Raw genomic sequence first — 72,089 nt, 5'->3', positions numbered from 1 at the left:
CATATTCTGAGGACACTCTCGTGAGTAGTGCCCTGGTTCTCCGCACTTGTAACAGATCACCCGATTAACACGTGGTGCAGCATTGCTAGCTCGACCACCATAGGTTTTTGCTGGAGGGTTGGTCCAATTCGCCTGAGGCGCCACATAGGATGGCCTCGGGGTATATCTTGGTGGCAGAGAGCTATTTGGAACCCACAGCCTGCGTTTTGGGAACATAGAACCAGATGACGAGCCAAAGTCACGGGAGTGCTTCTTCGTGGATTCATAATCGGTATGACCAGTCTCGGCACTTATCGCCTTGTTGACAAGAGCTTGAAAACTTGTACATTCATGAAGGCGCAGGTCACGACGAAGTTCAGGGCTCAGACCCTTGCGGAATCTTGCTTGCTTCTTAGCATCAGTTGACACCTCTTCAGTTGCATAGCTGGCGAGGTTACCGAACTCGCGGCTATAAGCATCCATGGTCAATTTTCCCTCGGTGAAGGCATAGAACTCCTCTCTCTTTCTGTCCATCAGACCCTCTGGAATATGGTACAGACGGAAGGTTGCACTAAAGTCTGCCCATGTGGCTGCTGGTCCGGCAGGACGCATAGCTTCAAAGTTCTCCCACCACAGATTGGCGGGTCCTTCCAGAAAGTACGCCGCAAAGGTCACCTTGTCGGCCTCAGAAACATTTACAGAGTGAATCTTGCGCGATATACTGCACAACCAGTCATCAGCATCGAGGGGATCGACGGAATGATGGAACTTCGGAGGATTCAGCTTCACAAAGTCATTGAGGGATACTACATCATTCCTCGACTGACGAGCCGTATTTTGCTCAATATGGTCTAGCAAACGGTTGGTCTCCCTTTTGTTTCTTTCCGCCTCAAGCATAACTTTCGCCACAGAAGGCGGGTGAGGCAATTCCTCCTGTGGTGCTTGACTACCCTCTCCCTGGTCATGGGCAGGGGCACGGTTCAACCTGGTGAACACCATCCTGACAAACAAACTCACAGCTTAGACCAATATCAACATCAATACTAGCTATGGATTAAGAATGCACTGAACACATGGAATGCGGAAATGAACATCCGAACAATAGGGTAACAGGCAACTGTTATTTATACACCATGGTTCATACACACCATTACATAGTTCAGTACAACCTTAACCGAAGATCAAACTACTAAAAATATGATACTACTCCTCAGAGGCTTTCCAAGCTTCCTATACATTATTTATCTATGCCTCCGGAATTCATCTCATGACACAAACATACTCCACACGACACACAAGATTGTGGAAGTACAGCTACTACCATACTAATCTTCCACTCACGGGTTCAGGCATCCGCATAGAACATCTCATAAAGGTTGCCTCCATGGCCTGGGAGCTCAACCTCCGTATCAGGAAATACTCGAGCCTGAGACCCCTGGGAACCGTAAGGACACGGGTGTGGCCTTGGTCCCCTGACTGGTGGTAGTAGAGGTCCTCGAAGAGGGGTGACTCCTCCTATGGAAGGCCAGTCAACATGAGCCGGAAGATGGGTCCTAACAGGGTTCCGCATCTCCATATCTCCATACCCTGTCTGGACTACAGGTGCCACCTGTGTCATAGCCGTCCACTGACGGGCACGTGTAGCATAGAGCTCCATACAAAGGGCACGAGCATCCCTGTCTCTATTCTCTAGCATCTCAGCAGTGGACTGGAGCAGCGAATCCTCCATAGAGGAATCAAAGTAGACCCCACTGAGATATCCTTCTTCTCCTGGCTGAGAGGCAGGAACATAGCAGAACTCTGGATTCTGCAGCAGTGCATGTCTGGCCCTTATAATGGTCAGCATTGAATAGGCAGCATCTTGTACTGCCATGTCAACAGTAACCCCGAATCCATAAGACCAATGGATCGGCTCCTCAGCTCCAGGGTAATCTGGGAATACCCTAACAGTGCACATATACTGACTCTGATTAAAATCCCGGTACTGCTCCTCCACTGTATACTCTGGGTACCAGCGGTAACCGGCTACTGACATCATCCTGACTAGCATGGCCGTGTGACCCGGCACATCAATGCACCTAGTCAGACGGACCACCTGACGAGAAGGACAGCCAGGCATCTGAAAATAGAGAGTAATGCAAAGGCATTAGAGCTCTGGAGACAAAATTGGGCAGCATAACGGTTGTAAATGCTCAAAAACAATTTTGAGACAACCCACGAAAGATAGGATAGCATAACCACTCAACTTATCAAGTTCAATTCCATGGTCATAAAAACTTACTTTCTTTCCCTTGGGATAAAAGAAACCCGGAGTAACTCTCATCTCGTTGTCCTATAATCTACCGATCAGTAATACACGATCCCGAGAGAAAGATAAGTAACCTAGTTCTTAATCCCCGCAGAAAAGACGAGGATGACCAGAATAGAATGACCTGAGAAGAGAAGCAAGAATCTTACGTTCCCTTCCACAAACAATTCCCTTATATATAACTAAAGCAATTCTAGACTCAACTTCGACTAGTTTGGCTTAGTAATCCTACACTCAGTCAAGCTCTGATACCAACGCTGTCGGGACCCCGATCCTAAACCATAGGAATCCAGCCTCTAACACATCACATCTCTTTGCGGTCTCACGCACGGTTATCTCCATGGCTGCAGCCTTACCTTAGCCGGGACCGTTTGCATCTTTTGATTCGCGTATGCAATTGTGTCGCTAGCATTCTGATGTCAAAGAACCCGGGTCGACATGTCTAGTCATAAACTCAAGTGGCAGTTCCGTACAGGGACAGGCATACATGACCCAACAAAACAGGTGTCGATCATCAGCGAGTGTAGACGAGTCATAGCAAGCTACAAGGACTCCATTACACCACGTGACATTCCCCAAAGGTACAGGCACAACAGCTAAGAAGGACACATGCCGGTCAACCAATGTGTCCGGAGCAGTAGCGAACTACTATCGCTCGGTGGAAGCACAAAGGGGCATTTCCCCGTAAGGAGTGCTACTAAGGCACATGACTAGGTGTCCGAACCCCATACATATCAAGTACAACACATGTATGCATGGCATACCGATATGCATAGATACATCGATGGCATCACAACATAACCATAAATGTACAAACTTTATTTAGAGGGCTCGGAAGAGCCTCACACATAATATTACACAAATAGGGGTCTCACGACCCATCATCACAAGTTATTCAAACAAGTCTTACAAGCTAGCGGAAGGTTAAAACTGTCTGAGTACAGACAGATGGAAAGGTAAAAAGGCACATGGCCTAACTATCTACAGGCCCAACCTAGGGCCAGATCGTAGCTGGGACACCAGCTACTCGTCGTCGTCAACGTCTAGATAGAACCCACCATTAGGGTCATTAACAACCTCTGCAACAAATTATTAAGAAAACGTGAGTACAAAAGTACTCAGCAAGACTTTAGGATAATCTATCTACTCATGCAATGTATCAACAAGGGGTTGTGGGGTTTCATGCAAAAAGCCAGCTTTGACTCTTGGGTTGACAAACTACAATTTTAAATAGTTTTCACAACTTAGTTTTCTCGTACACGAGTCCACTAACTCCACATCAATACACCACCATGGAATCATTTCGTCACCCTACGGAAATGCCATCCACGACACTCACACTTATCTTGACATTTTTATGAGTAGCCATTATAGTTGTCTATGAACAACATATGTTTCCAAGTAGTCCATATCCGCGGACGCGGCTATTCGAATAGATCATAACCCTGCAGGGGTGTACTTCTTCACACACGCTCTCGCCACTTATCGCTATGTGCACGTCATGCACCTCGGCAACCTTCAAGCGAATGCCCAGCGAGGGAGTCGGCCACGACCGTTAACCACGCTAATACCTAGTCCAGGTTTATCGCCTATTTGAGGGTAACCCACACGGAAGCCTGGCTGAGGTTTCTGCCACGGCCCCAAACGATGTGCGCAGGGTTCCCAAGCCCACCATCCGGGTGCCACTTGGTACACCGTGCCACTGCCTACCGCATCATAGCCCACCTCTAAGGTCAGCACTATGCACGGCCTCCAGCATGACTATAAACACCCGAAACTACTTGCAACTCCTAGACCGAGTACTAAGCGATTAATAGGTCGAGCGGGGTCATATTTCAGGGCCCAGCATGTGGTAGTATCTTGTCTTGGATTACATACACAGAACTCAGTTCCTAAGGACGGTTCCAATGAAACAACCTGCCATGTACTCCTACATAGCCTTTCACCGGTACCTTTACCAAATCAGGTTCAACACACAACCTTTATGAACTGAACACATTCTCACGATCCTGTTCATCACCCAAAGGACAGACCATACACAACTCTAAGCATAGCATGCATAGCAGGATAAGGCACAGCATGGCTCGAGCATCTACCAGGTATGCTAGGTTGCAAGGTTCAGCTAATTACTATGACAAGGACAGGTCATGCAAAGGAGTAGGTTCAACTAACGAGGTAAAAGCATTGAAAGCATTTTGACCTAATGTATTCAATAAGAGCAGGAGCGAGAACATGGGATTTATCGGGATGATAAAAAATGGTTGCTTGCCTTGTTTCTCAACAGAGGGGTGATATCCGTTAGTCGGATAATCACTCGTATCCGAAGGGGCGGGGCCTACCGAATAACAACATACAAATATTAACAATCATATGCAACAATCATGGTGCATGAACATGGAATGAAATGAAAGGTGATATGTTTCAATGTGGTTGGTGAAACCTTAGTTTGCATCTGGTTTGAAATCCAAATTCAAATATCATTTGAAATGGCATATTCATCTTAATTATTTAATTGATTTGACCTGATGTTGTTTCATAGCTTTGTTTTTCATGCATTAAAGTAGCACCATTGTGTTCATTGGATTTTTCTGATCAATTTGCATATCTTATTTGTCTGATTTGGAGTTATATTCAATTTTCTATGAATTTCCAGAGTTTTGCAATTATTCTGGAATTATATTAAAATCAGAATTTGATTTATTGCATCAGCATGACATCAGCAGGTCACCTGGCCGTTGAAAGTCAAACCTAACCAGTAGGACCCATTGGTCAATGACTCTGGCTAGTTTTAGATTAAGTTTAAACATAAATAGCTAATTAACAGAGCTGGACCCACATGTCAGTGACTATTTAACGGTTAATATAATTATTATTTTTATTTTGACAAAACTTAATTAGTCTGGGGGCTGGCCCCACTTGCCAGATACTCAGGGAGTCAACCCCATCGGCGATGGGGTCAAACCCACCGGCGGAGAGGCTCCGGTGACCACCAGAACGGCGGAGGCCCTCGAATTTGCTATTTCAGTGACCAAACGCACGACGGAGGGCACCAGACGATCGGCCACTCGATCGCAGCTCCATTTTTGCAAAGAACACGGGCTGAAACCACTGGAGATAACGCCGGCGACGAGCCCAGCGGCTGTCGGAGTTCGGGCACCATCGGGATCACAGCTACGGGGCCTATCATGCATGGGGCTGGGCTCGTATAGGACCTACACGAGGTACTGAAGCTAACGGTGGCCTCAGAATGACCAGCCGATCACCGGAGGGCTACCAGCGACGAGGTCCCGCGGCGGATCTCGTCGGGCTCCGGTGGAATCGGGGCCTAGAGCTCGGGATCGAAGGGGAAAATGAGGGGGAAAGCACCCTGAGCTCACAAGGAGTGCAGAGGCGACGAGAGCAGGCTCGGGGATGGTCTGAGGAGGGAGAACGACGGCGGCGATCTCCGAGGATCCAAGGAGGAAGACGACGGCGACAGCTCGATGCAGGGCTCGAGGGCTTGCGTGGCTCACTGGAAAGCTTCAGGGGGTCGAGGTGGTTCTTCTGCGAGGGTCAGACAAGTCGGAGGGGGACTGGAGCGACGGGGAGCTAAAGCTCGAGCTCGCTCCTATGGCGGCCGAGAGGGGAAGAGGCACAGGGGGCGAATGAGGAAGGGGAGAGGATGGAAACGATCTCGGGGAGGCTTATCCTCCCTCTCTAGCTCATCCGGGCGAGCCAGGCATGCTCACACGTGCGTGGCCACGCCGGAGGGAGCGGCGGCCCCTCCTGCTTCGACTCGCAAAGGAGGAAGACGACACATGCGAGGAGATGGGCCTGGGCCAAGGTGAGCGTCTGATAACCCTTTTTTCCATTTTTTCCTCTTTTATATTTCTGCTAAAACATTTCTGATGGTTTTGTTTAATTTTTGGCTCCAAACTATTCCTAAAATAGTTTGAAACATGCTAAAAAGTTATTTGGAATATTTCCAAACATATATAAAAGTATCAGCATTTTTGAAAACTTTGAAATATTTCAAATCAATTATATAGTTGATTTCAGTAGCTTTTAACTTCAAAATAAAATGCCAAAAGCACTTTGAAAATATATTTTACCCCTGATATTTTGTTTTCAACATTTATCAGAAATGATGAACTTTTATATTGGCCATTTTTGAATTTTTAATTTGCCACCAAAATTGAAAAGCTTTTGAATATAGAGTTGCTAGGATTTGCTTTGGTTTTCTTTGCTTTGCTTTTGATTTCATTTCATTTTCTTGGATTCAAAGAAGAAGACATGAGCACAACTTGCTATACTCTAATAGGGATGAGGGATGTGACAGCCAACTATGAGGGAAATTATCTTATGGGTCAAAATGCACTTGATGTTCCCCGATGGGTATGCAGCGAATCTAAAGATGGGAGCGAGTCTTGAAAAATTAAAAATATTTGGTCTCAAGAGTCATGATTGGCACCTATGGCTTGAGCGGGTGATGCGGGTGATGTTACGTGGCTTTATTCCTGAGGATGAATGGCTAGTACTGACGGAGCTAAGCTATTTCCTTTGTGTTCTTTATGCAAAAGAATTGTCGCCTGGCGTGGTAGATGACATGGAGTAGTTTGTACCGGAGTTGTTGTGCAAGTTAGAGAAGATCTTTCCGTCAGGCTTCTTTAATCCAATGCAGCATTTGATTTTACATCTACCGACCAAGGCAAGATTGGGTGGGCCCGTGCAAAACCGTTGGTGCTATGCAACTCAGAGGATGCAGAAGACGCTTTGAGCTAAACTAAAAAATAAGCATAGAATTGAAGCATCGATGGCTGAGGCATTCTTTACTGAGGAGGTGGCAAACTTTGTGACAACACACTACGAAGCCAAAAATCATCATTTGCATAATCTGAAGCCTCGGTGCAATGATGTAGACCCTAAAAAAGGTGGATCCAACCTCAGCCTATTCAAAGGGAAGCTCGCACCAACCAGTGCTTCGAAACCAATAACGTTGGATGTCGAAGAATGGCGGAACATTTCGTTGTATATCTTCAACAACCTAACAGAAGTGCAGCCGTACATCGAGTAAGTTCTCGGCACATTTTTCCGTAACTTCTAATTCCTTTGAACTGCTCTTATTCCCGGATATTTCATACAGCCGATATGTTGCCAAATTCTCGGATGGAGCGGTGATCCAAAATGATTCCGTCGAAGAGTATGAGTTTCTGGCAAAGCATGAAGGCGGCTATCCCGGTTTCATCTCTTGGTTCAAACAAATGGTAATTATCAATAATGGATCATTTCATTTCTTGGTCTAACTTGCAGCTAATGCAACAATCGTTTCATATTAAACTTGTAGGCTAATTCAGAGTCTATGGACGCCAAATTGAGACAAGTCGCTAATGGTTTTGACTATAAGGTCTGTTCATTTGAGAAATACAACATGAACGAGTATCTCTTTCGTACCTTTGGCAAAGAGCTATCTATGCCCGACCGGAAATCTACAAATTGTTGTGTCTCTGCTATCGGCGAAGGTGGTATAAAGTATTATAGAAGAGTTGAAGCAATTTATGAACTTCAATTCTATGGTGAAAACCCACCAAACGTCGTAGTCTTCAAATGTTATTGGTTCCAGTCGAAGGAGACTAGAAGGACTATTGAACATATAGGACTAGTCAAAATCAATCCAAACACCCATTTAGATGTTCCCGATGTCTATATTACGGCTCAACAGGCGACCCAAGTTTTCTATCTACCGTGGGCATGCCAAACTGATAAGAATCTGGAAGGTTGGTATGTTGTTTATGAAGTGCCGCCATGTGTTAGACCACCTCCCCCAAATGAATAGGATTATGAACCTCACATTAACCCAGACACATATGATGGAGTATTCTTCCAAGAAATACGTCTTTCCAAGAAACGTTTCAAGAACCGCCATGCTTCATCCCAGAACATGGAAGTAGACAACGACAAAGAATCCGACTTCACCCTTGAGCCGGAACGAGAACAGCTAGAAATAGAAGAGGTTACTGATGTGGATGACGTGTCAATGCTTGATCAATTATAGAAAGGCCTTCCACAACTTCATGTCGTTGAACCTGATGAGCACGTCATTCATGAAGACATGCGTGATAGTGATGATGATGATGCATTTATTGATGATGATTATTAGTTTGTATGCATCCCAACTTAAATTATATATGTACATATTATTATTCATGTCAGTTATTCAATTTTTTTATTTTGTACTAATTTTTTTAATATTTATCATGGCAGGTCAGCAGGTGTTGAAAGATGGTGGGCGCGGGTCTAGATCGCTCGACGGATTCTTCTTCGGCGGCCCGCACGAGGGGTGGTACTTCCATTCCACCCCTATCTCTCCGTAGAGCCTTGGCAGACAATCTGATGACAACACCCACGGGTGCTTCTTCGTTGGCGGCATTGCCCACTGGGAGAGGTGTTGGTCGGGTAGGGAAGAAGGGGAAGGGTACAGGGAGAGGTGGTGGCCGCGAAAGATGTAGGCGGACTGCTAGCCATCCACGCCACCACCAGCAGCTCATTCACCCGAGCAAAGGACTACTATGGTGGACCCGTTTGCGAAGGAGGCTACGGGGACTCCGGTCCAGGAGCCTCGGGTGGACGGGCATTCGGCCCATGAGACTCCGGTCCAGGATCAGCCTCGGGTCGAGGTGCGTTCGTCCCACGAGACTCCGGTTCCTGAAGCTACGTCCCATGAGACTCCTGCCACAGAGGCTTCGCCCGACGTGGAGACGTCCGGATGGGGTGCCTGGCCGGGTAAGACCGAGGTACCGAATTGGACCGAGGGTCTGGGTGGCTATTTTGTTGATGGCGGGCATGAGTCTACGGATAGTGAGGGCAGCATACAGGTGGACGGGGCCACCGTTTACAAGCATGGTAGTACACGTATCCCGGTCGTGCCGGCTACCCGCGAGCAGAGGCCGATGATTAAGCCTGAAGGGGATAGGTAAGTACATTTACTCTTTTTTAGCTTTTGCGTTCAAGTTTCTTCAAATATCTAATGCATTGACCTTATCATACTGCAGGGGATGGAAACACCCTGTTGGAGTCCGCAAGCCGAACACTATCCTTAGTGTGCTTTGCTGGACAAATATCCCGGGGTTTGTCACGTTGCCTGGTGAGGGTCAGGTTCCTACACTAGGATTTACCTCGGAGGACTACCAGGCTACGCAGGCCCCGCCGGAGGAGATTATAGATGATGTCTTGTGCCACACGAGGGCCGAGATGGTGATCAACAAGTTTTGGGTAAATTATCCTTTTACACAATCTAAAATTAACAATATAGCTAAATATTGTACTAATTGGTGTTGTCTCGTTTGATTGCAGACCTTCTATATGTATGAGGAGGGATATGAGGAGGCGACAGCCAAGGTTCTCGAGGCCGAGTGTAGGCAATTATTACAGAACTTACGCCACGAGGCTCGGCCGCAGGCTATTCAAGACTACTACGCCATGCATGGTATTAAGAAGCAGAAGGAGTGCCGCGGAAAGTACATGAAGAAGGAGCAGTACATGAAGGTAATTACCTATTCTTAAGGCCTTGTACATAGTTTTCTTGATTTGATTCATAGGCATAGCGCTCAAAATTCTTTTTACTAACTTATAGGTGCCCCCGAGATGGTGTGCGGATAAGATGGATTGTTGGGAGGCGTTGGTGGATGAGTGGTGCACATGCAACTGGCGAGCCGTCCACGACAATGCGAAGGATCGGCATAGCCAAATGGTTGGTGTGCCACACCACCAAGGCAATGCCAACTTACTTCAGTTCAGACGAAACTGGGTATGTGGTTTGCTTCATGATTCATGCAATTCATTCTTCATGCTAGCTTGAGCCCTTTACTAATACTTTGTTCCTCTCTTTCAAGCGCATAACAATAAGACGGAGATGCCAGAGTTGTACGACCTTTATGGCATGGCCCATACTGCCTCCTACAAGAAGGCGAAGCCATTCTCTGAGTCTGATCTGGATGATCCAAAGAACTTCACCAACATCTCATCCCACCACAAGCTTGTGAAATACAGGGACGTGGGGAAGGCTTGGAAAGAGGAGGGCTTTAACCCGAGCTAGGAACCTTTAGATCCAGAGCTGGTGATGATATCTGGTGGCGGGAGGCCCATGGCTCGATAGCAATTGGAGACGGGATAATACTTTTGTGCACTCACTCTCCCGGAGATCAAGGCGCCCCAGTAGAGCTCCTGTCCTGAGATAACGCCTCGTCCACGGCCAGTCGATCTTGCCATCGAGGTTAGTTGTACGGACTCAGAAAACTTACATCCATTTCATTGTGTGTGTATCCATCGATCATTACTGTGGTAACGAGGAATGGTGTTGCAGGTTGCTCTTCAGAAAGAGAGAGGGGAAAACCAGGATGCTCTTGATAAAGATAGATTGGCAAACCAGACTACTCTTGAGAAAGAGAGAGTGGCAAGCCAGGCTGCTCCAGGCTGATCTTGAGGAGAGGGACCGGATGATGACGAGATGATGTATATACTTCTCGCCACTCGTTGGTTACCTCAAGTGGAAGGTGGAGATGTAGTCAGCAGGAAATTTCCCTTACACGGAGAATGTAAGGTTTATCGAACCAGGAGGACTCCTAGGCTCAACAAGTAGGTGTCTTCCACCCCGGCGCTAGAAGAATACGTAGACCTGCACACACAACAAATAACTTTGGTCCCAACCAGTACAGAGAGGTTGTCAATCTCTCCGGCCTTGTAGTTCGCAAACGATCAAAACACAAGCGGGAAGGTAATAGTGATTGCAATGGAAAAGTAAATGAAAGGGGTAAATGATGGAGGTGTAAACAATGATGGTGATATGGACCGGAGTCACATGACGTTCACTAGTGATGTCTCTCTCCCAAAAGAGGATAAACAACTATGCTAGGGTAAACAAATCACAGTTGGGCAATTGACAGAATTATGATCGCACCGCAATGCTAATTATGCTCCTTGATAGTTAGAGGTTCAATAGTAATGGGCAATACGCCGAGACAAGTAGACCGTGATTCATCAGCATCTACTTACTAATCATCCACCTTGAGATATCTATCCAAAACATCTCTCCGGTATTAAGTTGCGAGCTCCACCCAAACTGTAAACTCAAAGCAACACACAACTGCATTAACAAACTATGCGTAAGGTAAACAATCCTTGCAACCGTGGTCACAAGCAACTTTGTTTTCTCCCTGGTGGCAACAAGCACATCCCCTAATCTCATGTTTCTGTGACTCAAGCTAGACATCGAGGGGCACGAACCCACAATCATGCATAACGCTACCTCTTGGGGTTACGATATACTACTTGGCCAAAGCAATAAAAAGCAACAAAGAATATGCAAGAATCACTAAGGAACATTGTTAGAGCATATATCTCCATATGTGGTTTTGGTAATTGATGACAATTCCTATGGACTAATGGTTGCCTTAAGCTATATTTATAGGATTTGTCCATAGGCACTTCTTGAAGTCCATCTGTTGGGTTCAAGGAGTTTATATGATGACCAAGATGGTATTCAAGGTATTATCCAAAGAATGGTCATAGAGACACATGGTTGATCAAGATCTTAGACAAAGATTAAATCAAGATGATCAACACACAAAGCGTACAAGATGTACCGAGAGGGATCAAGTGATCCCATGGTATGGTAAGCATTGTCCATTACGTGTTTGTGTACTAACCCATGGTCTTTGTGAGAGTTCTATGTGGGGGTTAGGTGTGTTTCCATGGGCTTGCATCAAAGGGAAGATCTCATACAACCCATGAGCAAATCAAGATGATCAACACACAAAGCGTACAAGATGTACCGAGAGGGATCAAGTGATCCCATGGTATGGTAAGCATTGTCCATTACGTATTTGTGTACTAACCCATGGTCTTCGTGAGAGTTCTATGTGGGGGTTAGGTGTGTTTCCATGGGCTTGCGTCTAGAGGAAGATCTCATACAACCCATGAAGGATGCCGCCAAGTGGTGATCGTCATCAAGACACAAGGTTGATCAAGATCTCAGACAAAGCGTAAATCAAGATGATCAACACACAAAGCGTACAAGATGTACCGAGAGGGATCAAGTGATCCCATGGTATGGCAAGCATTGTCCATTACGTGTTTGTGTACTAACCCATGGTCTTTGTGAGAGTTCTATGTGGGGGTTAGGTGTGTTTCCATGGGCTTGCGTCTAGAGGAAGATCTCATACAACCCATGAAGGATGACGTCAAGTGGTGATCGTCATCAAGATGGCGGTGTGCAAGTTCAAGTGGATCAACACGAAGATATCTTGCTTGAAGCCTGCTGTTCATTGTGGTGGCAATGGACTTGTGAAGATATGCTGAAGAGTGGCTCACCCATAGTGAGTATGGGGGAGCAATCAACTAGTCTTCGTCAAGCCAACGCAACCAAGAAAGGTGGTCCATCTTGAGGAAGCCAAGATCATCATCATCTAGCTCAAGAGGACGGGGTGCAAGGTATAGGGTTGCCCTTGATAGGTTTTCTGTTTAGGATAGATTGATGTACTATCAAGGGGGGCTCTCAAGTGAGTAGCTTGATCGTATCGTTCGTTGAGAGCTCAAACCATTTGCATCCTTGCATCATACTTCTTGGTTCTTGTTTGGTGTTTCTCTTTGTGAGTTTTAGAGCTTATGGTCATCTTAGTGACAAGCTCGAGTTCATCGAAAACGGAGTCCATATGCATCTACTATGATGTTTTCGATGTTGGAGTTTTTGTCGGTTCTTCATTCATAGAGGACTCACATCTCTATATCTTTGGCATTTTCATAACCGCATGGTCTTAAGATTTCCATTCGCTGTTTGGATAGCCCTTGTCGTCCTGAATCCAACAAGCTTGGGTTTGCTCGATTCGGAGCTCGTATGCGAAAGTTATGGCTGTTTCAGTGGCGAGCGGTAGTACCGCTAGAGTTGGCGGTAGTACCGCTGGCCCTAGCGGTAGTACCGCTGGCTGGCGGTAGTACCGCCCCTGGTCAGCGGTAGTACCGCTCCAGGATCTTGGTACCGCCTGCCTAGCGGTTGTTCATGGACGGACCTTTTTGCGAAGACTTTCTTGGCGGTGGTAGTGCCGTTGCACTACCAAGGGCCCAGCGGTAGTACCGCTGGGGCCAGCGGTAGTACCGCTGGAGTATAGAGAAAGGACGAAGGTCGTCCCCTATGCCTTAGTCGTAAACTCTACAGTATGCCATGTTGTGTACCGCACCTCATATGTGCCTTGCCACAAGTTTGTTAAGAGGTACAGAGAGTGATCCAGGATAGAATCACTGAACAACTGTCAAAGTTATTCTTAGTAACTAATGGACTAAGGAATTTTTCTCGATTATGGAGGTGGTTAAAGAGTTCGTCGTAAAGGGTTACGTCGATGCAAGCTTTGACACTAATCCGAATAACTACGAGTAGTGAAACGGATTCGTATAGTAGAGTAGATATTTGAAGTATTTCCGAATAGCACGTAGTAGCAGCATCTATAAGATGACAAAAAGATTTGTAAAGAACACACGGATCTGAAAGTTTCAGAACCGTTGACTAAAACCTCTCTCACGAGAAAGACGTGATCAGACCCCAGAACTATGAGTGATATTGATATATTGACCGCTGTTGGATATTGACCGATGAGTGTCTTGGGTCATGTCTACATAGTTCTCGAACCCGCAGGGTCTGCACACTTAAGGTTCGGTGACGTTTCGGTATAGTTGAGTTATAGGTGTTGGTAACCGAAAGTTGTTCGGAGTCCCAGATGAGATCCAATACGTCACGAGGAGCTCCGGAATGGTCCGGAGGTAAAGATTGATATATAGGAAGTCCTGTTTTGGTCACCGAAAAAGTTTCGGGCTCATCGGTAGTGTACCGGGAGTGCCGGGAGGGGTGCCGGGGACCATCGGGAGGGGTGTCACGCCCCAAGGGGTCTCATGGGCTATGGGAAGAGATAAACCAGCCCCTAGTGGGCTGGAATAAGTTCCCACTAAGGCCCATAAGGTTTGAGAAGGAAAAAAACACAAGGTGGAAAGAGTTTCCAAGTGGGAAGGTGGAATCCTACTCCAAGTAGGATTGGAGTAGGACTCCTCCACCTCCAATTTCGGCCAAACCTTGAGGGTTTGAGGCTGCCTCCTCCCCTCCCTCCCTCCTATATATACTAGAGGTATTGAGGGTTTTTGAGACACAACTTTGCCACGTGCTGCTCGACCCTATACCACGCAGTTTTTCCTCTAGATCGTATTTCTGCGGAGCTCGGGCGGAGCCCTGCAGGATTAGATCGTCACCACCACCGGAGCGCCGTCACGCTGCCGGAGAACTCTTCTACCTCGCTGCCCCCTCTTGCTGGATCAAGAAGGTGGAGATCGTCATCAAGCTGTACGTGTGCTGAACGCGGAGGTGCCGTCCGTTCGGCACTAGATCGGAACGGATCGTGAGATGGATCGCAAGACGGTTCGTGCAACGGATCACGAGATGGTTCATGGGACGGATCGCGGGACGTATCGCGGGACGGTTCGTGGGGCGGTTTGAGGGATGTGAAGACGTTCCACTACATCAACCGCGTTTCTTAACGCTTCCTGCTGTGCGATCTACAAGGGTACGTAGATCCAAATCTCCTCTCGTAGATGGACATCACCATGATAGGTCTTCGTGTGCGTAGGAAATTTTTGTTTCCCACGCGACGTTCCCCAACAACATTGTCTCATAGAAATCTTGTTGCTCCTTAGTGTGAAAACAAGGGTTAACGGCAGTTCTTCTCCTGATAGCACATGGATCTGCAGACCTCCACAGCCTCAAACCTTGATCCCTTCTCTTATTCATATCCTTAGCAATAGGATGAGCAGCATTGTGCAATGGCATATGATATCTTAGTTTCATCAGCTATGGTGATTCTCCTTCTTCCTCTGCAGCAAACTCTCTTGATGCACAACCTTTGTTCTTCTCTGCTGCAGGAATGTCCTTGGTAGTCCTCTTAGGAGCTACAGACCTCTTGGAAGTTGAAGGCTTGGGTGCAGACTTCTTTGGCATAACATCACCCATAAGATTTTTCTTCTTTTGCAGGAGGGTCTTCAGCTGGAATCTCTTCCTCCTCTTCCTTGGCAGCTTCTGATGGGTCTTCATACATAGAAGTTGGCCTTCCAACAACATGCACTACTCTCTTACTGGCCCTTTTCTAACCTATCTTCTTAGCAAGCCTGGAAGAAGGGGCTCCAAGAGAGATCTCCAATCCTCTCTGACTGGCCTCTGGAGCTCTCATATCACCAGGTATGGCATACTCCTTCCTCATAGTCTTCTTGATTGTGGTCTTCTACTTCTGCTTCTGAGAAGAAACCTCTTCTCGGATAAAATCAGCATCCTCTTCATCTGAATTGAGCTTCTTCCTTGACATGGTATCTGCCTTGGGCAAGCCATGGGAGCTAGTGTTCCTGGGTCAGAAGTTATCCTCTCTAGACTAGTGCTTCAATCCATGTCAGCACTTGGCTTACTGAAGTTTTTTGGACTATCATATGTTCTTGACATGTTGACAGACAGCTAAGCAGACAAACAGACCATGTGAAAAGATTTAGAAGAGCTGGAAAAGATAAGCAACACAAAATTCATAAGTTTTGCAAAGATTTGAGCTCTGAAAAATTAGGCTTAACATTCAGCAAAAAGGGATTTCGGTTCCACCGAGTCAAAAAAATTGGATCCATCGAGACTCACATTATCCTAAACAGAAATTTGGCAATCCTTTTCGGTTCACCGAAGAGGGAAACTCGGTTTCACTGAGATTGTTCTCACTAGCCCTAAAACAAAATTGATAAGACCGACTTTTTTGAATCGGTGACACCGAGATTCAGTTTTGCGGACGGCTAACGCTAAGTTCTTCATTGTTCTCTAATCTATAGGAAGTATCTTCTCGATAGAATTTTGTAATCATGGACAGAATTCATCAAAGCCTACTTGATCATGAAGTGGAAATGGCAGCGCGAAGAGGGGTTGGATCCATACCCTAGCTTGGTGATGTATCCACTACAGCGACGACGGCAATGAAGATTTCCGTCGACGGTGAATACTCCAGTGGTGAGGGTGCATGGGAGAGTCAAGGCAACGTCCTAAGGACTAGGTCTCGGCGGCAAGGAGATGCGGGAGTCAAGGTTTGAAGAAGTATTTCAAACATCGGGTTCCGCAGATTATATACCCCTGGTTGTCGGTGACATCGAGTTGGAATTTTCGGTGCCACCGAGTTCCATAAGTGTTAGCAGAAAGTGAAACTCGGTGAGGCCGAAAAGAACAAATCGGTGGTACCGAGATAAGGAAACCTAATCAACCTTGGGCTTTGGTGGGACCGAGTTTTTAGGTTGGTCACATCGAGTTGCTTTTTGGAGGTTTTGAAAGTCAGTCCTTGTCGAGACGGGTCTCTGAGTGCTCCTCACACAAAGTGTACCTAAAGTGCTAGCTCAAATTTTGTGATGTAGCATGAATAGAATTTGAGACGAGAAAGCATAGATAGCTAGATAAAGGTACTTAAGCATTCTTGTATATCCAATTGGCCAAATAAAATAGAAAGCCAAATAACAACAATTAGATATCCTTGAATGGGCAAAATATGCATACCAACATGCTAGAACAATAAGATGTCAAATAAAACATGGGAACATGCACAAACACTCTAGTATCTACCAAGCACTTTGGTGATGACGAAGTCATCTATATATGAGTATATTGACTTAGGATCCAAGCAAGAATACTTGATCATAGGTCATACTCATCGTTTAAGCACAAGTGGGGTTACCACTTTTACATAAAGCTTTCAGTGTGTTCACATCTTTAAGAGATGCTTATACTCAATTCTTAGAGTAAAGCTCCCCCTTGACGTGACATCCCCCCTAAGAGGGATAAATTAACCTTGGGTTTTGTCGTAGAAGACTTCAAGTAGGTGTAGTAGTGGTGGATGCTCATGGTTGATGAAGATCATCTTGAGTTGGGAGCAATCCTTGTTGTTTCTTACTCTTCTCACCTACATGGGTTAGTCCCAAAGCACAAGGAACATATGCAAGGATATTTATGGACAATGAAATGCATGCAATATGATGTCCAAAGATACATTAATTACCTTGTACCTTTCTTACCTTTGAGGGAATGTGTGACTCCTTGAACTAATGCATATGGTTGGAGTTGATTGCATATAGTTCTTGCCAAAATGAATAAGAGTGAATTTCATTGGTGGAGTCACCCCTCAAGAACCCTTCTAGTTCTTCCTCTGGGGACCCACATCAACTTGATGGGTATACTTGGAGTTGTGGTAACACTAGATGAAGTGGTGCTATAAGTGTCCTTGGGAATCCGCTCGACCTTGGCATGGGGTTCTTCCTCAAATGAGACAATCTCCTCCTGAAGCTTTCCCTTGCCCTTGTGGTCTCGTGGTAGAAGGTCATCTTGAGATCTTGTTCCCTTGGGGAGAGTAGGATCATACTTCTCTTTTTGAGGAACAAACTTTGGGATGGGATATTGACCTTCTACCCATTCAACTCCATTGGCATTGAAGTAGCCAACACCTTGCTTCTTCCGATGTCCTCCTTGCTTGCGCACAATTTCCTCGAATTGCTTACTTTCGGCAAGACTCTTGAAGACACCTCTATCCATAATTCCATAAATCATTTTCTTGCTCAAGTGTAACTTGGCTAAGAGAATCATTAGTGGAACCAAGAGAGCTACTAGTAACAACATCATTTGATTTAGCTTTATCATTGTTGTTACTAGATGAAGAAACTTTCTTGCCTTTGTTACTAGTGTTCTTAGGTTTAACTTGTGGAACAAAAGTAGACAAGAGTAATCGTTTGGCTAGATAATACAAACTCTTCTTTCGAATATCATCATTTATTGCTTTTAGAAACTCATGCTCTTGCTCTAAATTTAGCTTATCGAAGCGTAGCTTCTCATGAGTTCTTGCAAGCTCTCTATGATCTTCTAGAGTAGTTTCATGAGCTAACTTAAGAGTGTTTAATTCTTTAGTTAGTCATTCAATATATTTCTTATCATCATCATATGATTTCTCTTGACTAGCATCATTATTATCAAGTTCATTTTCAATGTTAACACTAGCCTTATCAAAGAGCAAGTCATCCTCTCTTAACAAGTCATCCTCATCACTATCAAAGTCAAAATACTCGGGGTGTGATACCTTGGGGACTTTTTCCATGAAATAGTTTCCAATCCCTTCATTTGGTGAATCAAATAAGTCGTAGGAGTGGAGGAAACAAGTACAAGACCGGCAACACCTTCATCTTGACTATAGTCGAAGTCAGAGTGGTAGCTTCTCTCGGATTAGTTGTCGGACTTGGAGCCAGAAACCAATTCACCAACATGAGCTTGATGTCTTCTTCTTGAGATGCTCTTGGTGTACTTATCCTTCTTCTGTGATTCCTTGCCTCTCTGGGAGTGTCTTCGTTCATAACCATCTTCTCTACTCCTTCTCTCTCTGTGAGGTGACTCATCTCTCGAGCTTCGCCTTCTAGGTGACTCTTCTCGTCATTTGTGGGGAGCCTAGAACTCATTGGAATAGTGTCCACGCTTTCCACAATTGTAGCAGTTTCTGTCACGACTAGATGACCGCTTCTCATCATGTCTTGAGCTTGAGCTTTTATCTTTGCCTCTACTCTTGTAAACATGTTGAATTTTCTGACCATGAGGCTTATATCTTCATTGGTAATAAGGTTTTCATTTGAAGTAGTCGGAGCATTATAAAGGTGCACTACGAGTACCTCTGAAAGTGTCTGTTGGGTTGTTACGAATCGAGATCGGGATTTGTCACTCCGTGTGACGGAGAGGTATCTCTGGGCCCACTCGGTAGAACATCATCATGAGTTCAATGTGACTAAGGAGTTAGTCACAGGATGACGTACTACAGAGCGAGTAAAGATACTTACCACTAACGAGATTGAACAAGGTATAGGCATACCGACGATCGAATCTCGGGCAAGTTCTATACCGACAGACAAAGGGAATTGTATACGGGATTGATTGAATCCTTGACATCGTGGTTCATCCGATGAGATCATCGTGGAACATGTGGGAGCCACCATGGGTATCCAGATCCCGCTGATGGTTATTGGCCGGAGAGTATCTCGGTCATGTCTGCATGCCTCCCGAACCCGTAGGGTCTACATACTTAAGGTTCGATGACGCTAGGCTTATAGGGAATTGTTATACGAGGTTACCGAAGGATGTTCGGAGTCCCGGATGAGATCCCGGACGTTACTAGAAGCTCCGGAATGGTCCGGGGGTAAAGATTGATATATAGGATGGATGGGTTTGGACGCCGGAAATGTTTCGGGCACCACCGGCAAAGTGTCGAGACCACCGGAAGGGTTCCGGAGGCCCACCGGGAGGGGCCACAAACCTCGGAGGGCTACGTGGGCCAAGTGCGGGAGGGAACCAGCCCCTAGGTGGGCTGGTGTGCCCCCCACACCCAGCCCATGCGCAACCAAGAGGGAGGGAGGGGAAACCCTAGGCGTCGGTGGGCCTAAGGCCCACCTAGGGGTGTGCCACCCCCTCTCCCTGCCCTGGCCACCGCACCTCCCATCTGGGGGGGCTGCCGCACCACCTAGGGTGGGAACCCTAGGGGTGGCACACACTGTTGGAATTATGCCCTAGAGGCAATAATAAATATAGTTATTATTATAATTCATGTATCAAGATAATCATTTATTATCCATGCTATAATTGTATTGAATGAAGACTCATTTACATGTGTGGATACATAGACAAAACACATTGCATAGCAAGCCTCTAGTTGGCTAGCCAGTTGATCAAAGATAGTCAGTGTCTTCTGATTATGAACAAGGTGTTGTTGCTTGATAACTGGATCACGTCATTAGGAGAATCACGTGATGGACTAGACCCAAACTAATAGACGTAGCATGTTGATCGTGTCATTTTGTTGCTACTGTTTTTCTGCGTGTCAAGTATTTGTTCCTATGACCATGAGATCATATAACTCACTAACACCGGAGGAATACTTTGTGTGTATCAAACGTCGCAACGTAACTGGGTGACTATAAGGATGCTCTACAGGTGTCTCCGAAGGTGTTCGTTGAGTTAGTATGGATCAAGGCTGGGATTTGTCACTCCGTGTGACGGAGAGATATCTCGGGCCCACTCGGTAATACAACATCACACACAAGCCTTGCAAGCAATGTGACTTAGTGTAAGTTGCGGGATCTTGTATTACGGAACAAGTAAAGAGACTTGCCGATAAACGAGATTGAAATAGGTATGCAGATACTGACGGTCGAATCTCGGGCAAGTAACATACCGAAGGACAAAGGGAATGACATACGGGATTATATGAATCCTTGGCACTGAGGTTCAAATGATAAGATCTTCGTAGAATATGTAGGATCCAATATGGGCATCCAGGTCCCGCTATTGGATATTGACCGAGGAGTCTCTCGGGTCATGTCTACATAGTTCTCGAACCCGCAGGGTGTGCACACTTAAGGTTCGACGTTGTTTTATGCGTATTTGAGTTATATGGTTGGTTACCGAATGTTGTTCGGAGTCCCGGATGAGATCACGGACGTCACAAGGGTTTCCGGAATGGTCCGGAAACGAAGATTGATATATAGGATGACCTCATTTGATTACCGGAAGGTTTTCGGAGTTACCAGGAATGTACCGGGAATGACGAATGGGTTCCGGGAGTTCACCGGGGGGGGCAACCCACCCCGGGGAAGCCCATAGGCCTTGGGGGTGGCACACCAGCCCTTAGTGGGCTGGTGGGACATCCCAAAAGAGCCCTATGCGCCATAGGAAGAAAAATCAAAGAGAAAAGAAAAAAAAAGGAGGTGGGAAAAGGGAGAAGGATTCCACCTTCCAAACCAAGTAGGACTCGGTTTGGGGGGGAGACCTTCCCCCCTTGGCTCGGCCGAAACCTTTAGGGGTCCTTGGACCCCAAGGCAAGGCTCCCCCTCTTCCCCCTATATATACGAAGGTTTTAGGGCTGATTTGAGACGACTTTTCCACGCCAGCCCGACCACATACCTCCACGGTTTTTCCTCTAGATCGCGTTTCTGCGGAGCTCGAGCGGAGCCCTGCTGAGACAAGATCATCACCAACCTCCGGAGCACCGTCACGCTTCCGGAGAACTCTTCTACCTCTCTGTCTCTCTTGCTGGATCAAGAAGGCCGAGATCATCGTCGAGCTGTACGTGTGCTGAACGCGGAGGTGTCGTCCGTTTGGCACTAGATCGTGGGATTGATCGCGGGACGGTTCGCGGGGCGGATCGAGGGACGTGAGGACGTTCCACTACATCAACCGCGTTCACTAACGCTTCTGCTGTACGGTCTACAAGGGTACGTAGATCACACATCCCCTCTCGTAGATGGATATCACCATGATAGGTCTTCGTGCGCGTAGGAAAATTTTTGTTTCCCATGCGACGTTCCCCAACTGTGGCATCATGAGCTAGGTTCATGCGTAGATGTCTTCTCAAGTAGAACACAAAAGTTTTTGTGGGCGGTGTGTGCGTTTTGCTGCCCTCCTTAGTCTTTTCTTGATTCCGCGGTATTGTTGGATTGAAGCGGCTTGGACCGACATTACTCGTACGCTTACGAGAGACTGGTTTCATCGCTACGAGTAACCCCGTTGCTCAAAGATGACTGGCAAGTGTCAGTTTCTCCAACTTTAGTTGAATCGGATTTGGCCGAGGAGGTCCTTGGATGAGGTTAAATAGCAACTCATATATCTCCGTTGTGGTGTTTGCGTAAGTAAGATGCGATCCTACTAGATACCCATGGTCACCACGTAAAACATGCAACAACAAAATTAGAGGACGTCTAACTTGTTTTTGCAGGGTATGCTTGTGATGTGATATGGCCAACGATGTGATGTGATATATTGGATGTATGAGATGATCATGTTGTAATAGATAATATCGACTTGCACGTCGATGGTACGGCAACCGGCAGGAGCCATAGGGTTGTCTTTATACTAATGTTTGTGCTTGCAGATGCGTTTACTATTTTGCTAGGATGTAGCTTTAGTAGTAATAGCATGAGTAGCACGACAACCCCGATGGCGACACGTTGATGGAGGTCATGGTGTGGCGCCGGTGACAAGAAGATCGTGTCGGTGCTTTGGTGATGGAGATCAAGGAGCACGTGATGATGGCCATATCATGTCACTTATGAATTGCATGTGATGTTAATCCTTTTATGCACCTTATTTTTCTTAGAACGATGGTAGCATTATGAGGTGATCTCTCACTAAAATTTCAAGACGAAATTGTGTTCTCCCCGACTGTGCACCGTTGCTACAGTTCATCGTTTCGAGACACCACGTGATGATCGGGTGTGATAGACTCAACGTTCACATACAACGGGTGCAAAACAGTTGCGCACGCAGAACACTCGGGTTAAGCTTGACGAGCCTAGCATGTGCAGACATGGCCTCGGAACACATGAGATCGAAAGGTCGATCATGAATCATATAGATGATATGATTAGCATAGGGATGCTTACCACTGAAACTATACTCAACTCACGTGATGATCGGACTTGAGCTAGTGTAAGTGGATCATGAACCACTCAAATGACTAGAGAGATGTACTTTTTGAGTGGGAGTTTAGCGAATAATTTGATTAAGTTAAACTCTAATTATCTTGAACATAGTCTAAGTCCACTTTGAATATATTTGTGTTGTAGATCATGGCTCACGCGATAGTCACCCTGAATTTTAATACGTTCCTAGAGAAAGCTAAGTTGAAAGATGATGGAAGCAACTTTGTAGACTGGGCTCGTAATCTTAAGCTAATCTTACAAGCTGGGAAGAAGGATTATGTCCTTAATGCTGCGCTAAGAGATGAACCACCCGCTACGGCAGATCAGGATGTTAAGAACGCTTGGTTAGCACGTAAGGAGGACTACTCAGTAGTTCAATGTGCAGTCTTGTATGGCTTAGAACCGGGACTTCAACGTCGCTTTGAGCGTCATGGAGAATTTGAGATGTTCCAGGAGTTGAAGTTTATCTTTCAGAAGAACGCCCGGATCGAGAGGTATGAGACCTCCGATAAATTCTATGCTTGCAAGATGGAGGAGAACTCGTCTGTCAGTGAACATGTGCTCAAAATGTCTGGGTACTCAAACCGTCTAGCTGAGCTGGGGATTGAACTCCCGCAAGAGGCTATCACTGATAGAATCCTTCAATCACTGCCGCCAAGCTACAAAGGCTTTGTGTTGAACTACAACATGCAACGGATGAACAAGTCAACCGGCGAGTTGTTTGCGATGCTGAAAGTCGCAGAGTCTGAACTCCGTAAAGAGCATCAAGTGTTGATGGTGAATAAGATCACTAGTTTCAAGAGAAACGGCAAAGGAAAGAAGGGTAATTCAAAGAAGAGCGGCAAGCCTGTTGCCAATCCAACAAAGAAACCCAAAGCTGGACCTAAGCCTGAAACAGAGTGTTACTATTGCAAGGGTATGGGTCACTGGAAGCGCAATTGCCCCAACTATCTGGCAGATAAGAAGGCGGCCAAAGAAAAATCAGGTATATTTGATATACATGTTATTGATGTGTACTTAACCGGCTCTCGTAGTAGTGCCTGGGTATTCGATACCGGTTCTGTTGCTCATATTTGCAACTCGAAACAGGAACTGCGGAATAGACGAAGGCTGGCGAAAGATGAAGTGACGATGCGCATAGGAAATGGTTCCAAGGTTGATGCAATCGCCGTCGGCACGGTTTCACTTCAGTTACCATCAGGATTAGTTATGAACTTGAATCATTGTTATTTAGTGCCTGCGTTGAGCATGAACATTATATCTGGATCTTGTTTATTGCGAGACGGTTACTCTTTTAAGTCAGAGAATAATGGTTGTTCTATTTCTATGAGTAACATCTTTTATGGTCATGCACCCAATGTGAGAGGATTGTTCATATTGAATCTTGATAGTGAGACACACATACATAACATTGAGACCAAAAGAGTTAGAGTTAACAATGATAGCGCCATATTTTTGTGGCACTGCCGCTTAGGTCATATTGGTGTAAAGCGCATGAAGAAACTCCATGCCGATGGACTTTTGGAGTCACTTGACTTTGATTCACTTGACACGTGCGAACCATGCCTCATGGGCAAGATGACTAAAACTCCGTTCTCCGGAACAATGGAGCGTGCAAGTGACTTGTTGGAAATCATACATACCGATGTGTGTGGTCCGATGAGCGTAGAGGCACGCGGCGGATATCGTTATTTTCTCACCTTCACTGACGATTTGAGTAGATATGGTTATGTCTACTTAATGAAGCACAAGTCTGAAACATTTGAAAAGTTCAAGCAATTTCAAAGTGAAGTTGAAAATCATCGTAACAAGAAGATCAAGTTCCTACGGTCTGATCGTGGGGGTGAATATCTTAGTTTCGAGTTTGGTGCTCACTTAAGACAATGTGGAATTGTTTCACAGTTGACACCGCCTGGAACACCACAGCGTAATGGTGTGTCTGAACGTCGTAATCGTACTTTATTAGAGATGGTGTGATCTATGATGTCTCTTACTGATTTGCCGTTATCGTTTTGGGGTTATGCATTAGAAACAGCTGCATTCACTTTAAATAGGGCACCATCAAAATCCGTTGAGACGACACCATACGAACTGTGGTATGGCAAAAGGCCAAAGTTGTCGTTTCTTAAAGTTTGGCGATGTGATGCTTATGTCAAAAAGCTTCAGCCTGAAAAGTTGGAACCCAAAGCGGAAAAGTGCATCTTCATAGGATACCCAAAAGAGACAGTTGGGTACACCTTCTATCTCAAATCCGAGGGCAAAGTGTTTGTTGCTAAAAACGGAGCTTTTCTCGAGAAGGAGTTTCTCTCGAGAGAATTGAGTGGGAGGAAGATAGAACTTGACGAGGTTGTCGAACCTTTCATCCCTCTGGATGGTGGCGCAGGGCAAGGGGAAACCTCTGTCGTTGCGACGCCGGTTGAGGAGGAAGTTAATGATGATGATCATGAAACTCCGGTTCAAGTTTCTGTCGAACCACGCAGGTCGACGAGACCACGTGCTTCTCCAGAGTGGTACGGTAATCCCGTCTTATCAATCATGTTGTTGGAGAACAATGAACCTGCAAATTATGAAGAAGCAATGGTGGGCCCAGATTCCAACAAATGGCTAGAAGCCATGAAGTCCTATATAGGATCCATGTATGAGAACAAAGTGTGGACTTTGGAGGTACTTCCTGAGGGCCGCAAGGCTATTCAGAACAAATGGATCTTTAAGAGGAAGACGGACGCTGACGGCAATGTGACCGTTTATAAAGCTCGACTTGTGGCAAAGGGTTTTTCACAAGTTCAAGGAGTTGACTACGATGAGACATTCTCACCCGTAGCGATGCTTAAGTCCGTCAGAATCATGTTAGCAATAGCTGCATTTTTCGATTATGAAATCTGGCAGATGGATGTCAAAACGGTGTTCCTTAATGGTTTCCTTAAGGAAGAATTGTATATGATGCAACCCGAAGGTTTTGTCGATCCTAAGAATGCTAACAAGGTGTGCAAGCTCCAGCGATCCATTTATGGCCTGGTGCAAGCATCTCGGAGTTGGAACAAACGCTTTGATGAGGTGATCAAAGCATTTGGGTTTATACAAGTGGTTGGAGAATCTTGTATTTACAAGAAAGTGAGTGGGAGCTCTGTGGCGTTTCTAATATTATATGTGGATGACATATTACTGATTGGAAACAACGTAGAGTTTTTGGAGAGCATAAAGGATTACTTGAATAAAAGTTTCTCTATGAAGGACCTAGGAGAAGCTGCTTACATTCTAGGCATTAAGATCTATAGGGATAGATCAAAACGCGTGATAGGACTTTCACAAAGCACATACCTTGATAAAGTTTTGAAGAGGTTCAAAATGGAACAGTCCAAGAAAGGGTTCTTGCCAGTTTTACAAGGTACGAGATTGAGTAAGACTCAGTGCCCAACAACTGATGAGGATAGAGAGCATATGCGCTCCGTCCCCTATGCTTTAGCCATAGGTTCTATCATGTATGCAATGTTGTGCACTAGACCGGACGTTAGCCTGGCCATAAGTATGGCAGGTAGGTTCCAGAGTAATCCAGGAGTGGATCACTGGACAGTGGTCAAGAATATCCTGAAGTACCTGAAAAGGACTAAGGAGATGTTTCTCGTGTATGGAGGTGACGAAGAGCTCGCCGTAAAAGGTTACGTCGATGCAAGCTTTGACACAGATCCGGACGACTCTAAGTCGCAAACCGGATACGTATTTATTCTTAATGGGGGTGCGGTATGTTTCTCGTGTATGGAGGTGACGAAGAGCTCGCCGTAAAAGGTTACGTCGATGCAAGCTTTGACACAGATCCGGACGACTCTAAGTCGCAAACCGGATACGTATTTATTCTTAATGGGGGTGCGGTAAGCTGGTGCAGTTCCAAGCAAAGCGTCGTAGCAGATTCTACATGTGAAGCGGAGTACATGGCTGCCTCGGAGGCGGCTAAGGAGGGTGTCTGGATGAAGCAATTCATGACGGATCTTGGAGTGGTGCCGAGCGCACTGAATCCAATAACCTTGTTCTATGACAACACAGGTGACATTGCCTTAGCAAAGGAACCACGGTTTCACAAGAAGTCCAGACACATCAAACGACGCTTCAACCTCATCCGCGACTACGTCGAAGGGGAGGACGTAAATATATGCAAAGTGCACATGGATCTGAATGTAGCAGACCCGCTGACTAAACCTCTTCCACGGGCAAAGCATGATCAACACCAGAACTATATGGGTGTTAGATTTATTACAATGTAATTCAAATGATGATGTGAGGGCTAGATTATTGACTCTAGTGCAAGTGGGAGACTGTTGGACTTATGCCCTAGAGGCAATAATAAATATAGTTATTATTATAATTCCTGTATCAAGATAATCGTTTATTATCCATGCTATAATTGTATTGAATGAAGACTCATTTACATGTGTGGATACATAGACAAAACACAGTCCATAGCAAGCCTCTAGTTGGCTAGCCAGTTGATCAAAGATAGTCAGTGTCTTCTGATTATGAACAAGGTGTTGTTGCTTGCTAACTGGATCAGGTCATTAGGAGAATCACGTGATGGACTAGACCCAAACTAATAGACATAGCATGTTGATCGTGTCATTTTGTTGCTACTGTTTTTCTGCATGTCAAGTATTTGTTCCTATGACCATGAGATCATATAACTCACTAACACTGGAGGAATACTTTGTGTGTATCAAACGTCGCAGCGTAACTGGGTGACTATAAAGATGCTCTACACGTATCTCCGAAGGTGTTCGTTGAGTTAGTATGGATCAAGACTGGGATTTGTCACTCCGTGTGACGGAGAGGTATCTCGGGGCCCACTCGGTAATACAACATCACACACAAGCCTTGCAAGAAATGTGACTTAGTGTAAGTTGCGGGATCTTGTATTACGGAACGAGTAAAGAGACTTGCCGGTAAACGAGATTGAAATAGGTATGCGGATACTGACGATCGAATCTCGGGCGAGTAACATACCGAAGGACAAAGGGAATGACATACGGGATTATATGAATCCTTGGCACTAAGGTTCAAATGATAAGATCTTCGTAGAATATGTAGGATCCAATATGGGCATCCAGGTCCCGCTATTGGATATCGACCGAGGAGTCTCTCGGGTCATGTCTACATAGTTCTCGAACCCGCAGGGTGTGCACACTTAAGGTTCGACGTTGTTTTATGCGTATTTGAGTTATATGGTTGGTTACCGAATGTTGTTCGGAGTCCCGGATGAGATCACGGACGTCACGAGGGTTTCCGGAATGGTCCGGAAACGAAGATTGATATATAGGATGACCTCATTTGATTACCGGAAGGTTTTCGGAGTTACCGGGAATGTACCGGGAATGACGAATGGGTTCCGGGAGTTCACCGGGGGGGCAACCCACCCCGGGGAAGCCCATAGGCCTTGGGGGTGGCACACCAGCCCTTAGTGGGCTGGTGGGACAGCCCAAAAGAGCCCTATGCGCCATAGGAAGAAAAATCAAAGAGAAAAGAAAAAAAGAAGAGGAGGTGGGAAAAGGGAGAAGGACTCCACCTTCCAAACCAAGTAGGACTCGGTTTGGGGGGGGAGACCTTCCCCCCTTGGCTCGGCCGAAACCCTTAGGGGTCCTTGGACCCCAAGGCAAGGCTCCCCCTCTTCCCCCTATATATACGGAGGTTTTAGGGCTGATTTGAGATGACTTTTCCACGCCAGCCCGACCACATACCTCCACGGTTTTTCCTCTAGATCGCATTTCTGCGGAGCTCGGGCGGAGCCCTGCTGAGACAAGATCATCACCAACCTCTGGAGCGCCATCATGATGCCGGAGAACTCTTCTACCTCTCCGTCTCTCTTGCTGGATCAAGAAGGCCGAGATCATCGTCGAGCTGTACGTGTGCTGAACGCGGAGGTGCCGTCCGTTCGGCACTAGATCGTGGGATTGATCGCGGGACGGTTCGCGGGGCGGATCGAGGGACGTGAGGACGCTCCACTACATCAACCGCGTTCACTAACGCTTCTGCTGTACGGTCTACAAGGGTACGTAGATCACACATCCCCTCTCGTAGATGGACATCACCATGATAGGTCTTCGTGCGCGTAGGAAATTTTTTGTTTCCCATGCGACGTCCCCCAACACACACCCCCTCCCCTCCTCTTATATATAGAAAGGGTTTTGGGGCTGTTTTGCACACGGTTTTCCCTCTCCCTCGACGCAGCCCTGCTCCCCTTCTTCCTCCTCTCCCACGGTGCTTGGCAAAGCCCTGCCGGGAGACCTCGTCTCTCCATCAACACCACGCCGTCGTGCTGCCGGAGATCTTCCCCAACCTCTCCCTCCTCCTTTCTGGATCAAGGTGCGGGAGACGTCACCAGGATGCACGTGTGTTGAACGCGGAGGTGTCGTGGTTCGGTACTAGATCGAAATCACACCGCGATCTGAATCGCCGTGAGTACGACTCCATCAACCGCGTTCTAGCAATGCTTCCGCTTAGCGATCTTCAAAGGTATGAATATGCACTCACCCCTCTCTCTTTGATGGTCTATCCATAGGAAGATCTGAATATGGCGTAGGAAAACTTTGAATTTATGCTACGTTACCCAACAGTGGCATCCGAGCCAGGTTTTCTATGCGTAGATTCTATGCATGAGTAGAACACAAAAGGTTGTGGGCGGTGATTTGTCAATTGCTTGCCGCTACTAGTCTTATTCTTTTCTGGCGGTATTGTGGGATGAAGCGGCCCGGACCGACCTTACATGTACGCTTACGTGAGACTGGTTCCACCGACAGACATGCACACCGTGCATAAAGGTGGCTAGCGGGTGTCTGTCTCTCCCACTCTAGTCGGATTGGATTTGATGAAAAGGGTCCTGATGAAGGGTAAATAGCTTTGGCATATCATCGTTATGGCTGTCACATAGGTAAGAAGGCGTTCTTGCTAGAAACCCAAATCAGCCACGTAAAACTTGCAACAACAATTAGAGGACGTCTAACTTGTTTTTGCAGGGTTTGACATGTGATGTGATATGGCCAAAGTTGTGATGTTGCATGTGTGATGTATGAGATGATCATGTTATTGTAATAGGATTCACGACTTGCATGTCTATGAGTATGACAACTGGCAGGATCCATAGGAGTTGTCTTAATTTATTGTATGAGATGCAACGCCATGTGTTTACTACTTTACTTCATTACTAACGGTTAGCTATAGTAGTAGTGGTAGTAGTAGTTGGCGTGACGACTTCACGGAGACACGATGATGGAGATCATGGTGTCACGCCGGTGACAATGATGATCATGCGATGCCTGAAGATGGAGATCGAAAGAGCAAAGATGATAATGGCCATATCATGTCACTATTTGATTGCATATGATGTTTATCATGTTTTTCATCTTATTGCTTAGAACGACGGTAGCATAATAAGATGATCCCTCTTAAAATTTCGAGAACGTATTCCCCTAAGTGTGCACCATTGCGAAGGATCGTTGTCTCGAAGCACCACGTGATGATCGGGTGTGATAGATTCTAACGTTCGCATACAACGGGTGTAAGCCAGATTTACACACGCGAAACACTTAGGTTGAATCGACGAGCTTAGCATGTACAGACATGACCTAGAATACAAGAGACCGAAAGGTCGAACATGAGTCGTATGGTTGAATACGATCAGCATGAAGTTGCTCACCATGACGACTAGTCCGTCTCACGTGATGATCGGACACGGGTTAGTCAACATGGATCATGTAACACTTAGATGACTAGAGGGATGTCGATTTAAGTGAAAGTTCATACTTAATTTGATTAAATGAACTTAATTGTCATGAACTTAGTCTAAAAGTTGTCTTTATAAATATTGTAGATGGCCAACGTCAACCTCAATTTCAATGCATTCCTAGAGAAAAATAAGCTGAAAGATGATGGTAGCAACTATGCGGACTGGGTCCGCAACTTGAAGCTCATCCTTGAAGCAGCTAAAAAGGCTTATGTCCTTGATGCGCCGCTAGGTGACCCTCCTGCTCCTGCAGCAGCCCAGGACATTCTGAAAGTCTGGCAAACGCGGAGTGATGACTACTCTCTGGTTAGGTGTGGGATGTTATACAGTTTGGAAATGGGGCTCCAAAGGCGTTTTGAGAAACACGATGCATATGAGATGTTCCAAGAGCTGAAACTAGTTTTTCAAGCTCATGCCCGTGTCGAGAGATATGAAGTCTCCGACAGGTTCTTTAGCTGTAAGATGGAGGAGAACAGTTCTGTCAGTGAGCACATACTCAAAATGTTTGGGTTACACGGTCGTCTGACTTCACTTGGAGTCGAACTTCCGGATGATGCTATAATTGACAGAATCCTCCAGTCTCTCCCATCAAGCTACAAAGGTTTTTGCTGAACTACAACATGCAAGGGATGTAAAAGACCATTCCCGAGTTGTACTCGATGCTCAAGTCTGCAGAAGTAGAAATCAAGAAAGAGCATCAAGTGTTGATGGTCAATAAGACCACCAGTTTCCAGAAGGGCAAGGGTAAGAAGAACTTCAAGAAAGACGGCAAAGCCGTTGCCGCGCCCAGTAAGCCATATACCGGGAAGAAGAAAAAGAATGGACCCAAGCCTGAGACTGAGTGCTTCTATTGCAAGGGAAAAGGTCACTGGAAGCGGAACTGCCCCAAGTACTTAGCGGACAAGAAGGCCGGCAACGTTAAAGGTATATATGATATACATGTTATTGATGTGTAGCTTGCCAGCGCTCGTAGTAGCTCCTGGGCATTTGATACTGGTGTTGTTCCTCACATTTGCAACTCAAAGCAGGAACTATGGAATAAGCGAAGACTGGCCAAGGACGAGGTGACGATGCGCGTCGGGAATGGCTCCAAGGTCGATGTGATCGCCGTCGGCACGCTGCCTCTACATCTATCGTCGGGATTAGTTTTACACCTTAATAATTGTTATTTAGTACCATCTTTGAGCATGAATATTGTATCAGGGTCTTGCTTAATGCGAGACGGCTACTCATTTAAGTCAGAGAATAATGGTTGTTCTATTTATATGAGTGATATGTTTTATGGTCATGCTCTGCTGGTGAATGGTTTATTCTTGATGAATATCGATCGTGATGTTACACATATTCATAGTGTGAGTACCAAAAGATGTAAAGTTGATAATGATAGACCCACATACTTGTGGCACTGCCGCCTTGGTCATATCGGTGTTAAGCGCATGAAGAAGCTCCATACTGATGGACTATTAGAGTCTCTTGACTTTGAATCATTTGACACATGCAAACCGTGCCTCATGGGAAAGATGACTAAGACTCCATTCTCAGGAATAATGGAGAGAGCAACCGACTTATTGGAAATAATACATACTGATGTGTGTGGTCCAATGAACGTTGAAGCTCGCGGTGGCTACCGTTATGTTCTCACTCTCACCGATGATTTGAGTAGGTATGGGTATATCTACTTGATGAAGCACAAATCTGAGACATTTGAAAAGTTCAAGGAATTTCAGAGTGAGGTTGAGAATCAACGTGACAGAAAAATTAAGTGTCTACGATCTGATCGTGGAGGAGAATATTTGAGTCACGAGTTTGGCACACACCTAAGGAAGTGTGGAATCATTTCACAACTGGCGCCGCCTGGCACACCGCAACGCAATGGAGTGTCTGAACGTCTTAATCGCACTTTATTAGATATGGTACGATCTATGATGTATCTTACCGACTTACCGCTATCATTTTGGGGATACGCATTAGAAACTACAGCATTCACTTTAAATAGGGCATCGTCTAAATCCGTTGAGACGACACCGTATGAAATATGGTTTGGCAAGAAACCTAAGCTGTCGTTTCTTAAAGTTTGGGGCTGCGATGCTTGTGTGAAGAAACTTCAACCAGAGAATCTCGAACCTAAAGCGGAGAAATGCGTATTCATAGGATACCCTAAGGAAACTATTGGGTATACCTTCCATCTTAGATCCGAAGGTAAAACCATTGTTGCCAAGAACGGATCCTTTCTAGAGAAAGAGTTTCTCTCGAAGGAAGTAAGTGAGAGGAAATTAGAACTTGATGAGGTTATTACACCCCCTCTCGAACCGGAAAGTAGCGCAGCGCGGAAAATTGTTCCTGTGGCGCCTACGCCAACTGAAGAGGAAGTTAATGATGATGTTCATGAAGCTTCGGATCAAGTTGCTACTGAACCACGAAGGTCCACAAGGGTACGTTCCGCACCAGAGTAGTACGGCAACCCTGTGATGGAAATCATGTTGTTAGACAACGGTGAACCTTCGAACTATGAAGAAGCAATGGCGGGCCCGGATTTCAACAAATGGCTTGAGGCTATGAAATCCGAGATAGGATCCATGTAGGAGAACAAAGTATGGACTTTGGTGGACTTGCCCAACGATCGGCGAGCCATAGAAAATAAATGGATCTTCAAGAAGAAGACTGATGCAAACGGTAATGTGACCGTTTATAAAAGCTCGACTTGTCGCAAAGGGTTTTCGACAAATTCAAGGAGTTGACTATGAAGAGACTTTCTCTCCCGTAGCGAAGCTGAAGTCAGTCCGAATCATGTTAGCAATTGCCGCTTTCTATGATTTTGAAATTTGGCAAATGGACGTCAAAACAGCGTTCCTTAACGGGAATCTTAAGGAAGACTTGTATATGATGCAACCAGAAGGTTTTGTCGACCCTAAGGGTGCTAACAAAGTGTCCAAGCTCCAGCGCTCCATCTATGGGCTGGTGCAAGCATCTCGGAGTTGGAACATTCGCTTTAATGAGGTGATTAAAGCATTTGGGTTCATACAGGTTTGTGGAGAAGCCTGTCTGTACAAGAAAGTGAGTAGGAGATCTGTAGCTTTCCTAATACTGTATGTGGATGACATATTACTGATGGGGAATAATATAGAGATGTTGGAGAGCATAAAGTCCTATTTGAACAAGAGTTTTTCAATGAAGGACCTTGGAGAAGCTGCATACATATTAGGCATCAAGATCTATAGAGATAGATCGAGACGCCTCATAGGTCTTTCGCAAAGTACATACCTTGACAAGATATTGAAGAAGTTCAATATGGAAAACTCAAAGAAGGGGTTCTTGCCAGTTTTGCAAGGTATGAGATTGAGTAAGACTCAGTCACCGACCACGGCAACAGATAGAGAGAAGATGAGTATTGTCCCTACGCTTCAGCCGTAGGCTCCCTAATGTATGCCATGCTGTGTACCAGACCTGATATAAACCTTGCCATAAGTTTGGTAGGGAGGTACCAAAGTGATCCCGGTATGGAACACTGGACAGCGGTCAAGAATATCCTTAAGTACCTGAAGAGGACTAAGGAGATGTTTCTCGTTTATGGGGGTGACGAAGAGCTCGTCGTAAAGGGTTACGTCGATGCTAGCTTCGACACAGATCCGGATGACTCTAAGTCACAGACCGGATACGTATATGTTTTGAATGGTGGGGCAGTGAGCTAGTGCAGCAGCAAGCAAGAAGTCGTGGCAACATCTACATGTGAAGCGGGGTACATAGCTGCTTCAGAAGTGGCTCATGAAGGAATTTGGATGAAGGAGCTCATCACCGACCTTGGAGTGGTTCCAAGCGCGTCGGGTCCAATGACACTCTTCTGTGATAACACTGAGGCCATTTCCATAGCCAAGGAGTCGAGGTTTCACCGGAAGACCAAGCACATCAAACGCCGCTACAACTCCATCCAGGACCATGTCCAGAGTGGAGTAATAGATATTTGTGTAGTACACACGGATCTGAATTTTGCAGACGCGTTGACTAAACCTCTTCCTCGAGCAAAACATGATCAACACCATAATGATATGGGTGTTCGATACATCACAATGTAACTAGATTATTGACTCTAGTGCAAATGGGAGACTGTTGGAAATAGGCCCTAGAGGCAATAATAAAATGGTTATTATCATATTTCCTTGTTCATGGTAATCGTCTATTGTTCATGCTATCATTGTATTAACAGGAAACAGTAATACATGTGTGAATAAATAGATCACAATGTGTCCCTAGGAAGCCTCTAGTTGGCTAGCTCGTTAATCAATAGATGATCATGGTTTCCTGATCATGGACATTAGATGTCATTGATAACGGGATCACATCATTGGGAGAATGATGTGATGGACAAGACCCAATCCTAAGCATAGCACTAGATCGTATTGTTCGTATGCTAAAGCTTTTCTAATGTCAAGTGTATTTTCCTTCGACCGTGAGGTGGTGCAACTCTCGGACACCGTAGGAGTGCTTTGGGTGTATCAAACGTCACAACGTAACTGGGTGACTATAAAGGTGCACTACGGGTACCTCTGAAAGTGTCTGTTGGGTTGGTACGAATCGAGATTGGGATTTGTCACTCCGTGTGACGGAGAGGTATCTCTGGGCCCACTCAGTAGAACATCATCATGAGCTCAATGTGACTAAGGAGTTAGTCACAGGATGACATACTACGGAACGAGTAAAGAGACTTACCACTAACGAGATTGAACATGGTATAGGCATACCGACGATCGAATCTCGGGCAAGTTCTATACCGACAGACAAAGGGAATTGTATACGGGATTGATTGAATCCTTGACATCATGGTTCATCTGATGAGATCATCGTGGAAAATGTGGGAGCCACCATGGGTATCCAGATCCCGCTGATGGTTATTGGCCGGAGAGTATCTCAGTCATGTCTGCATGCCTCCCGAACCCGTAGGGTCTAAACACTTAAGGTTCGATGACGCTAGAGTTATAGGGAATTGTTATACGAGGTTACTGAAGGATGTTTGGAGTCCTGGATGAGATCTCGGACGTCACGAGGAGCTCCGGAATGGTCCAGAGGTAAAGATTGATATATAGGATGGATGGGTTTGGACGCCGGAAATGTTTCGGGCACCACCGACAAAGTGTCGGGACCACCGGAAGGGTTCCGGAGGCCCACCGGGAGGGGGCACAAGCCCTGGAGGGCTACATGGGCCATGTGCGGGAGGGAACCAGCCCCTAGGTGGGCTGGTGTTCCCCCCACACCCAGCCCATGCGCAACCAAGAGGGAGGGAGGGGAAACCCTAGGCGCTGGTGGGCCTAAGGCCCACCTAGGGGTGCGCCGCCCCCTCTCCCTGCCCTGGCCGCCGCACCTCCCATCTGGGGAGGCTGCCGCACCACCTAGGGTGGGAACCCTAGGGGTGGCACACCGTCCTCCCCTCCTCCTATATATAGAGAGGGTTTTGGGGCTGTTTTGCACACGGTTTTCCCTCTCCCTCGGCGCAGCCCTGCTCCCCTTCTTCCTCCTCTCCCACGGTGCTTAGCAAAGCCCTGCCAGGAGACCTCGTATCTCCATCGACACCACGCCGTCGTGCTGCCGGAGATCTTCCCAACCTCTCCCTCCTCCTTGCTGTATCAAGGTGCGGGAGACGTCACCGGGCTGCACGTGTGTTGAACGCGGAAGTGTCGTGGTTCGGTACTAGATCGGAATCACACCGCGATCTGAATCGCTGCGAGTACGACTCCATCAACCGCGTTCTAGCAACGCTTCCGCTTAGCAATCTTCAAAGGTATGAAGATGCACTCACCCCTCTCTCGTTGTTGGTCTCTCCATAGGAAGATCTGAATATGGCGTAGGAAAATTTTGAATTTATGCTACGTTACCCAACAAGCATCACTTGAAGCTTTGTAAGCACCGATTGACTTGTTGTGCAACTCATCTTTGTCCTTGAGTGACATTTCGTGAGCAACAATCCTTCCAATGACTTCGGTTGGCTTGAGATCCTTGTAGTTTGGCATCATTTGGATCAATGTGCACACGGTGTCATATCTTCCATCCAAGGCTCTAAGTATCTTCTTGATTATGTATTTGTCGGTCATGTCTTCGCTTCCTCAGCCGGCAATCTCATTTGTGATCAGATCTAGCCTAGAGTACTTCTCAGTGTCTCCTTCACCATCCTTCATATTGAACTTGTCAAGCTCACTTTGAAGCACATCCAACTTAGATTCTCTGACAGATCAGTACCTTCGTGCATATCAATCAAAGTATCCCAAATTTCCTTTGCATTCTCCAGGCCTCATTTTGTTGAATTCTTCGGGGCACAAGCATTTGAACATGATGTCACGCGCTTGAGCATTGTATTGCAACATCTTCAATTCTTCCGTTGTCGTGTCACGATCCGGTTCTCTTCCTTCTCCGAATAAATCACCTTGCACACCAACACGAACAACAGCCCAAATGGCAAAGTTTGATATCGACCTCTACGGTGATAATTTCCCTCACTAGATGCCATACTCTCCTAGGTTGTGAAACCAATACAATGGAGACCAAAGCTCTCATACCACTTGTAGGATCCGAAGTATGTCTAGAGGGGGGTGATTACACTACTTGATAAAATAAAAACTTAGCCTTTCCCACCTTTATTTGTGAGCCAGTTTTAGCAATTATGACTAGTCAAGTTCACCCTACACATCCATATCTAAGAGTATAGCAGCGTAAAGTAAAGACATGCAAATGTAATGTAGAGGGTAAGGAAGGAAGATCAAACGCAAAGGTTGACACGGCGATTTTTGGCGTGGTTCCGATAGGTGGTGCTATCGTACGTCCACGTTAGTGGAGACTTCAACCCACGGAGGGTAACAGCTGCAGAGTCCATGGAGGGATCCACCCACAAGGGGTCCATGAAGAAGCGGTCTTGTTTATTCCACAATGGCTTACATCCACGCATGACTAGCCTCACTCACAGTAGATCTTCACGAAGTAGGCGATCTCCTTGCCCTTACAAACTTATTGGTTCAACTCCACAACACGACGTAGGAGGCTCCCAAGCGACACCTAACCAATCTAGGAGGCACCGCTGTCGGGACCCCGATCCTAAGTCATAGGAATCCAGCCTGTAACACATCGCATCTCTTTGCGGTCTCACGCACGGTTAACTCCACGGCTACAGCCTTACCTTAGCCGGGACCGTTTGCGTCTTTTGACTCACGTATGCAATAGTGTCGCTAGCATCCCAATGTCAAAGAACCCGGATCGACAAGTCTAGTCACAAACCAAAGTGGCAGTACCGCACAAGGACAGGCATACATGACCCAACAAAGCAGGTGTCGGTCACCAGCGAGTGTAGACGAGTCGTAGCAAGCTACAAGGACTCCATTACATCGCGTGACATTTCCCCAAAGGGGACAGACACAGAAGCTAAGAAGGACACATGCCGGTCAACCAATGTGTCCGGAGTAGTAGCGAACTACCAAGGCTCGTTGGATCACAAAGGGCATTTCCTTGTAAGGAGTGCTACTAAAGTTCACGACTAGGTGATCGAACCCCATACATATCAAGTACGACACAAGTACGCATGGCATACCGATATGTATAGATACATCGATGGCATCACAACATAACCATAAACATACAAGCTTTATTTAAGAGGCTCGGAAGAGCCACACGCATAATATTACACATTAAGGGTCTCACGACCCATAATAGCAGTCATTCAGTTACAAGCTAGCGGAAGAGTTTAAAACTGTCTGAGTATAGACAGGACAACTAGAAGGCACATGGCCTGACTATACTACAGACCCAACGTAGGGCCAGATCGTAGCTGGGACACCAGCTACTCGTCGTCGTCGATGTCTACGAAGAACCCTCCACTATGGTCATTAGCAACCTCTGCAACATTTATTAAAAAAACATGAGTACGGAGGTACTCAGCAAGACTTTAGGATAACTAACTACCCATGCAATGTATCAACAAGGTATGGTGGGGTTTCATGCGGAAAGCCAGCATTTGACTCGTGGCTAGACAACTTGCATTTTTAAATAATTTTGACAACTTGATTTCTCGCACACGAGTCCACTAATACCACAACAATACACCATCGTGGAATCATTCCATCTCCATACGGAAATTCCGTCCACGACACTCACGCTTATCTTGACAATTTTATGAGTAGCCATTTAAGTTATCTATGAACAACATATGTCTCCAAGTAGTCCATATCCGCGGACGCGGCTATTCGAATAGATCATAACCCTGCAGGGGTGTACTTCGTCAAACACGCTCTCGTCACTTATCGCCATGTGCACGTCATGCACCTCGGCAACCTTCAAGCAGAAGCCCAGCAAGGGAGTCGGCCACGACCGTTAACCACACTAGTATCTAGTCCAGGTTTATCGCCTATCTGAGAGTAACCCGTACGGAAGTCCGGCCGAGGTTTCCGCCACGGCCTCAAACGATGTGCGCAGGGTTCCCAAGCCCACCATCCGGGTGCCACTTGGTACACCGTGCCACTGCCTACCGCATCATAGCCCACCTCTCAGGTCAGCACTATGCACGGCCTCCAGCATGACTATAAACACCAGAAACTACTTGCAACTCCTGGACCGAGTATTAAGCGATTAATAGGCCGAGCGGGGTCATATTTCAGGGCCCAGCATGTGGTAGTATCTAGTCTTGGATTACATACACGGAACTCAGTTCCTAAGGACGGCTCCAATGAAACAACCCGCCATGTACTCCTACACAGCCTTTCACCGGTACCTTTACCAAATCAGATTCAACACACGACCTTTGCTTACCGAACACATTCTCACAATTCTGTTCATCTCCCAGATGACAGACCATACACAACTCTAAGCATAGCATGCATAGCAGGATAAGGCACATCATGGCTCAAGCAACTACCAGGTATGCTAGGTTGCAAGGTTCGGCTATTTACTGTGACAAGGATAGGTCATGCAGAGCAAGTGGGTTCAACTAACGTGGCAAAAGCAGTTGAAGCATTTGATCCTAATGCAATAAATAAGTGCAGGAGCAAGAACATGGGATTTATCGGGATGATCAAAAATGGTTGCTTGCCTTGTTGCTCAGAGGAGTGACAATATCCGTCAGACGGATATTCGGTGGAATCCGGGGGAGCGGAGCCTACCGGAAGGAATGACAACAATCAATATCAAGCATATGCAATCAAGATGATGCATGAGCATGGCATGAGAATGCAAGGTGATACACTTTTATAACCAACATGTATTAGGTTTGAAGTTGATTTGAATCACATTCAAATAACACTTCAAACGAGGTATTCTCGGATACCGCTTAAATTGATTCGACCTGATGCTCAGATCAACTTGATGTTAACATGCATGAGATGACATGTTAAGTTGCTGGTTTGTAATTAGAACAGTGTGTGATCATGTCATTCATAAAGAAAATTAATTATTTTCCATATTCCATTTATAAAATATTTATAAGAATTGACTTATTCATTAATCTACATGTTTGGGTTCTGTAACTTTTTCAAACATGATTGAAAATAGCATATTCAGATTCCTTGAATTTTTCTGATACTTTTTCATATATAAATTATTTTCATTGGAGTTACAGATTAATTTCTATGAATTTTTGAAGTTTTAAACATTTCTAGAATTATTCTTATAGTGGAAAATCCCTTTACTGCATCAGCATGACATCAGCAGGTCCAACTGGCCGTTGAAAGTCAAACCTGACCAGTGCGACCCACTAGTCAGTGTCTCTGGTCAGTTTTCGATTAAAATTAAACTTAATTAGCTGATTAATCTTACTGGACCCACATGTCAGTGTCTTATTAATTTATCTGATTTATTTTTATTATTTCTAAACTATCCAGAGGTTGGCCCCACACGTCAGTGGCTCAGGCCAGCTGAGATCCACCGGCGACGAGGTCGTCCTCACCGGCGGGGAGCCTCCGGCGACCACCAGAACGGCGGAGGGGCTCGGAAACGGTGCACAGGGGGCCAAACTCTGCGCGGAGAGCACCAGAGGAACGACACTTCTCCCGCGGGCTCATTTTTGCACTTGGCTGGGGCTGATCTGGCCGGAGATGACGCCGGCGACGAGCTTGGCGGCGGCCAAGGTTCGGGCGTCATCGAGGTCTTTGATACAGAGGGAACTACGCACGGGACTCAGCTCCTACAGCACCTACGTGACACCCTGAAGCTACCGGTGGCCTCAGAAGGACGAGCTGATCACCGGAGGGCTACCGGCGACGAGCTTCCGCGGCAGATCTCGTCGGGCTCCGATGAAACTAGGCCTAGAGGAGGGGATCGACGGGGAGATCTTAGGGAAAAGATGCGCAAGCTCACGAGGAGTGCAGTGGTGGCGCTAGCTTGCTCGGGGACGGCCTGGAGAGGAAGAACGTCGGCGCCGAACTTCGGTGACCCGAGGAAGAAGACGACTGTGTCTCGGCGTCGAGCTCGTGGCTAGGAAGCTTCAGGGAGTTGCGGCGGAGCTATTTCGCGGCTCAGAAGGAAGGAGGGGAGGCTAGAACGACGGCGAGCTCGAGCTCTGCCCGGGCTCCAATGGCGGCAGAAAGAAACGAGGCAGAGGGGGAGAATGAGCACGGGGATGGATAGGAACGGGCGCGGGGAGCTTATCCCTGTGCTTGCCAGCGCGAAGCGGTGGCCAGGCAGGCGCACAGGTGCGTGGAGGCGCGCGGCGATGCGGCGGCCACCTCCTGCTCCTACTGGCGAGGAGGAAGACGACAGGGGAGCTGGGCTGGGCCAGGTAAGCGTCAGGTAAGGGTTTTCCCTTTTTTTTGATTTGTTTCTGTTTTGGCTATTTCAATAACTTGCTATTTATTTCAGTTCCCAAATAGTTTGTAAAAATTATTTTAAACACACCAGAATAATTGTTGGAATATTTCCAACCATTCCCAAAGTTTTCAATATTTTTTGAAAGTTTAAAGTTTCTGATTTCAAATTTAACACTTGAAACCAGTAGCTTTTGCATTTATTTAAAATGCTTAAAATGTCAAGGAAATGGTTTTCTTCATTGCTCATTTATTTTCATGGTTTATCAGAAAGATTGAACTTTTCTTGAGGCCATTTTGGGTTCATTGATTTTTAATTAGTTTGAATTTTCCCTCATTTTAAGAAGTGGCTAGGGTTTTAGGATTTTCCTTCACCACTTACTTTGTTCTTGTTGATAGTTTCCTAGATGCAATGCAAGGAAAACATGAGCACAAGCTAACTTGCTTAAGGGGTCAGGGATGTGACAACCACCCTCCAAAAGGTAATAGATGCGGTAAAACTATGAACTCCTTGCTCTTGTGCTTCAAAAGATAGTCTCCTCAACACTCAGTCACTCTCTCACACATTTGGTATGGGTAGGAGAGATTGATTTTGTGGAAAGCAACTTGGGGAGGCTAGAGATCAAGTTTCAAATGGTTAGATTGGAATCTCTTGATCTCAACACATGAGTAGGTAGCTCTCTCTCAAAAAAGATGGATCTGGCAAGTGGGTGTGTGTTCTGAGTGCTTACTATGTGAATGAGAGGAGGTGGAGGGGTATATATAGGCATCCCAAAAAATCCAACCATTACAACATTATTGACCAACTCGGTGACATCAAAATGAATCTCGGTGGTACTGAGTTGCACTAAAGGTGGCAACTTTTGAATTCTCGGTGAGACCGATGTAGAAATCTTGGTGGTACAGATACGATGATCTGGAGCCGTTTCCAAATCTCGGTGAGAACGATTCCAATCTTGGAAATTCTGATTCTTGGAATTTGCTCAATAGAAAGTTGGTCACATGCTTTCGGTGGCATCGATGTGAAACTTGGTGGTACCGAGAGATTAGGGTTTGGCAAAGGATCTGTCACTGGGAAAATTGGTAGGGTCGAGCGGAAAAAGTTGGTGGCACCAATTTTGCTGGTTTGGCTTGGGATAGAGATATTTGTGGGAGAAATGAGTGAATATTTTTTGTGGCTATCTCTGAGCACTTGAGAAACCAATTCATCATAATACCCCACCCCCCTTTTAATAGTATTGGCTTTCCCATGGACTCAAAAGTGATTTCTCACAAATGTAAGATGTAGAGTCCTCTTGCTTGAAGCTTGAGCCAATCCTATTCCTTTCCTCGCATCAAGGGGTTTCTCCACACAATCCTTTGGCCAATGCATCTTTGAACTTTTCTAAAATATACTTGGATAAGATCATTAGCTCAATGATACATATGTTGTGATTAATTACCAAAACCACCTTAGAGAGCAATTGTGCTTTTAGGTTTGCAGCTCGGCACCCACAAGGTGTTTGACAAAACGCTTGCAAGGTATATATTGCTAAACTTCATTTTTGTAGATGATTTTGGAGTATGTTGTTTGTACTGTTGAATTTTAGTTTGAATTCAAATGTGTAGATGAGTTCGTCCCATGATTCTTCCGATGAAGAATTTGATCTTGAAGAGGAGGAGGACCTCGCAATGGTCCTAGCTATGCACATCAACAAAAAGCCGAAGCACGGTGGTTCGGTTTTTGTCGTCAGAAATTGTGGAGGGAAAGGATCGAAGCCCACAACAGATTGGTGAGGAACTATTTTGCGGAGATTCCCACATACCCCGAGTCCTACTTTCGGCGTCGTTTTAGGATGAGCATCGAGTTGTGCAAACACATTGCAGAGAGACCGGCGAGCCATGATCGGTTGTTTCAGCAAAGGAGGAATGCCACTAGAGAACTCGGCCATAGCACCTTTCAAAAGTTGATCGCCGCTTTGCGTATGTTAGCGTACGGTATTCCGACGGATCTCGTTGATTGCCACTTAGCCATGGGTGAGAGCCAAGCCATCATGTGTGTCAAGCAATTCGCGGTTGGAATCGTGCAAGTATTTGGTCCAGAATATTTGAGAGTTCCCAATGCTGAAGACGCCGCAAGGCTTTTGGAGATGAATAAAGCTCGCGGGTTCCCAAGTATGCTTGGCCCAATAGATTGTATGCATTGGAGTTGGAAGAATTGTCCTAAAGCATGGCATGGACAATTCCACGGCCAGTAAAAGGTGGCACTATAATCCTTGAAGCGGTGGCCGATCAGGAGACTTGGATTTGGCATGCTTTTTTCAGAATGACAGGATCTTTGAACGACATCAACGTTGTTCAGCGATCACCATTCATGAATAGTATTGCAAATGGTGAACTACCGACGGTGCAGTTTGTAGCAAATGGTCGTACATACAAGTTATGGCTACTATCTTAAGGATGACATCTACCAAAGGTGGCAAACATTTATGAAGTCGTTCAAAAACCGGAAGGTAAGAAAAATCTTGATTTCCATAATGCTTAGGCGGCGGCTAGGAAAGATGTGGAGAGAGTTTTTGGGATTTTGCAAGCCCAATTTGCTATTGTGAGAGGACCAGCCAGATTTTGGGATCAAAATATCCTTTGGTACATCATGAACATTTGTTTGATCATGCATAACATGATCATCGAGAACGAGCGTGGGCAAGATTTGGACTATTCTGAGTATGAGTTGTTGAGACATCCCGTGCGAGTGCGGAGGAGGGTCGGGAGTGTGGCCCGCTTTGTTGCCTCCTACCATGTCATTCGACGTGTCGAAACGCATAATAATTTTTAAAAGGATCTAATCGAGGAGTGATGGGCATGGATGAACGACAAAACGCATCATGGTGTATGATTTTGTATTGGTCATAAACTATCTGTTGTATTGAAGTTTAATTATTTATTTTAGTTGTAATAGTAATTGAACTATTTTTTGATGAATTATTTTGTGCTTATTTAATCTTCTTTATTTTATATTGAATGCAAAATATTGTTACCACTGGGCACGCGCATGCTCAATTTTAGAGCGCATGCTGAAGCTAACACACGCGCTGATGCGCTAAAAATTTGCAAAGCTTGATGAAGCAACTATCTACTCGAATGCAAAAAACTACCGCCACATGTGCTGTAAAAAGAATACGCGCGCCTGCGCACGTCTATCGGAGATGCATTTATTGTGTCATTCAAGTACAACTTCCTGGCATACTCACTCAGTCAATGGTGTCATTCAAGTACAACTTCATGGCATACTCACTCAGTCAATGGTGTCATTCAAGTACAACTTCCTGGCATATGCATATACATACTTTAGAAGGTAGATTCATCCATTTTACTCCCTCTAGTAAAAATTTTAAAAAGATTTAAATTTAGGAATTTGATTAAACTCATTCATTACCAGCAAATAGCTCAAGGCACTTCCGGAGTACATATGTATGAAATGACCCACGCCAAGGAAATGAAACTTCAGCCCTTGCAAATGTTACAACCATATACAGTGGGGAAGCACATGGTAGAAGGGGGTGAGCACCTAAGTACAACCATCTATGACACCTAGACAATTAAACAAAAACATTCAACAGCAGGCGAAAGTCGTTCGTTGTTCCGCATGAGTGACGAGTTGACCACGGCAACTCCTCGTCCGCTGAATCGACTAGAGCCTTAATGCGTCATGCGTGATCCACAGGACTGACTTAGTGCATACCTCATCAACTATTGCTTCCTGAAATTACAGGCTGTCATCAGGAAATGGAAAGACAGAAAGAAACCATAAACCGGTAACTGTATAAGAGCAAAACCTTCAACATTACCTGAAGCCGTAGGAGCATTTCTCTGGCTGCTTGTTCCCTGTTGAGAAACCCCCTTCAGCGATCTTAGCTTGGATGCAGAAGGCCTAAACGTGTTGATCAAAGGCTGGTCAAAAGCATCGTCCTCGTCGTCATCATCTCCACCATGCCCCCGTTGGTCAGAGCCACTAACAGACTCTTCATCACTAGATTTGTTTCCATCAAAAAGGTTCCTCACAGGTTCATCTCTAGGCTTCCTCGGGCGGCCCCTGCGCTTTACAGGCTTTTCCTCCTTTTCTTCTGGATCAGCAAACACTATCAGCCACAATTTCTACAAGAAAAGCTTCCTGTGGTTCTGGAACCTAAGTTACAGCTCAGAGAGAGAGAGAGAGAGAGTTCAACTTACCGTGGAAAACCTCATTCCTTGCATGCTTCTCACGTAAGTGTTCTACAAAGGTTAAGTATGCACGCCAAACACTTGGATCTTCATTCATATTGGTATCTTGTGCCCTCTTCTGTACATCTGTCAGACTACATGCAAAAAAAGATTACTCAGAATGAAACACAAAATCAGGGGAGCGCCACGAATGATAGGGCTAAAAACATACATGTCTGGTATATCTGACGAGGGAAGTTTAGAAACAAATGGCATAAGAGCAGCCTCAAGGAAAGACAACTGCTTTGGGAGGTCCACGAAGGCAAATTGAACACCGCACTGGATAATCTTTAAGATCTCAGACTTGTTTTTAATACGAACTGTGCCAACATAGTAGCCGGCAAGCCGATTAGCAAGATCTTGACACTCCGAGTAAGATTTGGCTATCAGGTTTTGGTTCTCTCCATCGCGCAGATAGGTCATATACCGTTCATACGCCTAATTAGATGAAAAACAAACAATGATTGACACAAGATAGATCACGCTTCATAAATACGGAGTATATGTTAATAATGGCACGTAAATTAACAAAATCAAATGCAAAAGAGAGTTACAAAAATAAAGGCATTTACCATTCATTCCTGTCAGCACATATGTCCAAACAATGTACATGTTTGGAGATGATTCTTTGTAACATTGCAAAAGATGAAAAACAATGACAACGGCAAACCACGTTACCAACAGGACCCCACGTGTTCCTGGTTTACAATCAGTTCATGTTCAATCACTAATGGCATCCACGATAATGCAGGATCAGTATAATTTCTTGATGCTGTTTTTAGTTATTACGGAGTACTCCCTCCGTCCCAAAATAAGTGTCTTAAGCTTAGTACAATTTTATACTAGAGCTAGTATAAAGTTGAGACAGTTATTTTGGGACAGAGGGAGTATTATTTTTCAAGATAGGTTATTAGCTAATATTAGAGAACAAATTGCAGGATGCTCATATAGATAAGACACCATACCAATATCCACCCACTTGTAAATTTGTGAATAAATAGCATGTGCATCGAAAGATAAACAAAAGTAAGTACCCGTCTCAATGCCTCAAAGAAGAGAGCAGCTATATCGCTGTTTGCATTTTTCTTTAGTGCGGTAATGAGATGCTTGATGATCTCTGTCGTACTTGCACCATGAGATACATAGTGTGAAACAATCTCAGGGCCAAGGTAATCCTGCAAACAAAATAAATATCTGCAAATTTCATTTATCTGATAATAGAAAACACTATGAACATAAACCAAGTGTGATAAATAGAAGGTAGTCTCCAACAAACTATCTGGAAGAATGTTGCATGAGAACCCCTATCGCAGGCAGAAAATGCAGTATAAACCTTTGAAACTGTATCAGCAAGAAGTAGCTTTGCAGCTGCAATCATGACAGCATCCCTGTTTGTGTCTTCAATATATTCTTCATTTGCATCTTCATCTTCTGTGTCATCTGAGGGTGAAAAGTTGGCCGATTTCAGTAATTAGCAAGAAGCCAAACAACAAAATTTCTTGAAACGCCATTCCGGACAGATATTTTAAATTTAAAGTACAAAAGCGTGTGACAAGATAACCTGATATGTTCAGCTGCTGTTCACATAGTTTCCAAAACTTCTGAACAACATCTAATTGTGGGAGATAACCCAAATTTTTTAGCTTTGTTGAAGAATACTTCGACTTCTTAAACAAGCACCACATCTCTGCAGTAATGATGCAGACCTGGAAGCAAAAGATGCATTAAACTGCCAGAATACAATTGTTACAAAATAATGTATACATCTCTTCCCTGACATTTAATTCAGAAGGCTTACTCTGCAGGAAAGCACAGTGGTGCTCCTTCCCTCTTTCTGATAATTGGACAGAACCACCAAGAAATAATAGAGCTGTTCAAAGAGAGCTTTTTGCTTGGATTGAAGTCCATCGATAGATGTTTCAGATGGGTTTTCAACGTCAATTGCATGAAGGCACCATGCTACTTCAAGGAACATGTTGATGAGGAGAAAGCTCTTTACCTAATCAAACATCAAGTATTACCTCAATATGTTCCGTAAAGTTGATTCTGCAAGGAAGACTGAAGTGCTAATAGTAATATCTCAACGGTGCAATGGTTCATACCTCATTATCCATCTCTCTTAGATGACTGAGGATTCGGTACATGTCTTCAAATAAACCATCATTTTTGACAGGTTTTGACAACTGAAGTTCATGAAGTCGCTTCAAATTAACCAAGAGAGAGTATTCATCATCACCTGCCTGCAAAGCCAATGGTCATCGTATTATCTTCTGGCTCCAGTACATATACAGACAGCATGAGTAAGACGTATCTTCTGGCTCCAGTACATATACAGACAGCATGAGTAAGACATACCTCTACTTCCTTGATCGCAGTTTTGACTTTCAAAACCAACTCATCTTCAAGAGTCTTAAGTTTATTTTCAGCATAATCTAGAAGATCCGCCTGACACTTCATGCAACAGGAAGCTATTACCTTGATGCAAGATCTTAAGGTATCCTTGTCACCATGTTTGAAGAAGGCATCAACAATTAGATCTATGGCGGCCTTGAAATTCTGAACCAAAATATAAACAAGATTATTGGTCAACTAAAACATGAATGAGAAGGACGAGTGATAGCCTTTGCAACTGACCTGCTCTTGCCTTTTCAGTGAGTACATCTCAAGTTTCAAAAGCATCATCATATCAATTAGAGGGGATATCTTGGCCTTGTCAGGCAAGTATTTTCTCAAAAGCTGCGGGTACCTCTTCATCAAGGCATTGGTTATGTCACTCTTGCTATTTTCTAATATCTCCTGTAAAATTTTATGTTTTAGTAATGACGCAGCATACAATTGAACAAAATATCAGTTTTACACGAACAAATAGCAGAGCAATAAACATAATGAGCATGGGTTCAACAGGAAGAACTTGAACAACATCAAGGTGTATAAAGCTGAACTAGACAGGGTAAAATCATGAAAAGGGTGTGAAATCAGAAAATTTAAGGTTAATGTGTAGGATCTAGATGCTTATAGAATGAACTCAACAGATTTCCCATCTCCTCCCACAAAAAAAAAAAATTCCGTCTTAATGATAGAAAAGGTAAGTTGGCAATCAACACATACACTAATGTGTTTATCAGAGGGTGGTCGTATTCAACCAGTATTATTTCCATTTTCATATTAATTTCACAATCCTGGATGATTTACCAATTTAGACCACTGGGCTAATCTCCAGAAGTTGATTCACTAATGCAGCTTACATAAATAGAGATGCCATGGTGCAAATTTAGAAGGGTTAAATTAATCAGACTCTCAAACATAACTTTTGAAGGACGGACATTTTCTGTGCCTCTGGAACCAAACATTGAACATTGAAGTACCCCATGGAACAAACCTACTTTATGTAGTTAGTACTATTTAGTACTCCCTCCGTCCGCAATTACTTGTCGCGGAAATGGATAAAAATGGATGTACTTAAAACTAAAATACATCTAGATGCATCCATTTCTCCGACAAGAAATTCGGGACGGAGGGAGTACTTAGAAGACATGACATCTAGCAAACTGGAACTGAAGAAAATAACTAGGCCAACAGCACCGTTGGCAATGTTGCAGATATTAAAATTAGAACTATCCATGAGATGATGAATCAGTGAGACTTTGCACCAGTACTATATGATACCACAGATGATACTGACACCTTTTGGGATTTGTTATAGTACATCTTCCTAATGTCAGTTGCAGGAACTATTCTTTCCCCGACAGCCTTCTTAGCAGAGGCTCGCAGCATCCGAACTAGATTTGTTCCATCCATGTCAGTAAGCTCAGCTATCGGGGTTTCATCCAGAAGCATGGAGATTATACACTTCCAGTCCTGAAGAACAAAAATAATGTAATTGTAACAGAATGTCACATTGACGAAACCATATACTCTTTTCCAAATAGAGTTGCATAAATGGAGGAGCATACTTTCATGGCCTTCATGTCATCCCAAATATCATCAATGACGTAAGAACTCAGGACTGGGTCATCCGAAAATTCCCTTAAGATATGCAGCATTCGACTGATGTGAATCTCGGAGGATTCATTGTCCCCATCTGGAATTCACTAGGATAATCAATGGCTGAAGTGCTCAAGTACTATTTGATAACAAGACAGGGTAGCATAAGAGTGCATTCCTTCAAGACACAAGTACCTCTAGCTACAGAAGGGGTCTTGCAGTTTTGTGCTATCAGGTGATCATAAACTAACTCCCCTATTGCACGCCTGATCATAGGAGGTTCATCAATAAGCAAATCGTATAGGGGACCCAAATCATCATCGCTCAAAAGTTGATGCCTGCAAAGCAAGGAAACAATACTTTTCTTTTTATGTTCCAAGAATCACAAAAGGCATGTGTGGATCTTGCTCACTTGAGTAAGAAAATTACTGGACTTGTTAAGCAGATAGCAACGGTAACTCTTTGGTAAAGCCCAGAAAGCTTGACAAGGCCAGAAAAAATATTGTTCCAAAAGGCTAGGTAAGCACTCAGAGAGAAAACTCACCCTAAAAAGATTGACAAGGCCAGAAAAAAAATTGTTCCGAAAGTCTAGGTATGCATTCAGAGAGAAAACCCGCCCTACCTAAACCCACTGCAGCCCATAAAACTATCACCCTCTCTCAGATATATGTCTAGCCAAGTAAGCGAGACATAGAGAAATGATCCTCTAAACACGACATATAATCTACTATGCAACATAGCCATTGTTTTTAAGGCGTGCCTAAGGCGTCGCTTAGGTGACGCCTAGGCGTCAGGGCGCCCCAAGGAGCCAAGGCGTCGGCCTTGCCTTACCTGTGTGTCTAAGGCGTCCACCTTAAGGGCCAGTTCTTTTGGTAGCTTTTTTGGGCTTCTAGAATAAGCTGCCCCCTAGCCAGCTTATTCTAGAAGCCCAACTAAAAATATTTTTCTAGAAGCCTAGTAATCAAGACTTAATTAGTAGGCTTCTAAAAGAATATATTTGATTGAGCTTCTAGAATAAGCTGGGTAGGGGGCAGCTTATTTCAGCTTATTCTAGAAGCTACCAAAAGAACTGGCCCTTAGTACATAGGGCGTCCAAGGCGTCCGCCTAGGCGCCACTCTGCCTGCCTTAGGCAAATGAGAACGCCTTAGACAGGGCTGGGAGGTTCAGGCGGGAAACAGAGATCTGGGAGGGAAGAAAAGGGCGGGAAAGTCTGTTTTGGCGCCAATAGTTACTAACAGGGAGAGAGAGAGAGTTGTAACCAGTTTCAGTTTCCCCCCATCCCCACCTCAGGCTGGATCTGAGCTTCTCCCCCACCTCTACAGCAGCTTCTCCCCCTCCTCTCCGGCAGCTTCCCCCCACCTCTGCGGCAGTTCCTCCCCCCCCCCCCTCTCCTGCAGCTTCTCCCTCCTCTCCTGGACAGCAAGCAAGCAGCATGGATGCTATATGGGCTCTACAAACAGCAGCAACTGCAAGGTACGTATGCCTAGTTGCCTACCAAATTCTGCTATATTCTACTTCTTAAAACTCTCTAGGGTGTCGCCTTGCCTTATGCCTTAGCGCTTAGGCAGTGAGAACCCCCCCCCCCCCCCCCAGCGCCTTGCCTTGCCTTACCGCCTTAAAAACAATGAACATAGCACCCAATAACAACACTGACAATACTATGCTTCTTGGTTGCGTATCATGAGACACAGTACATGAATTATTAAACGGACAGCTATCATGTATTTTTTAGTATATAAGAGACTAACGGCACATAGGTTTCAGCTCTGAATCTGTAACTCCTGTAACAGTGTAACAAGTATTTGAGCTACATGATAAAATTCTTTGTAGCCTTTGTACATGTGAGTTTCAGCTCTGAATACATAACTCCTACTTGCAGTGCCACGGCTTAGCCAATTGCAGGTATGTTTAAGCTTGTGTTTACATGAAATAACTTTGAACCAATCGTCATTCAAACATTCAAAGTGCAATAATTTAACTGGTAGCGTAGAAATTGATGTAATCGGTGCACTGTGCAGATAGTGAATGATGAGAACATTTGAACAAACACCACAGCTGTATTTCAAAATGGAATTATCAGTCCTTGTATAACATTTGACAACAGCAATGTTATGCCAGATATCCAAGAAATTAGTATTCAAAACTTCTTACTTGAAATTGAATTTTACTAGTCCATATAAAACCTCATAAGAAGGCTTTCATATCAAAAACTAGGCATCCCCAACTCTAAGCACATCTTAAGAAGGCTATGGCAAGATATGTGAACTTGCCCAGTAGCTGCCCTGACTGGGCACGCAAAAAGATTTTGCTGTGAAACCTCGGTAAAGAGACCATGAGAAAGTGAGCTCACCGAAGTAATTGCTTGATGAGTCCTATAGCTGGCACAGCTACTGAAATATCAATATCATCAGCAAGTTGGATCATCCTGCTATAAAACCTCTCCGTAAAGAGACCAAGAGAAGGTATGTTGTCATCTACATCATACAGGCTTTGCAAGGCAAGAATAGAAGTTCTTCTAACTCCAGCATTCTATAAACAAAGAAGTGCACAAAATAAGATTGCAGGTCTCATTGATCACAGAGAAGGTATTAATGGGCACAATTAATCAATGAATTAAACCTTTTTTACCTTGTCATTCAGTGTCCACCCAAGATACTTTAAATATATATCTTGTAAGAACAGTGATGGATATGAGACAACCCAAATACCTAGGGATTTTATGCATAACATTCGGATCTCAGGGTCAACATCCCGATAACGGTGCATGAATAACCTACATGTGGCAAAATAATAGTGTTTAGTTGCCTGCTAGACCAAGATAAGTATAGATTGCATGACACATGCAAGATTCTGGATACCGATGAATATACTATCACATAAGAAAGATTAGAAGACTTAATTAAGTAAACAATAAAAGTCTGGGTAAGTGGTCTCTAATAGAAAGCCTCACCCGCTGAATATTTTACGCATTGATTCCTCCAAATATGTAATATTTTCATGAGTAATAGATAGCCTTTTGTTGAGAGATTCAACAGCTGGTCCATCACTCTTCTTCTTCTTCTCTGCATTCAACTGCCTTTGGGTGGTCTCACGCTGTCCACTGAGAGTCTTAGCGACAGATATGAAGGATGTCACAAGCTGGAGCCCGACCAATGAAGCTACTTGACGATAAACCCTTGGGGGAGTACTGAAGCACAACAAATTAGTACCTTACATACACATATACAAGACTAAGGAAAAAATAAGGATGGCGACTGGTGAGACCTAATTACCATGATATAGCAACCACGTAATCCTTGATTGTCGTGAATAAGTTATCATCAAATAACGGACCATTCTGACACTCAAGGACCAAACTATCCCAAAAAGTAACGAGATTTTCTTTGAAGTTCTTCAGGTCCTTCCTTTTTGAGCTATAATTATCATCCACCAGACCCTGTTCTCAAGTTAAGATTGACAAAACTCAAACAGAAGAGAGCATATATGCACAACGCCAGAACAATATAGGATAGATAAATAGATTATGTGCATTGGATAATTGAAATGGCTAAAGATGGTGATTCTTCTTCCAAAATCTCGCAATAGGATACTTTTCTTGCTAGTTCAGCTAGTTTGAATACAATGTCATCCACAGCTGCCTCATGAAGGTCGCTTGCATATATATCATGTCTGGCGCCACAGGCCTGTCATTGTAAATTTGCAGATTAATGAAATAACGTTGCACCAATAATTTAAACAGAACAAAAAGTAGCGTATCAAGTTAGTGTTACCTCAAATAACATTGTTAATATCTGAAATAGCACTGACTTTGGGTTTGATTCATAATCCTCGACCAATCTTTTGGCAGCATGGCTGATTAGCCTGCCATTATGTTTGACTATGTCTGCAAGTTGCGAGTTTGTAAAGAAACCGAACGGAGATGAAAGATGGAATATTGTTTGTTACACTGAAGTAAAGCTTTAAATCTAGGAACATGTCGGCGTATTTTCTTAAATTAACATGAAGCCTTGTTGTTCCTACAGGCCACTGGCATCATGTTGAGTAAACTGTGGAAATAAGCAAGGGTCATGCATATTGAGGACGATCATGCATTTTGCAGATCTAATTAATAACTATCAATAAAACTAGATTGATTTGTATGAGATGACGCATTCCTGTTATGATGGTCTAGAGTCAAATATTCCTGGACAAGGTCACCAAAGTCTTTGTAAATCATAAATCCCATGGAGTTCATGAAAGTGTTACTATCATTATTCCTACCATGTGTCCTTACACGTAACATATTACATATCCATGCCACTTATCAGTTCTCGGCTTCTCGACAGTTTCTAATACCGCCACTGGAGGCAAATAACCGGATTGTGAATTGTGATAGTTCATAGATGACCAAAGTTCCATTGGGATCAAAAAGACACGAATTCACAATTTTCAGCTGACACATATGTAAGAAAAATCCTCGAAACCAACTATCCCCACCCCACCCCGCCAAGCGGACCCGTGCAGAAACACCCCAGGGTTAATCTATCATTGTGATGTATGGCGCCATAAATCCCGACTAAAATCACATCAGCAGGAAAGCTAGACTTCCATAATGTGGAAGGGCTAAACCCTAGCACCAGGCTCCCAGAATCCCAGACGCGGCGCCCATCAAACCCACTCCAACCAGAACGGCTTAAAATGCGACATGCCCCTCACCGATGAGGGTCAAATCCTCGAGCGCGGCGGCGGCAGCGGCGGACGCCTCGCGCTTGCGCTTAGACCGGGGTGGCGCGAGCCCATCGGCCGCCTCTGCGTGGTCCTCCCCCTCCTCCTCGTCCTCAAACTCTTCGCCGGTCACGAAGTCGCTCTCCCTCGGCCGCGGCGGGCGGCCACGCTTCTGCAAACGCACGCACGAAATAAAATCAGAAATACTGGCCAAAATTAGCGGGATCCAGCTGCTCAGCGACCGCGTGGAGGGAGAAGGGTTACCGGGCGGCGCGTGGAGGCCAACGTCTCCGCCATTCGGGAGGGATGAGACGGGAATGTGGTGGTGCGGGGAGAGCAAACCCTAGAGAATTCGGGATTCTACGTCCGTGTGTGGGAGGGAAATGGAAAAGGGAAGAAGGGCGGGTTGGGAGGGAAGTGGAAAAGGGAAGAAGGGCAGGGTGGAAAGGCATAAACCGACCGAGCCAAATCCGCCTTGATTTTTATTTTTTATTTTGAGAAAAATTCACTCATGGTCCTTAAACTTGAGTCATTTTGATATCCTAACTTCAACTAGTAGAATGCTTTGCTACGGGCTGTAATGTATATAAATAAATTAAATAAATAATTAAGGTCATCTTCAAAGTCAAAACTCATTTCTTCCTCGTATGCCTCGACATGTTCGAATATCAAACCCGTGCCTAGTAAGCTCCCTAAAATTCAACAGGCTCGACAATCCGGACTTTTCTTGTTGGAGCCCTATCCTATAATATCAGATCCTGCACACCGTACTTCCCCACGGACCACCAATGAGGAGTCATGCACAAATCGCCCCGCTCTCCGCCCTCATCCCCTCCCGTAGCAGCGCGACTTCAGCCCATCCTACCATAGCTGCATTCTCCGTTGGTCAGTGTACCCCCGCTTACCTGTCACCATCGTCCTTTCACAAATCATCAAAAAATGTGGCATTACAACTTACAAGTAGCATCGAAATTGTGTCATGTAAGTTATATGTTTTTGGAGAACATGTAAAAATAGATAAATGAGAAGCTCTAGATTCCGGTTAACAGCTATATCGGATAATGGCTAACTAGTGGTATTCCAAAATTGAGGTGGTCATATATCCCTGAGTCCACAATATGACAATTTGAGGTAGGCCAAATTTTAACATTTTAATCAAAACACACACAACAAAATATGAACTTCTTATAAGTCTTAAACTCACCATTGAGAATTCATTCAACTTCACAGCCATACATCATATGTATGTTTTACCACGACAATGACAAGAACACTACTTTGCCGCTTTTACATAATACAATACAATGAAAATGTTTACAAAATATACATGTTCCATGCATGATAATTCACAGATTTTTAATCAAAACTCATTCCGAGTGAATGGCATTGTTCAAGCGACTAACCGCTGGATTAATGATAGGTTGACCGGCGACAAATACCTTGCAAGTCCTTCGGGGATTCTAGGCTAGACTGTGGCTTATCCTTTTTTTTACTTCCTCTCTTTCTCTTACGCAATAGGAAATGTATTCTATTACTAGACATCAGCACAAATTTGCTAGAACAAAGCTCAAATTGTGTATCCATCTCTTCATAAGCTCAAGATGTTGGAGATAGTCCATATGTCTTTAGAATTATGTGACACTTGGGCTTCTTACAACTTCAACTCTACACAAACAATTCAAATGCAACATCAACAAGAAAAACATATCTCTAATAGATGGAAGATAGCCCATCAATATCAGCATTGAAAACCTCAGAATAATAGCTTCGGTGTGCTTGGAGTCATGTTTGTTCTCTCTCATAGGAAAAGATCAAAAATTGCTACCCAAATCATAGAAATGTTCAAATGGAGAACTGTGGAGAAACATAGTTCCAGTCTCTTGCAGGAATTCTCTTGGCATCAGCAGCAAGGATGGTTTGGAAAGGTGATGTTCCAAGCATTCAGCAAGGTCCAAATCTTCTTCGTCATTTTTCTAACCATGAAGTCAAGCAACAGAAAAGAAATTGGTAGGAAGACAAAGAAAATCTCAGGTCAGAGGTTCACTTTTCATTTTGGGCATGCACATTCCAAACAAATATATGCACAACAACTCGTTATAATTGCCCCTTTTCTAAGAAAAAAACTTGTTACGATTGCCAGTGAAGAATTCTAATGCCATAAACTCTGGTGTCCCTGCATTTTTATGGAACGGTTGTTAGTACATGACTTCCTAAATAGGTAGTTTTTAAAGCAAAGTAATTGTGTGTGTGTGTGTGTATTATCATTACGAGTATATCCACAGTAAACATAATAGGTATATTTTCAGACTTGTAGTAGTTAGAAAAACATAATGTCACACAACTTTGCTCATTGATTCCAATTATCTGCATCCTGATACGATCCAAAACTTAAGCTCCACATCTCGAATCGTTTGTACATCAGAATTTGAGAAGACAAATCACAAAATCAGTGAAAAATCATATGTAGTTCTGAATGATCAATCTTTCATGTCCACTACAACTCCTAACTCACTGAATCATTTGGTCGGGCAGTAGACAGCAAAAACAACTTGTAGAGTGTAACTCACTGAACAATGCAAACACGTGTTTATCTGAAAACTGGAGCCATAATTCATAATCCATAACTACCTAGTATGAGAAGACAACACAAATTTTGAGCCTCCCATCTAGCTGTTGGGGAACGTCGCATGGGAAACAAAAAAAATCCTACGCACACGCAATACCTATCCATGGTGATGATCATCTACGAGAGGGGAGAGTGAATCTACATACCCTTGTAGATCGCTAAGCGGAAACGTATATAACGCGGTTGATGTAGTGGAACATATTCGTGATCCAAATCGCAACCCGTCCCGTGATCCCATCACGATCCATCCCAATCTAGTGTCGAACGGACGGCACCTCCGCGTTCAGCACACGTACGGCTCGATGACGATCCCCGCCTTCTTGACCCAGCAAGAGGGGCGGAGAGGTAGATGAGTTCTCCAGCACGGCGGCGTGGTGGTGGTGGTGGTGAACTAATCCAGCAGGGCTTCGCGTAAGCACCGCCGAACTAGACTAGAGGAGAAACAGATCTAGAGAGAAGTAGAGGGAACACGTGGCAATTAGGGTTAGCCCTTACCTTTGAAACCTCTAGTATATATAGGAGGGAGGGAGGGGAGGAGGCATCCTCAAACCCTCAAGGTTTGGCCGAAATTGGAGGTGGAGGAGTCCTACTCCAATCCTACTAGGAGTAGGATTCCTCCTCTCCACTTGGAAACCCTTTCCATCTTTTCCACCTTTGGGTTTCTTTCCTTCCCACCTCCAATCCTCCTTGGGCTTTAGTGAAGGCTTAGGCCAGCCCACTAAGGGCTGGTCCACGTCCTCCCACAACCCATGAGACCCTTTGGGGTGGGTGGGCCTACCTGGTGGACCCCCAGAACCCATTCGTCACTCCCAGTACACTGTCGGAAATGCCCGAAACTTTTCTGGAGTTCAAAACCCACTTTCCTATATATCAATCTTTACCTCCGGACCATTCCGAAGCTCCTCGTGATGTCCGGGATTCCGAACAACTTTCAGTTACCAAACACACATAACTCAATAATACCGAAACGTCACTAAACCTTAAGTGTGCAGACCATGCGGGTTCGAGAACTATGTAGACATGACCTGAGACACTCCCCGGTCAATAACCAATAGCGGGACCTGGATGTCCATATTGGCTCCTACATATTGTACGAAGATCTCTATCGATTGAACCTCTATGTCAAGGATTCAGTTAATCACGTATGTTGTTCCCTTTGTCCTTAAGTATGTTACTTGCGTGAGATTCGATCGTCGGTATCTCCATACCTAGTTCAATCTCATTACCGGCAAGTCTCTTTACTCGTTCCGTAATACAATATCTCATAACTAACTCCTTATTCAAATTGCTTGCAAGGCTTGTTGTGATGTTGTATTACCGAGTGGGCCCCGAGATACCTCTCCGTCACACGGAGTGACAAATCCCAGTCTTGATCCATGCCAAACCAACAAACACCTTTGGAGATACCTGTAGAGCACCTTTATAGTCACCCAGTAACGTTGCAACGTTGAATACACACAAGGTATTCCTCCGGTGTCCGGGAATTGCATGATCTCATGGTCATAGGAACATATACATTGACATGAAGAAAACAGTAGCAATAAACTGACACAATCATATGCTACGTTTATAGTTTGGGTCTTGTCCATCACATCATGCTCCTAATGATGTGATTCCGTTATCAAGTGATAACATTTGCCTATGGCGAGGAAACCTTGACCATCTTTGATCAACGAGCTAGTCAACTAGAGGTTCACTAGGGACAGTGTGTTGTCTATGTATCCACACATGTATTTGAGTTTCCAATCAATACAATTCTAGCATGGATAACAAACGATTATCATGAACAAGGAAATATAATAATAACCAATTTGTTATTGCCTCTAGGGAATATTTCCAACAGTCTCCCACTTGCACTAGAGTCAATAATCTAGTTCACATCACTATGTGATTGTAATGAATCTAACACCCATACAGTTCTGGGGTTCGATCATGTCTTGCTTGTGAGAGAGGTTTTTAGCCAACGGATCTGAACCTTTCAGATATGCGTGTGCTTTACAAATCTCTATGTGATCCTATAGATGCTACTACTGAGAGTCATACGGATTAGCGTCAAAGCCTGCATCGACGTAACCCTTTACGACGAACTCTTTTATCACCTCCATAATCGAGAAAAATTTCCTTAGTCCACTACTAAGGATAACTTTTGACCGCTGTCCAGTAATCCGTTCCTGGATCACTTTTGTACCCCTTGACAGATTCATGGCAAGGCACACATTAGGTGCGGTACACATCATAGTATATTAGAGAGCCTACGGCTAATGTATAGGGGACGACCTTCATCCTTTCTCTTTCTTCTGCCGTGGTCGAGCTTTTGAGTCTTACTCAAATTCACACCTTACAACACAACCAAGAACAGTTGGGGAACGTCGCATGGGAAACAAAAAATTTCCTACGCGCACGAAGACCTATCATGGTGATGTCCAACTACGAGAGGGGATATTCGATCTACGTACCCTTGTAGATCGCACAGCAAAAGCGTTTAGTGAACGCGGTTGATGTAGTGGAACGTCCTCACGTCCCTCGATCCGCCCCGCGAACCGTCCCGCGATCAGTCCCACGATCTAGTGCCGAACGGACGGCACCTCCGCGTTCAGCACACGTACAGCTCGACGATGATCTCGGCCTTCTTGATCCAGCAAGAGAGAAGGAGAGGTAGATGAGTTCTCCGGCAGCGTGATGGTGCTCCGGAGGTTGGTGGTGATCTAATCTCAGCAGGGCTCCGCCCGAGCTCCGCAGAAACGCGATCTAGAGGTAAAACTGTGAAGATATGTGGTCGGGCTGCCATGGCAAAGTTGTCCCAAATCAGCCCTAAAACCTCCGTATATATAGGGGGAAGAGGGGGAGCCTTGCCTTGGGGTCCAAGGACCCCCAAGGAGTTCGGCCGAGCCAAGGGGGGGAGTCCTCCCCTTCGAAACCGAATCAAACTAGGTTTGGAAGGAGGAGTCCTTCCCCTTTTTCCCACCTCCTCCTTTTTTTTCTTTTCTCTTTGATTTTCTTCCTATGGCGCATAGGGCCTTCTTGGGCTGTCCCACCAGCCCACTAAGGGCTGGTGCGCCACCCCCAAGGCCTATGGGCTCCCCCAGGGTGGGTTGCCCCCCCCCCGGTGAACACCCAGAACCCATTCGTCATTCCCGGTACATTCCCGGTAACTCCGAAAACCTTCCGGTAATCAAATGAGGTCATCCTATATATCAATCTTTGTTTCCGGACCATTCCGGAAACCCTCGTGACGTCCCTGATCTCATCCGGGACTCCGAACAACATTCGGTAACCAACCATATAACTCAAATACGCATAAAACAACGTCGAACCTTAAGTGTGCAGACCCTGCGGGTTCGAGAACTATGTAGACATGACCCGAGTGACTCCTCGGTCAATATCCAATAGCGGGACCTGGATGCCCATATTGGATCCCACATATTCTACGAAGATCTTATCGTTTGAACCTCAGTGCCAAGGATTCATATAATCCCGTATGTCATTCCCTTTGTCCTTCGGTATGTTACTTGCCCGAGATTCGATCGTCAGTATCCGCATACCTATTTCAATCTCGTTTACCGGCAAGTCTCTTTACTCGTTCCGTAATACAAGATCTCGTGACTTACACTAAGTCACATTGCTTGCAAGGCTTGTGTGTGATGTTGTATTACCGAGTGGGCCCCGAGATACCTCTCCGTCACACGGAGTGACAAATCCCAGTCTCGATCCATACTAACTCAACGAACACCTTCGGAGATACCTGTAGAGCATCTTTGAAGTCACCCAGTTACGTTACGACGTTTGATACACACAAAGCATTCCTCCGATGTTAGTGAGTTATATGATCTCATGGTCATTGGAACAAATACTTGACACGCAGAAAACAGTAGCAACAAAATGACACGATCAACATGCTACGTCTATTAGTTTGGGTCTAGTCCATCACATGATTCTCCTAATGATGTGATCCCGTTATCAAGTGACAACACTTGCCTATGGTCAGGAAACCTTGACCATCTTTGATCAACGAGCTAGCCAACTAGAGGCTTACTAGGGACAGTGTTTTGTCTATGTATCCACACATGCACTGTGTTTCCAATCAATACAATTATAGCATGGATAACAAACGATTATCATGAACTAAGAAATATAATAATAACTAATTTATTATTGCCTATAGGGCATATTTCCAACAGTCTCCCACTTGCACTAGAGTTAATAATCTAGCTCACATCACCATGTGATTCCAACGAATCCAACACCCATATAGGTATGGGGTGTGATCACGTCTTGCTCGTGAGAGAGGTTTTAGTCAACGGTTCTGAAACTTTCAGATCCGTGCGTTCTTTACAAATCTTTATGTCATCTTATAGATGCTGCTACTACGTGCTATTCGGAAATACTCCAAATATCTACTCTACTATACGAATCCGTTTCACTACTCATAGTTATTCGGATTAGTGTCAAAGCTTGCATCGACGTAACCCTTTACAACGAACTCTTCAACCACCTCCATAATCGAGAAAATTTCCTCAGTCCATTAGTTACTAAGGATAAAATTTGACCGCTGCTAGTGATTCAATCATGGATCACTTTCTGTACCTCTCAACAGACTTTGAGTCAAGGCACACATCAGGTGCGGTACCCAGCATGGCATACTTTAGAGTCTACGGCTAAGGCATAGAAGACGACCTTCGTGTATTCTCTTTATTCTGTCGTGGTCGAGTTTTGAGTCTTACTCAAATTCACACCTTACAACGCAACCAAGAACTCCTTTTTGCTGATCTATTTTGAACTCCTTCAAAAACTTGTCAAGGCATGCATCTTGTTGAAACTTCCATTAAGCGCTTTCGATCTATCTCCATAGATCTGTGATGCTCAACGTTCAAGTAGCTCAATCCACGTATTCCTTTGAAAACTCCTTTCAAACAACCTTGTATGCTTTACAGAAATTCTACATTACTTCTGATCCACAATATGTCAACCACATATACTTATCAGAAATTCTATAGTGCTCCCACTCACTTCTTTGGAAATACAAGTTTCTCACAAACTTTGTACAAACCCAAAATCTTTGATCATCTCATCAAAGTGTATATTCCAACTCCGAGATGCTTGCACTAGTCCGTTGAAGGACCACTGGAGCTTGCATACTTGCTAGTATCTTTAGGATCGACAAAACCTCCTGGTTGTATCACATACAATGTTTGCTCAAGGAAACCGTCGAGGAAACAATGTTTTGACATCCTACGTGCAATATTTCATAAATAATGCAGAAACTACTAACATAATTCTAACAAACTTTTAGCATCGCTACGAGTGAGAAAGTCTCATCATAGTTAACTGTTTGATCTTGTCGGAAACATCTTTGCGACAAGTCGAGCTTTTCTTAACAGTGACTTATCACCATCATCGTCTGTCTTCTTTTAAAGATCCATCTTTACTCAATAGTCATCTGACCATCAAGTAGTTCTTCCAAAGTCTACACTTTGTTTTCTTACATGGATCCTCTCTCGGATTTCATGGCTTCCAGCCATTTGTCGGAATCCGGGCCCACCATTGCTTTCTTCATAACTCGTAGGTGCATTGTTTCTCAACAACATGACCTCCAAGACAGGGCTACCGTACCACTCTGCAGTAGTACGTGACCTTGTCAACCTACGAGGCTTGTAGTAACTTGATCCGATGCTCGATGATCACCATCATCAGCTTCCACTTCAATTGGTGTAGGCGCCACAGGAACAACTTCCTGCGCCCTGCTACACACTGGTTGAAGTGATGGTTCAATAACCTCATCAAGTTCTACCACCCTCCCACTCAATTCTTTCGAGAGAAACCTTTCCTCGAGAAAGGATCCGTTTCTAGAAACAAACACTTTGCTTTTGGATCTGAGATAGGAGATGTACCCAACTGTTTTGGATATCCTATGAAGATGCATTTATCCGCTTTGGGTTCGAGCTTATCAGACTGAAACTTTTTCACATAAGTGTCGAAGCCCCAAACTTTCAAGAAACGACAGTTTAGATTTCTCTAAACCTCAGTCTATACTGTGTCATCTCAACGGAAATACGCGGTGCCCTATTTAAAGTGAATGCGGTTGTCTCTAATGCATAACCCATAAACGATAGTGGTAATTCGATAAGAGACATCATAGCATGCACCATACCAAATAGTGCGTGGCTATGACGTTCAGACACATCATCACACTATGATGTTCCAGGTGGCATGAACTGCGAAACAATTTCCACATTGTCTTAACTGCGTACCAAAACTCGTAACTCAGATATTCATTTCTAAGATCATATCGTAGACAGTTTATCCTCTCGTTACGACGAACTTCACTCTAAAACAGAATTGAACCTTTCAATATTTCAGACTTGTGATTCATTAAGTAAATACTCTTGTATCTACTCAAATCATCATTGAAGTAAGAACATAATGATATTCACTGCGTGCCTCAGCACCCATTGGACTGCATACATCAAAATGTATCACTTCCAACAAGTTACTATATTGTTTCATCTCAATGAAAACAAGGCCTTGCTCATGTGGTATGATTTGCATGTCACTAGTGATTCAAAATCAAGTGAGTACAAAGATCCATCAGCATGGAGCCTCTTCATGCAATTTATAACAACATGACTCAAGCGGCAGTGCCACAAGTAAGTGGTACTATCATCATTACCTCGTGTCTTTTGGCACCAATATTATGAACATGTGTAACACTACGATCGAGATTCAATAAACCATTGAAGGTGATTATTCAAGCAAACAGAGTAACCATTATTCTCTTTAAATGAATAATCGTATTGCAATAAACACGATCCAATCATGTTCATGCTTAACGCAAGCACCAAATAACAATTATTTCGGTTTAACACCAATCCCGATGGTAGAGGGAGCGTGCGACGTTTTGATCATATCAATCTTGGAAACACTTCCAACACGTATCGTCGCCTTTAGCTAGTCTCCGTTTACGCCGTAGCTATCATTCCGTGTTACTAATCACTTAGCAACCGAACCGGTATCCAATACCCTCATGCTACTAGGAGTACTAGTAAAGTACACATCAACATCATGTATATCAAATATACTTCTTTCGACTTTTGCCAGCCTTCTTATCTACCAAGTATCTAGAGTTGCTACGCCTCAGTGACTGTTACCCTCATTACAGAAGCACTTAGTCTCGGGTTTGGGTTTAATCTTGGGTCTCTTCATTAGTGCAGCAACTGTTTTGCCGTTTCACGAAGTATCCCTTCTAGCCCTTGCCTTTCTTGAAACTTAGTGGTTTTACTAACCATCAACTATTGATGCTCCTTCTTGATTTCTACTTTCGCCGTGTCAAACATCGCGAATCGCTCAAGGATCATTGTATCTATCCTTGATATGTTATAGTTCATCACGAAGCTCTCACAACTTGGTGGTAGTGACTTTGGAGAACCATCACTATCTCATCTGGAAGATTAACTCCCACTTGATTCAAGCGATTGTCGTACTCAGACAATCTGAGCACACGCTCAACGATTGAGCTTTTCTCCTTTACTTTGTGGACAAAGAATCTTGTTGGAGGTCTCGTACCTCTTAACAAGGGCACAAGCATGAAATCACAATTTCATCTCTTTGGAACATCACTTATGTTCCGTGACGTTTCAAAACGTTTTCGGCGCCTTGCTTCTAAGCCATTAAGTATTTTGCACTGAACTATCGTGTAGTTATCAGAAACGTGTATGTCGGATGTTCACAGCATCCACAGACGACGCTCGAGGTGCAGCACACCGAGTGGTGTATTAAGGACATAAGCCTTCTGCGCAGCAACGAGGACAATCCTCGGTTTTACAGACTTAGTCTGCAAAGTTTGCTACTATCAACTTTCAACTAAATTTTCTCTAGGAACATATAAAAACAGTAGAGCTATAGCGCAAGCTACATCGTAATTCGCAAAGACCATTAGACTATGTTCATGACAATGAGTTCAATTTAATCATATTACTTAAGAACTCCCACTCAAAAAGTACATCTCTCTAGTCATTTGAGCGGTACATGATCCAAATCCACTATCTCAAGTCCGATCATCACGTGAGTCGAGAATAGTTTCAGTGGTAAGCATCTCTATGCTAATCATATCAACTATACAATTCATGCTCGACCTTTCGGTCTCATGTGTTCCGAGGCCATGTCTGCACATGCTAGTCTCGTCAAGCTTAACCCGAGTGTTCCACGTGTGCAACTGTTTTGCACCCGTTGTATGTGAACGTTGAGTCTATCACACCCGATCATCACGTGGTGTCTCGAAACGAAGAACTGTCGCAACGGTGCACAGTTGGGGAGAACACAATTTCGTCTTGAAATTTTAGTGAGAGATCACCTCATAATGCTACCGTCGTTCTAAGCAAGATAAGGTGCATAAAGGATTAACATCACATGCAATTCATAAGTGACATGATATGGCCATCATCATGCGCTTCTTGATCTCCATCACCAAAGCACCGGCACGATCTTCTTGTCACCGGCGTCACACCATGATCTCCATCATCATGATCTCCATCAACGTGTCGCCATCGGGGTTGTTGTGCTACTCATGCTATTACTACTAAAGCTACATCCTAGCAATATAGTAAACGCATCTGCAAGCACAAACGTTAGTTTAAAGACAACCCTATGGCTCCTGCCGGTTGCCGTACCATCGACGTGCAAGTCGATATTAACTATTACAACATGATCATCTCATACATCCAATATATCACATCACATCGTTGGCCATATCACATCACAAGCATACCCTGCAAAAACAAGTTAGACGTCCTCTAATTTTGTTGTTGCATGTTTTACGTGGTGACCATGGGTATCTAGTAGGATCGCATCTTACTTACGCAAACACCACAACGGAGATATATGAGTTGCTATTTAACCTCATCCAAGGACCTCCTCGGCCAAATCCGATTCAACTAAAGTTGGAGAAACTGACACTTGCCAGTCATCTTTGAGCAACGGGGTTACTCGTAGCGATGAAACCAGTCTCTCATAAGCGTACGAGTAATGTCGGTCCAAGCCGCTTCAATCCAACAATACCGCGGAATCAAGAAAAGACTAAGGAGGGCAGCAAAACGCACATCACCGTCCACAAAAACTTTTGTGTTCTACTCGAGAAGACATCTACGCATGAACCTAGCTCATGATGCCACTGTTGGTGAACGTCGCATGGGAAACAAAAAAATTCCTACGCGCACGAAGACCTATCATGGTGATGTCCAACTACGACAGGGGACATTCGATCTACGTACCCTTGTAGATCGCACAGCAGAAGCGTTTAGTGAACGCGGTTGATGTAGTGGAACGTCCTCACGTCCCTCGATCCGCCCCGCGAACCGTCCCGCGATCAGTCCCACGATCTAGTGCCGAACGGACGGCACCTCCGCGTTCAGCACACGTACAGCTCGACGATGATCTCGGCCTTCTTGATCCAGCAAGATAGACGGAGAGGTAGATGAGTTCTCCGGCAGCGTGACGGCGCTCCGGAGGTTGGTGGTGATCTAATCTCAGCAGGGCTCCGCCCGAGCTCCGCAAAAACGCGATCTAGAGGTAAAACCGTGAAGATATGTGGTCGGGCTGCCATGGCAAAGTTGTCTCAAATCAGCCCTAAAACCTCCGTATATATAGGGGGAAGAGGGGGAGCCTTGCCTTAGGGTCCAAGGACCCCCAAGGAGTTCGGTCGAGCCAAGGGGGGGAGCCCTCCCCTTCGAAACCGAATCCAACTAGGTTTGGAAGGAGGAGTCCTTCCCCTTTTTCCCACCTCCTCCTTTTTTTTCTTTTCTCTTTGATTTTCTTCCTATGGCGCATAGGGCCTTCTTGGACCGTCCCACCAGCCCACTAAGGGCTGGTGCGCCACCCCCAAGGCCTATGGGCTCCCCCAGGGTGGGTTGCCCCCCCCCCCGGTGAACACCCAGAACCCATTCGTCATTCCCGGTACATTCCCGGTAACTCCGAAAACCTTCCGGTAATCAAATGAGGTGATCCTATATATCAATCTTCGTTTCCGGACCATTCCGGAAACCCTCATGACGTCCGTGATCTCATCCGGGACTCCAAACAACATTAGGTAACCAACCATCTAACTCAAATACGCATAAAACAACGTCAAATCTTAAGTGTGCAGACCCTGTGGGTTCGAGAACTATGTAGACATGACCCGAGTGACTCCTCGGTCAATATCCAATAGCGGGACCTGGATGGCCATATTGGATCCCACATATTCTATGAAGATCTTATCGTTTGAACCTCAGTGCCAAGGATTCATATAATCCCGTATGTCATTCCCTTTGTCCTTCGGTATGTTACTTGCCCGAGATTCGATCGTCAGTATTCGCATACCTATTTCAATCTCGTTTACCGGCAAGTCTCTTTACTCGTTCCGTAATACAAGATCTCGTGACTTACACTAAGTCACATTGCTTGCAAGGCTTGTGTGTGATGTTGTATTACCGAGTGGGCTCCGAGATACCTCTCCGTCACACGGAGTGACAAATCCCAGTCTCGATCCATACTAACTCAACGAACACCTTCGGAGATACCTGTAGAGCATCTTTATAGTCACCCAGTTACGTTGCGATGTTTGATACACACAAAGCATTCCTCCGGTGTCAGTGAGTTATATGATCTCATGGTCATTGGAACAAATACTTGACACGCAGAAAACAGTAGCAACAAAATGACACGATCAACATGCTACGTCTATTAGTTTGGGTCTAGTCCATCACATGATTCTCCTAATGATGTGATCCCGTTATCAAGTGACAACACTTGCCTATGGTCAGGAAACCTTGACCATCTTTGATCAACGAGCTAGTCAACTAGAGGCTTACTAGGGACAATGTTTTGTCTATGTATCCACACATGCACTGTGTTTCCAATCAATACAATTATAGCATGGATAATAAACGATTATCATGAACTAAGAAATATAATAATAACTAATTTATTATTGCCTATAGGGCATATTTCCAACAAGAACTCCTTCTTTGCTGATCTATTTTGAACTCCTTCAAAAACTTGTCAAGGCATGCATTTCATTGAAAGTTCTATTAAGCATTTTGATCTATCTCTATAGATCTTGATACTCAATGTTCAAGTAGCTCTATCCTGGTTTTCCTTTGAAAAACACCTTTCAAACAACCCTTTATGCTTTCCAGAAATTCAACATTACTTCCAATCAACAATATGTCAACCACATATGCTTATGAGAAATTCTATAGTGCTCCCACTCACTTCTTTGGAAATAAAAATTTCTCATAAACCTTGTATAGACCCAAAAGGCTTTGATCATCTCATCAAAGCGTATATTCCAACTCTGAGATGCTTGCACCAGTCCATAGAAGGATCGTTGGAGCTTGCATACTCGTTAGCATCCTTAGGATCGACAAAACCTTCTGGTTGTATCACATACAACCTTTCCTTAAGGAAACCGCCAAGGAAACTATGTTTTGACATCCTATGTGCAATATTTCATAAATAATGCAGCAACTGCTAACATAATACCAACAGACTTTTAGCATCGCTACGAGTGAGAATGTCTCATCATAGTCAACTCTTTGAACTTGTCAGAAACATCTTTGCGACAAGTCGAGCTTTTCTTAATGGTGACTTTTCACCATCATCGTCTGTCTTTCTTTTAAAGATCCATTTGTACTTAATAGTCTTACGACCATCAAGTAGTTCTTCCAAAGTCTACACTTTGTTTTCATACATGGATCCTCTGTAGGATTTCATGGCCTCCATCCATTTGCCGGAATCCGGGCCCATCATCGCTTCTCCATAGCTCGTAGGTTCATTATTGTCCAACAACATGACCTCCAAGACAGGGTTACCGTACCACTCTGTAGCAATACGTGACCTTGTCGACCTATGAGGTTTGTAGTAACTTGATCCGAAGCTTCATCATCACTATCATTAGCTTCCACTTCAATTGGTATAGGCGCCACAGGAACAACTTCCTGCGCCCTACTACACTCTAGTTGAATTGACGGTTCAATAACCTCATCAAGTTTCCACCATCCTCCCACTCAATTCTTTCGAGAGAAACTTTTTTTCGAGAAAGGACCCGTTTCTAGAAACAAACACTTTGCTTCCGGATCTGAGATAGGAGGTATACCCAACTGTTTTGGGTGTCCTATGAAGATGCATTTATCCGCTTTGGGTTCGAGCTTATCACGCTAAAACTTTTTTCACATAAGCGTCGCAACCGAAACTTTTTAAGAAACGAGAGCTTATGTTTCTCCAAACCATAATTCGTACGATGTCATCTCAACGGAATTACGTGGTGCCCTATTTAAAGTGAATGCGGTTGTCTCTAATGCATAACCCATAAACGATAGTGGTAGTTCGATAAGAGACATCATAGTATGCACCATATCAAATAGGGCGCGGCTATGACGTTCGGACACACCATCACACTATGGTGTTCTAGGTGGCATGAGATGTGTAACAATTTTCACATTATCTTAATTGTGTACCAAACTCGCAACTTAGATATTCATATATATGATCATATCATAGACATTTTATCCTCTTGTCACAACGATCTTCAACTTCACTCTGAAATTACTTGAACCTTTCAATAATTCAGACGCGTGTTTCATCAAGCAAATACACTAGTATCTACTCAAATCATCTGTGAAGTAAGAACATAACGATATCCAATGCGTGTCTCAACACTCATTGGACTGCATACATCAAAATGTATTACTTCCAATAAGTTACTTTCTTGTTCCATCTCACTGGAAAACGAGGCCTTCAGTAATCTTGCCCATGTGGTATGATTTGCATGTCCCAAGTGATTCAAAATCAAGTGAGTCTAAACAATCCATCTGCATGGAGTTTCTTCATGCGTTTACACCAATAGGCATGGTTCGCATGTCTCAAACGATTAAAAAATGAGTGAGTCCAAGGATCCATCAGTATGGACTTTCTTCATGCATTTTACACCAATATGACTCAAGCGGCAGTGCCACAAGTAAGTGGCACTATCATTACTACTTTGTATCTTTTGGCAACAATATCATGAACATGTGTATCACTACGATCGAGATTCAATAAACCATTCATTTCAGGTGCAAGACCATTGAAGGTATTATTCAAATAAACAGAGTAACCATTATTCTATTTAAATGAATAACAGTATTGCAATCAACACAATCTAATCATGTCTATGCTCAACGCAAACATGAAATAACAATTATTTAGGTTTAACGCTAATCCCTATGGTAGAGGGAGCGTGTGATGTTGATCACATCAACCTTGGAATTACTTCCAACACACATCGTCACCTCACCCTTGCAAGTATCTGTTTAATCCGTAGCTATAATTTTGAATTACTAACACTTAGCAACTGAACCGGTGTCTAATACCATGGTGCTACTAGCAGTACTAGTAAGGTACACATCAATATCACGTATATCCAATATACTTTTGTCGACTTTGCCAGCCTTCTCATCTACCAAGTATCCAGGGTAGTTCCACCTCAGTGACCGTTCCCCTCATAACAGAAGCACTTGGTCTTGGGTTTGGGTTCAACCTTGGGTTTCTTCACTGGAGCATCAACTGGTTTGCCGTTTCATGAAGTATCCCTACTTGCCCTTGCCCTTCTTGAAACTAGTGGTATTACCAATCATCAACAATTGATTCTCCTACTTGATTTCTACTTTCGCGGTGTCAAACATCGCGAATAGCTCAAGGATCATCATATCTATCCCTGATATGTTACAGTTCATCACGAAGGTCCAGTAGCTTGGTGGCAGTGACTTTGGAGAACCAGCACTATCTTATCTGGAAGATTAACTCCCACTCGATTGAAGCGATTGTAGCACTCGGACAATCTGAACACATTCTCGACGATTGAGATTTTCTCCCATACTTTGTAGACAAAGAATCTTGTCAGAGGTCTCATACCTCTCAACAAGGGCACGAGCATGAAATCCCAATTTCATCTCTTGGAACATTTCATATGTTTCGTAACGTTTAAAATGTCTTTGGCGCCTCAATTCTAAGCCGTTAAGTATTACGCACTAAATTATCATGTAGTCATCAAAAACGTGTATGTCAGATGTTCACAACATCCACAGACGATGCTCGAGGTTCAACACACCGAGCGGTGCATTAAGGACATAAGCTTTCTGCACATCAATGAGGACAATCCTCAGTTTACAGACCCAGTCCGCATAATTGCTACTATCATCTTTCAACTAAATTTTCTCTAGGAACATATCAAAAATAGTAGAGCTACAACGCAAGCTACAACATAATTTGCAAAGACCTTTTGACTATGTTCATGATAATTGAGTTTAGCTAATCACATTACTAATAACTCACACTCAAATAGACAACCCTCTAGTCATTCGAGTGGCGCAGGATCCAAATCCACTAATCGAGTCCGATCATCACGTGAGCTGAGTATAGTTTCAGTGGTGAACATCTCCATGTTGATCATATCAACTATATGATTCATGCTCGACCTTTCGGTCTCTTGTGTTCCGAGGCCATGTATGTACATGCTAGGCTCGTCAAGTTTAACCCGAGTGTTCCGCGTGCGTAACTGTTTTGCACCCGTTGTATGTGAACGTTGAGTCTATCACACCAGATCATCACGTGGTGTCTCGAAACGATGAACTGTCGCAATGGTGCACAGTCAGGGAGAACACAAAATTATCTTGAAATTTGAGTGAGGAATCACCTTATAATGCTAGTGTCGTCCTAAGAAAAATAATGTGCATAAAAGGATTAACATCACATGCAAATCATAAGTGACATGATATGGCCATGAACTTGTGCTTCTTGATCTCCATCACCAAAGCACCGACATCATCTCCATCGTCACTGGCGCCACACCATGATCTCCATCATCGTTCCGCCATCGAGGTTGTCGCGCTATCTATGCTATTACTACTAAAGCTACAACCTAGCGATATAGTAAAAACATCTGCAAGCACAAACGTTAGTTTAAAGACAACCCTATGGCTCCTGCCGGTTGTCGTAGCATCGACGTGCAAGTCGATATTAACTATTACAACATGATCATCTCATACATCCAATATATCATATCATGTCTTTGGCCATATCACATCACAAGCATACCCTGCAAAAACAAGTTAGACGTCCTCTAATTTGTTGTTGCATGTTTTACGTGGCTGCTATGGGTACCTAGTATGATCGCATCTTACTTACACAAA

The 72,089-nt window shown here is 44.5% G+C and overlaps 1 protein-coding gene across 3 annotated transcripts; it reads right to left on the bottom strand.

Moving 5' to 3' along the window:
- Positions 1–44,720: 44,720 nt before the first annotated feature.
- Positions 44,721–54,672, bottom strand: LOC123448371 (sister-chromatid cohesion protein 3). 3 transcript variants are annotated; one of them, XM_045125218.1, is made up of 22 exons: positions 54,528–54,665; positions 54,255–54,435; positions 53,330–53,442; positions 53,150–53,242; positions 52,832–52,995; positions 52,510–52,746; positions 52,188–52,332; positions 51,910–52,088; positions 49,754–49,896; positions 49,528–49,655; positions 49,259–49,432; positions 48,209–48,370; positions 47,930–48,130; positions 47,677–47,814; positions 47,373–47,573; positions 47,136–47,280; positions 46,908–47,014; positions 46,609–46,749; positions 45,747–46,012; positions 45,545–45,669; positions 45,163–45,435; positions 44,721–45,074 (listed from the first exon to the last, which is right to left on the bottom strand). In XM_045125218.1, the coding sequence occupies exons 1-22, from the start codon at positions 54,558–54,560 to the stop codon at positions 45,061–45,063; spliced, it is 3,363 nt and encodes a 1,120-aa protein (XP_044981153.1). In that variant the 5' UTR covers positions 54,561–54,665; the 3' UTR covers positions 44,721–45,060. The 3 variants fall into 3 exon arrangements, 2 of the variants coding, with proteins under 2 accessions (XP_044981153.1, XP_044981151.1); XM_045125216.1 differs by having other exon boundaries at positions 45,163–45,438; positions 54,528–54,663; XR_006631714.1 differs by lacking the exons at positions 44,721–45,074; positions 45,163–45,435; positions 45,545–45,669 and adding an exon at positions 46,147–46,272 and having other exon boundaries at positions 45,920–46,012; positions 54,528–54,672.
- Between the last annotated feature and the right edge of the window lie 17,417 nt (positions 54,673–72,089).

This window comes from Hordeum vulgare, chromosome 4H (genome assembly GCF_904849725.1).
Source record: "Hordeum vulgare subsp. vulgare chromosome 4H, MorexV3_pseudomolecules_assembly, whole genome shotgun sequence".
Classification (NCBI taxonomy): domain Eukaryota; kingdom Viridiplantae; phylum Streptophyta; class Magnoliopsida; order Poales; family Poaceae; genus Hordeum; species Hordeum vulgare.
Note: the sequence above shows the minus strand (reverse complement) of the source record. Positions and strands in the feature narration are given on the sequence as shown.

What these genes read in the sequence shown, in the direction of transcription:
- LOC123448371 (XM_045125216.1), bottom strand. Translation starts at nt 54,560, where the DNA reads ATGGCGGAGACGTTGGCCTCCACGCGCCGCCCG. An exon ending in CTGCGATCAAGGAAGTAGAG is followed by an intron (nt 47,815 to 47,929) that starts GTATGTCTTACT and finishes TTGGCTTTGCAG; the next exon opens with GCAGGTGATGATGAATACTC. An exon ending in TCGTCAGATATACCAGACAT is followed by an intron (nt 45,670 to 45,746) that starts GTATGTTTTTAG and finishes TTTTGCATGTAG; the next exon opens with TCTGACAGATGTACAGAAGA.